Raw genomic sequence first — 72,089 nt, 5'->3', positions numbered from 1 at the left:
GGAAGGCTGGTTTTCTCTATCCGGTATAGTGATCCCTATTGGCTATGAGTTTTTCTCTAGCCAGGTATTTAAGTAATACCCAGGGATCACATGACTTATCCCCTGAAGAAGTGTCATATGATACAAAACGCATAGGTGACGTCATACGCAGCGACGCGATGTCCATGATGACGGGCATCCGAGCTGCAGTTCTGAGACTCCATGAGGACGCTGACAGGAGCCCTTTAGCTTGAGGTCTGTGTGCTTTGTATCATCTTGCCCCAGACCTTTTCCCTGCTGATACCTCTAGGGATAGCATTGGGTTTCCTAGTCGTTAGGTTCTGTTTGCAGCAGTTCCTATACCCTCTGTGGTTGTCATGGATCATTTGATCATTGAGATCTTTACCTGTAATGTGGTGTTATACTGTATGTTCTGTCTTTTTTACTTATAAAGATTTTGTGTACTAATTTCGTTTTTTTCTTTCCATGCGCTCCTATTTTTATGTGTTTTTGTGACTGAGTGTACCCCGTTGATCACGGGAGACTGGGAGCAGCAGGGAGAACCATTATTAAAGGGAAGAATATCAAGGGACAGCGCTCACATTTTCCTTCCCCTATAATGAGATAGATCATGCTTTGGATGCTTATTGTCGTAATGCATTTGATTATGTCAATTTAGGTGATGTTGGTATACCATGGCTGATGATCAATAGTGTGAATAGCAGAGGGTTAAGAAATAAATAGTTAAGAATAAAGAGTTATCATGAGCACACAATGTCTATGCTGCTGTTGTTCTACTTCTCTGAAAATAAAATGCAGAGTGGAGAGCAGTAATCCAAGGGCAGGCGGGGGAGTGAGGGTACAAGAACAGTTGCAATGACACAGTGTATAATAGATAAGACTGTAAAATACAGAACAAGTGTTTAAAGAATGATCTTATTAAAACTGGCTAAAGGTGGCTTGTACTAATATGACCAAAATTATATAGTAATGACTAGAGCATAAGTTTGATTGCTTTTATATATTTCTTTGTAATTTTTGTGGTGGGAGATGGGTAACCAGGCCAATAATAAAGGTATTATGCCCGGCTGGTTAACCCTAATCCCTGTTGGGACTGCAGGGGTTAAACTGTACTGTCCCCATAATATCATGTTTTCCCCTAAACTATCTTTATTGTCCCTGTTTTGCAGCTCTGAAGCTAGCTGCAGATAACTGAATGAATGAAAATGTGCTAACAGTATTTGATCACAAGGGGGAGTTTCTAGCGCTGAACCAAGCGCTAAGTGAAGAAGCGTGCCTGTGAATAAGTGGCTTCTTTGACGATGGTATCACTTCCTATGCCGTAGACCTCTAAACCGCAAAGTCAATTGGATAAGTGGTTTGCGGTCTAGCTGAAGTGCCGTCTTGTCAAAATGTATCTAGTGGTCTTGTTATCCACTTAAGCTGAGTTGTTGGCGTGTGTATGCGGTTGTATGCCGGGTTGTAACCCAGACCAATTATAGGTCAAACCGCAAACCACATCACTGAGCCCATTCAATTAAGTGGATAATTTGCGCTATGAAAGAGGTAGCACTCTAATTTTTGGAGTGAAGTCAGCTACACATGTACCATGAACATACATATTAATTTTATATTTGTTACACAGCAGAACATACATTTTTAAACATACTGTATTTCAATAGTGTTACATACAAAAGCAGGAAACCCTTTCTGCCAGTCCTGCAATTAATCCATTAACATTACCATATGTTATGGATGAATGAGTTGAGGGATTTTTCATCTCTGGACTTCAAAGGGTACCCAGCTAAGGTGGAGCCCCAGTGTCTAAGAGAAGTTTGGAGTTGAAAAGCCTCAGAGACCCTAGGTGTTAGGGTTGCCGGGATATTGTTAAGTCCCAGATACGGGTGTGAAGTATGGGCACTTCACACTTGGTAGCCAAACCCCAGACTTACTGTCACCAGGTAAGAGGTTGGGCCCAGTATGCCAAGTAGCTCAGGTGTGAGCTTAGCACATGCTCTGTGCAAACCGGGAAGCAACTTCTGCCCTCATTGAAAGTTACTGGCAAGTCTGGGATAGGTAGGGAAAAGTATTCCCACGAGAGGATTGGGTGTATATGTTAGGTATAGGACCCTTAACCCTATAAAAATGCCTGCAGCCCAGTCTCAGTCAGATTCATCTCAGATTTTACCAAGATACGTCCAAGCTACAGCGTCAGCGGTTCAGGAGTGTGAGGGGTTAACTACATCGTAACCAAGGATCGTACCCCTCTTCCAGAATTTGTTTGAGCTAAGGATTCCCGTACAAATCCTGTAAGGACTATACAAAATAATTCCTTTTGGTGGAGATATAGGGCTGGCAAGTTGCACCCCTAGCCAAGGATTGTCGCAGGACTCAAACCGCGCACCCACTTGCATGCATGCAGGGCTGCCCAGAGACTTTGATTCGTTCTGTGGACATTTGATTTCGTTTCCCCATCCCAGTAAGTGTTTTATTGATTGTAAATGTGAATATTGTGTGTTTGTCTTAAAAGGAAATAAATTACAATTTATTTTGCCCATATTGTGTGCTCAATCCAGAATCCCGCTATTAATGTGTTGGTAAGACTGGTCTACCCTGCCAATTGTTTCTTTTCATCCCATAGTTTCCCTGCTTGTGAGAGGCATAAAAAATTCTAAACTGAGAAAGATAATGCTTTGGATGCTTTTTGTCAAGCCTTTAGATTCACTGCTTCTGGATTTCTGCTGAATAAACCCCTAAAATCATGAGTGAATTGGCACTCAGATTAGCAGTTAATTGACTATTGCTAATAGGCAAACATTAATCTCCGACATACGAAAAACACTAACTAAAAACCATACAATAAGCGCTAGACCTAAAATAATAAACCAATAAGGTGACCAATCCCCATCACAAAACGCGTAGGGAAGAGCCTATTCTTGTTGCTGGTTGGTGTGGCATTACTCGGAGCAGAGCAATGACATCATCAGTGAGGGCGTCGGGACCTGTGGCCGCGAGGATAAAGTGAGAGAGGACACCAACTAATCACTGCTCGATGCCGAGTCTTTGACTTCATGCTGCGGACGGCGTTTTTGTATCATTCAAACAGAAGCGACACATTGTAAGTGTGATTCGCCCTGTGTGTACCTTTTTAAATTAAAGTGTCTTTGCAGTTCTGCACCATCTTTTTCTCTGTCATTTTCTTTGTGGAAATAGATCCGGGGCATGGTGTGTGGACTTACTTGAAGGAACCGATCGGATGAGGCTGAAGTACCACATGGGGTTCGTGCACTATTCAGAGAGAAGTCGTTGGTTAAAGCATAGTTTATATCCACTGCATTCATCAAGATAACATCTTGTAAGTAGGCAATTATTTGTCTCAGTACTGGAAGTGTCTGCTGTCTCTATATACTGCGCAATGGTGTGTCCCCTTTTCTGTTTTACACAATACGAGATCAACCATTCATGATCATTACTGGTACATTTTAGGATTGGACATTTTGGGACTTGGTTCTCCTCAGGAAACTTACAGATGCAGCGGCCGTTATTGAAACACTTCACGCGGTGTATACCTTGGAATACCCATGTCATGGTGCGGCATTTCTTCCAACCATGCCGCCTTAAGACGCAAGTGCAGGCGAGTGCAGAAAATGGCATTTTAGTGTTGTGGCTTTTAAACACCTGAAATTGACACAGTAGCACAGTAGCACAGTACTGTACACATAACAATTGATTCATTTCATTGCATTTAATTGCACACAATCCATGAAATTCAAACAAAGCAACCGCGGTAAACACGTATGCCTTGGGCGATTGGCGGCATTAATGCCGCGTGGAGTACAGCAGCGCACACGAAAACAGAGCTGTGATTTGTTCGAATAACGGCCGTTGCATCTGTATATGGACAGTGGTATTCTGGTTTATTTACCATTTTTTAATGCGCCGGGGATTGCATATCTTTTTGATCATTCATCTCTGACATATTGTGGGTCATATTGAAGGTCTCTTCAGCATGGTAATCGCTTGATAAAAAATGAAATTTCTTTCTGCATCACTGGATTGCGAGGAATAGGTAAATATGAATATTTTTAAAAGATTTTCTAAGGTAGTTGAGTAAGGATTGCTATTTAGAGATAACGCTAATCAGGATAGAATTGAGGAATGGTGTCCTCTTGATTTTGCGGATTTGCTACCTGATATCATTGTGAAGCAGGGAGGTTCCTTTGCATGGAAAAATGTTGCTGATTGGAGGGCATGAATATTGCTAGGAATGTAACTTCTAAAATGAAGACTGAGAAAGCAAAGCTAGGCAGAAGTATTCAGTTGGAGTTTCAGGCTGGAAAAATGTTGTCCCAGCAGGTTAAGGAAATTATAGGAACACTAGCAGAGGTAACAGAGGTAACAGAGGAGTTGGCTATAACAGAGATTAGTCTTAAGAATGGTAGGCTATTTGTACTAACTGGACGTAATTGAATAATCACACTCACCTGTTGATATTTATAACTCACAGGTGTATATTAAGACTACTGTGGTGCATGTAAGCACAAGACAGGAAAAATTCCTGCTATGCGTGCTGAGGTTTAGTGAAATCACAACTCCCTGTGTGGAAACTTCCTTCAAAGAATCCAAAGTAGAAACATAAAAGGTGCTGGGGAAAAACACTCAATATAAATTTCAAGAATGGGTGGACACAGTTTCTATCTATAAAGTATTTGTAGCTCAGTGTACATACACAGAAAAAGTGACAATCACAATAGATTAAATAGACATGCTGTATACAAAAACAGAGAAAATTTACAGAGCTGACACTCTTGCCTGAAGAGACTCGACATTTCAGGCTAGGGCCCTTTGTCAGAACTCTTAACAAAGGCCCATAGGTAGCTCGAAATGTCGAATCTCTTCGGGCGAGTGTGTCAGCTATGAAAGTTGTATTTTTTTGTATACAGCATGTATATTTAATCTACTGTTATTGTCACTTTCTCTGTGTATTTACACTGAAATACAAATAATTCTTGGATAGAGACTGGTGTCTTCCCCTGCACCTTTTTATAAATGTACTAATTGCCACACATATAGCCTCCTTTTTACAATACAAGCTGGATGAGAGTGACTTAAAAGTTACAGCAGCTTGAAAAGGCAGTTGAACGTCTTCAAAATAAGACTACGAGGAAAAAAAACCTTGGGAGGCTCAAAATGAGTTAATGGAGTTTTTATAGCTCCTAACAAATCATGACAATGATGAAGGCTGCTACTCTGTAAACTTCAAATGTATGCTTATTGGATTATGATGATAGTGATGAGTGGGATAAACTGTGGGTCAATGCTGACCTGGAGAGAAATTGCAGTATGTTGGATCACACTGCACATCTCTCTGTCCAGTCATTACTGTACCTATAGCACCTCCAAAAATCCCTTGATTCATGTGTTTGTACATTTCACAAACTCTTGCATCGATTGCAAGAACCCCCTGAGAGATCTGTGAAAACAGATATGTCTCAATATGTAAAGGAATACATATGGAATTGTCAGATTGGTAAGGTGTGCAATAAATGAGTATACTGAATCCATGCAGAACAGGTGACTGGCACAAAGGTTCTTGACAAACAAGAAAAAAATTATGCTGGTCATTCTAGAAATGTTAAATTGATAGAGCCTGATGTGGTAAAATTACAACCCCAAACATTGATAAGAATATCTGACACACAAATGGTCTTAACAGATGCGGGACCATCACCCATCTCAGATTTTACCAGATTAATGAGATGGGCTGATAACATAATGCAATGGAGTAAGACCAGAAATATAAAGGAACATGAATTACTGAACAATGCCTTAAATGGCCTTTGTGATAAAAGAATGGACATTACGGGTTCACTCAGAGTTTTCCAACCTTCATCCAAAGGTGCAGAGAGAAAATGTTTAAAATACAAAGTTCTATACATGCCCATAAGGTTATGGCTGTGCTACCAAATGAAAGTATTACTAGTTGTGCTAGAAGGATTGATAATGTTCTTGTTGCATCAGATCAGTGTGCCACAGAGAAAGACTAAAGAGAACAGATATGTGACATGGATGGCAGGCAGGAAATCGGGGATTTGATAACGTCTTTGGTTCCTCCAACAGTAGCTGAATACATGAATCTGATTACTGAATTGAGTACTGAATAGGACAATGAGATATAACGTTTACAGTTAGATATACAGTATGGTAAACTGAACAAGGTTACATCTGTCTCTGAGTTACATGAGCAAGGTCACAGATGCTGGAATGATGGCAAAAGGTACAATGATGGTGACATTCATTGGAGGGTTGAAGGAAGTAAAGACGCAGCCATCAGTATTAGAAAACTTACCTGGGAAATTCTGGGAGATTCTGGGGCAGTCTCAATGTAAATGCCCCAACATGCCTCAACATTTCTGAGAGATTCTTAATGGCCCATCGGATTAACATAGCAGGTGGTCCCTGCAGTCCCATTCAAACTGAATGGGACTGCAGGGACCCCTGCTATGTTAATCCAATGGGCCATTAAGAATCTCACAGAAATGTTGAGGTCATGTTGGGGCATTTACTGTGAGAATGCCCCAGAATGTCCCAGGCAAGAGTTCTAATACTGGTAGCTGCATCTGTAGATTGAGAGATAGTGGTATGGGAAGAGGTAGAGAAAGAGGTGCTGGTAAGAATGGTAAGTGGATTCCATTTGGAAAGGTGATGTAAGAGAGCAATGAGTTGGATGAAAATGTTACTGCATTGCGTGAACAGCTGAAAGATGCAAAATTGGCTCCTTGTGCTGAATTGACTGAAGTCCTTGAGGCAGCAAAAATGGGGATGCCTACAACCATAATTGAATAGGTATGTGTTTTCCCTTCTAACCTTCATGAATCAAATGTACCCCTGAACCTGGATCTGTGTGGATGACCTACATATTTTGTATGGTTAGATGAAGAGAACATTAACACACTTGTTGATACAAGGGCAGGGATAACACTGGTGCCAGGATTATCAGTCACACAAAATGACATGCATTACAAATATGTTGGTATCCCCGGTTCATCAACTGAAGTGTTTGTAGAATCAATAAAAAATAGATTTGTCAACAAAGGGATTTACACAATGGAACACCTAAAGACTGCTGCAATGACAATTCTTGGTGCTTCTTTTATTTCCATACTAGGGTATGTGGTAGACTTAATTACTAAGATTATATGGTCTATTACTCCTTGTGCTGAATTACAGGTAGTGGAAGACACTTCAGACAGAGGAGCTATCAACGACATTAAAATAAAAATATGCCAATTGCCCCTACTGGGACAGAACTTTAATGGGAAGAAAGAAGAAACATTTGGGCTAAAGACAGCATACAGTAGACACTAGCAAAACTGTCATGTTTGTGACAGTAGAGGGTGCTGAACGTCCTTATGTTAAACAGTACCCAATTCCAAAACAAAACAGTTGATCTTTTTCAAATGATTAACCTCTTACAAGAGCATGGTGTAATAAGAGAAGGTTAAACTACAGGTTCATCTACCATTTGGCCAGGACGTAAACCTGATGGTATATATAGGTTCATTATTGATTATCATAAATGAGTCTACATTTCATACTGGGTAAAATTAACACCTGATAAAGTTTTGTTCAGTGTCTTGGATACTGCTAATGGGTTCTGAAGTATTCAAATTGCTGCACTACATTTTCATTCAGTTGTAATCGGTTTTGCTAGAATGTTCTGTTACAAGGTTATTGTTATAGCCCTGCTATTTTCAATAAGATTATGGTGGATATCTTAAACAAAGATGAATTGCAGAATAAAGTAATTCAGTATGTGGACGACATTCTTATCCCAACTCAGACCAGAGAGGTCAATTTTGCATTCTTAAAAATGGTCCTGAAATCTTGTAAAAAGCATGGCCTAAAATGTAATCCTGACAAATGTAAATTGGCACACCAGAAGGCTACCTATTTAGGACTGTTTATGTCCAGAAGGAAAATCCATCACACACGATAGAGTGCAGCACATACTCAGTGTTCCCAGACCTACTGAGTTAAAGAGTGTATAACACATTTATATTTCGTGGATCCTGATTGAGCAGAACAGGTTGAGCAAAATAAACTGAGATTTATTCCCTTGATAGGCAAACACACGACAACTGCAGAATAAACTTAATAATTACACTCACGGGTAGAGAAACAGAGGATAATGTCCAGAAAGATGCAAAGCACCAGGAGATTGTCTTTTAAAATGTAGTCCTTTTGCAAATTGCCAAATAAATAGCCAGTCCAATCCTTCTGTGAATGTGCAAAGTCTTTTCTGGTTCTCTGGGATTGGTCTGGATACCCAGGGCTAACGAAATCCTGAAGCAGGGCTAGTTTCCTTGTTGCGATGTTTTTTAACCCCTTGCCTTCTGGAATTGTAGCCGCTGTACTTAGGTCTTATCCGCTTGAAGAAATCAGGTAACAACAGCAACAACAACAGCAGGAACAGCACAGGAACAACACAGGAACAACACAGGAATGAGGGCTACAGGCCTTTTTAAGGACAAGGACCTGTGAAGGGTTACATTAGCCTCATCCCATTGGCAAGGAATTATCTCCCTCCTATCAGAACCTGCAATGTCACATGGGCAAATCCTACAGCCAGCTCAGGTAACTCTGAGCATGCTCAGTAAGCAGCTTGGTAGCACTGCTAAGTTAAAAGGGGCCACTCATTTCTGGGGACACAATGTCTGGAGTTTGGTCCCAAGGTGTGAAATATCTAGGACGAGTAGCAGGATTTGCTACTAAAAAACATCCTGATTAAGTGACACTTTACGAATCTGGGGTCTTTTGATATGCAACTTCCAGAGAGACTTACAGCTGTGGGCCTAGCAGGCTAGCTTTGAAGCTTGCATAGGCAAGTGACCCAGATCATAGGTGTCAAAACATTTGTTCCTTAATGCATTACAAAGGCAGGCAGAAACAATAGCATCCTGCCTGTACGTATAAAACTGCAACAGAAAGGCACTTTATCAAAAATATATGTTTCCCTTATGACAAAGTTATATTTTTAATATGTGTGTTCTTGGGGGGTTACACTGAGGCTGCACCCCAAAAATCAGGGTGCTGGCTCACTCCGTTCCTAAATTAGCAGTCTTAAAAGGGGAACAGCATATAAAATTAACCCCTTCATCCCCAATACGAAATAGGGGTAACCAGCCAAGCCCACTGCCTTTATTAATGCGCTGATTACCCCCATTTTTGCCACAAAGAGTTACAAACATTTTGGGGACTAACTGGACTCTGTATGGAATTTATGCCAAACTATGCCCAACTAACAGAACCTCTGTACAATTTACTGAAACAAAGAATATTTGAATGAACAGACACTCAAACTCAGGCATTACAAAGGTTAAAAGGAGCACTGGCTAGTGTTTCTGTAATGGGAACCCCAGATCTAGACATTCCTTTTACTGTTTACCTAGGTGTCACTGACGCAGCGATTGCATCTCTAACAGCACAAGAAATGGTAGGTCAATTAAAACCTATTGCTTACTTCAATAGTAAATTAGAGTCGCCTTACAAGAAATGTGACATTTGTGATAAGATTGCATTTGCATTCTACTGGACAATACAGCACAAAAAAATTGTTGTTGGGGACAAGACATTATTCTATGTTCACATCACAATCCTCTATTGCTATTGAGTCAACATAATGTTGCACTGGGAAATCTCAGAAATTAGAGAATTTTGAGGTGGATGGAAGCACTGCTAACAGACAATATCACAGTGGAATTTTTTAAAGAACAACACATTTCAGTGCTAGGATTCTTGATCTCCAGAACAGAACATGAATGCCAGCCCACAGAACATCCAGTGTTTTGTGAGAGAACTCAAATTGATGTGACAAGTGAGCCTTGTTGGTACATTGATGCAAGCTCATCTTTTGTGGTTGGTAAATAAATGATTGGCTTTAATGAAGTGTGTTTGGAACAGAAAACACTAATTGACAGCTTTTCTTACTAATGTAAGATTGCAGTGGCTCAATTTGCAGAAACAGCTACTTTGTTAACCTTATTGCATGACAGGATTTGTAATGGTGGATGTCGATTAGTTGTAACTGATTCCCTGTATGTGGTTAGAGGAGCAGTTGTCTTTTTTCAATTTTGGAAAATAAATCAGTGGCTGTCTACTGATGCCACTCCAATACTTCACAGAAAATTGTGGTTAAGAATAGATGACACGGGGGACACTCCTGGAGTGGGTAGGACCTAGGTGGCGTGAACAGCGGGGAGCAGGTGAGGATTGTTGGGGTCACAGGCAGGGTTCGGTGGCAGGCAGCAAGCAGGATCATCGGAGTCCAGCCTTGGTTCGGCAACAGGAAGGCAGGAGCAGGGCAGGGGAGCATGAACTGAGACTAGGGAGCAGGAACTGTGACCAGGGAGAAGGGATTAAGACCAGGGATCAGGGAACAAACTGGGACAAGCCAGAACCCTTCCAAGGGCCTTTAATAAGTACCGGACTCAATACAGAACAGAACTGAACAGAAGCAGAAGCATGGGCAAGGGAGTCTGGACAGAAAACAAAGGCAAGGGAGGAAAAGGAATCAGGAAACTAAAAGGACAGAGGACAGGAGCAACAAGAGAAGACAGACAGAGGAATCCCAGAGCAGACAGAAAACAGCAGCACACCCAGTGGACAGAGAAAAGAAATTGGAGAGGGGGAGATTTAGGAAAATATCAGGGCTATTTCCTGACAAAAGACAAGCTTGAGTCCACTCATAAGGGTGAGGTTAAGATCATTAAAGCAAAAGCTCCACTTTAAAAAAAGGTGTAACGGCCTACGGTAACAATTTGGCATATGAAAGAAAGGATAAGAAAGCATCAGTTCAGCATCAGTTCACTCCTACATGGCTGGAAGAGGCTACTTTAACTGTACATATGTGTTACATTCACGGGCCAAAAGTGAGCAGCCATTAAATGCGACAATACAACTGACTGCATCTTTATTTTTTTCTGGAAATCTTGCAAAAGTCAGACAAAACTGTTCCTTATATTCCAGCTACTTCCGAGTCTTACGGAAGTGTGGGAGAAGGAAGTAGAAATAGAAAGGTGGTGGTGTGAGGAGTGAGAGAGAGGTAAGGGTGTAGCAGTGGAGAGAGGGGCTGCGAAGACAGAGAGATGTGGCGTGTGGGAGAGATAGAGTGAGAGAGAGGCGGGAGTGTGTGAGTGACAGTGAGGAGGGCGTGCGGGAGAGAGAGAGGTGGGGGTTTGGGAGAGAGAGAGGTGGGATGTGGGTGAGAGAGAGAGAGGTGGGATGTGGGTGAGAGAGAGAGGTGGGATGTGGGTGAGAGAGAGAGAGGTGAGATGTCAGAGAGAAAGAGAGGTGGGGAGTGGGAGAGACAGAGGTGTGGGAGAGAAGTGGGATGTGGGGGTGTTGGAGAGAGAGAGGAGGGGTGTGGAAGAGGAAGGTGTGGGAGACAGAGGTGTGGGTGTGACAGAGAGAGGTGGGGGATAGGAAGAGAGAGAGGTTAGGGTGTGGGAGAGAGAGGTGGGGGTATGGGAAAAAGAGAGGTGGGAGTCTGGAAGGAAGACAGAGGTGTGGATGTGGGAAGGAGAGAGAGATGGGAGTGTGGATTGATAGAGAGATTGGGGTGTGGGTGAAGAGAGAGAAGTGGATGTGGTGGGAGAGAGTGGTGGGGATGTGGGGAGGAGAGAGAGAGGTGTGGTGTGGGAGCAGAGAGAGAGAGGTGGGTGTGGATAGAGATGGGCATATCTACCCAAATCCATTTCCTGGATTTTCTCACATGTTCTCCCCAAATCCATTTCACGGTGTAAAATCCGGGATTTGGTCGGTTTAAATCTGCGGGAATTCATCAAATTCCACCATTGGATAAAAAGCTACATAATAGTCAGGTGTTCTCAGTACTCTGCTTTGAGACCAAATAAAATAATCCACCCTAATTCTTTGGTACAGTACTGTATCTTTTTGAATGGTAAAAAAAAAGATACGTTTTTTCACTGTGCTAAATATGTCAACTTACATTACCAAATTCACATCATTTTTTGTATGCTTGAGACTCATATCTTGAGATGGCCAAAGTTACCGACATTCACTTCTTTTTCAATCGAAATTTACAAAAATTTCAAACAACATGTAAAGCTTTTTTTAAGTGGCAAAAAGCCAGCCGATATTTAATCTTTTCATTTTTGAAATTTGTGACGGTGACGGGGTAACCAGGCTCACTAATAAAGGTCATGCCCTCCTGGTTGCCCCTGGGTCACTTGGTGGGGTCCTAGAGTGTCAGCTCTTGGACCTGGCAGTCGTGTATGTACTAATATGCATTGTATGAAAATATGCGACAATAAATAATTTTTGTGTTTTTGCCTTTCCAGGAGTGCCAGCAAACAGAGATTGCTAGGCTTTGAGTTTCAGGCTGGATTTTGCGGAGAAAGTATTTTCAGATTGTGGCTATGTAGCGGGGTGCCAGCGTTACTGGATACATCAAACAGGTAGTCAGGAATGAGGTCAGATTCTCAGATACTTGAAGCACAATGCTCCGGTCAAAATCCTACCCTGAAAACGTTATTGCAGCTCACCGCCAGGAGTTCCTGCTTGAGCACAGACCAGAGAGGTAAAAAGGGGCATAGGGATTTGTGTATCCCGGGTATAGTCAGGATCCCTGGTTTAGGGGGGAGTACCCATGGTATATGCCAAAAACCCCAGACACAATATAGGGGTTCGGGGTATCTTCAACTATTTATAAGGCTGCAAGAGTAAAATTATTTCTAAATCCAGCTTCAGTACAATTGAAACAACCCTGAAAATGAACCTAAGCATTATTTGAAGCAACTTTTATTAAAAATTCTTATACGAAAGTTTTGGAGCTCCGAAAATGAACGTACGCATCTTTTCAATAGATTCTAAGAGATGAGGGACTTTGAAGAATTTTGTATGATTTTTATGAACATAGTGTATAACAGAGTATATGTATATGCCCTGTATCTGAACTGGGGAATTTCTAAGTCTGTGGTTCCGATAGACCAGATGGCCACCAGAATTGGTGCCACTGTGTCCGGTCAGATCCCGGAATTGTATGTCTCAGAAATGCCAAGGTGTTATGGAGGGCAGAATACCAGAGTTACACTCAAGTGCCCACGTCCTGACATGGGTTACAACTGACCTTATAGCACTCTACCAGTTCAGGGATACCTTGTGGAAAAGCTGCAAAGTAACTGGCGCTACCAAGGATCTCAATCACTACAGATGCCTGCGGAACATGTCCACAAGGCAAATAAGGCACGCAAAAGCACAATATTACTCGGACAATCTCCACCAGAATATATCAAACCCAGCTAACTTCTGGAAAGTTATCTACAATATATTCCAGCCTTCTAACCATCAACAACCAAGTAATATCACTAAGGGGGATATTACTCTGACAAACCCCACTGACATTGCAAATGCATTCAATGATTACTTTGTGGGGTGTGCCACTAACGTATTAGCGAAACATAGCCCAAACCACAAACCTGAATCTCATCCTGGGAGTACCCACATAGCCCCACCCCCTCCCTTCACTGCCCACAATTTTCAATTTGGCCCAGTATCTGAAGAGGAGATTACACAAGCGCTCCTCAAATTAAAGCTAAGCAGCCAATGTGGAACTGATTTACTACAATCTAGGTTCCTACGACTTGGTGCCCCAGCCATTGCCATACCAATTTCTTCCATAGTCAACTCTATCCTGTCTGCAGGCCATATCCCTAAGACCTGGAAAACTGGCAGAGTTGTCCCAATCTTCAAAAGTGGGGACAAAAACACTGTCTCAAACTACAGGCCAATCTCCCTTCTCCCAATTCTATCCAAAGTCATGGAAAAATGTGTCCACTCCCAATTAAGCGATTACTATACCAAGACAAATTTCCCTAGCCAATTCCAATCTGGCTTCGCCCCAAACACCACCGTAACTACCCTGCTAAAAGTTTACAATGAAATCCAGTGTGGAATGGAACGGGGACAACTCACTGGTGCAGTATTCCTAGATTTTGCAAAGGCTTTTGATACCGTTGATCATGTTATCCTGCTTAACAAACTCCAGAGCTCTGGAATAGGGATGCATGCTTTAAACTGGTTTCAGTCCTAACTATCAGGTAGATCCTGACATGTGTCCATCTCAGGCTCTAACTCCAACCCCCTGGATGTCACCTGTTGTGTCCCGCAAGACTCTGTTCTGGGGCCCCTACTCTTCTCAGTGTTCATTAATGATCTTCCCACAGCTTGTAAGGAAACCTCAATACACATGTATGCAGATGACACAATCCTATATGCACACAGCCATAGCCTCTCTGACCTTTAACACATACTTCAGTCTGACTTTTTGAGACTCGAAAACTGGATTTCCCAAAACAAACTGTTTTTAAATACTGACAAGACTGTAACATTGGTATTTGGGACCAAGACTAAATTTTTAAAGCTGCCAGCGACTGAGCTCCAGATTAGAACCAAAGCTAACACCACCCTAACCCCTGTCACAAGTTTTAAATACCTGGGCATATGGTGTGAGTCCCACTTAACATTCGGGATGCACATTGATACCCTGACAACCAAGACCTATGCTAACTAGGGGTACTTTACAGGAACAAATCCTCCCTAAGTCTCCTGGTCAAAAAGCGTATCGCACAGCAGATGCTAATGCCAATTATTGACTATGGAGACACAGTAAATGGCTCGGCACCTGAAACTCACCTTAGCAAACTTGACACCCTCTACAATTCAATTTGTCGTTTTGTTCTCCAATGCAACTACAACACACATCACTGTGAAATGCTCAAAGAACTAGATTGGTCATCACTAGAGTCTAGGCGCAAAGTTCACCTTTCCTGTCTTGCCTTTAAATTCTTTATGGGCAAGCTACCCAGCTACCTGAACAAGCTCCTCACCCCTACCACATGCAGCACCTATCACCTGAGATCAGACTCCAAAATACTGTTCATGGTCCCAAGGCTCAACAAAGTATCTGGTCGCTCCTCCTTCTCTTACCGTGCACCCCAAAACTGGAACAACCTACCAGAGACTCTCACATCCACCACCAGTTTAATTTCTTTCAAATCTAAGGCTGTCTCACATTTTAATCTGGTCTGTAACTGTTTCATATGCCCATAATATATATTTTCTTTAACTGTGCATGCAATGTCTTGTATATAATGTATACCCTGTTCATTTATGTAACTGTATTTGTAACCATGTATTATTTGTCTTAATTCTGTGCCCAGGACATATTTGAAAACGAGAGGTAACTCTCAATGTATTACTTCCTGGTAAAATATTTTATAAATAAATAAATAAGGGCTATCCGGAAACCATTTGCCCATCTCCAGACTCTGAGGAGCCTGGCTCAAAATGGAGGGGTTAATATGCTAATTGGCAGAGGTGCCAGGTTGGCACATGTCCGTTAGCAGAATTGAAATTAGTGCCTGTCCGGCTTCAGAGTACCGGCAAATCTGTCATAGGCTGATAGGAAAATTCCCACGCGCTGATTGGCTATAGCGGTTTGTGGATGGGACTGAAAATCCTATAAGAAACCTAGCAGCCTATCAGGTCAAGAGCTTCTAAGTGCTAAGACGGCAGTGGCAGATTGAATTAACCAAAAGATGCTCTGTGAGAAATAGACGCAGGCCGGCATAAGAAATTTCAAGGCGAGAAATTTTTTAATTCCCTCTTTTCGGGGCCAAATTATCAGAATAGAACGATGCGGTCGCGGCTGAAACTACAAGCCGAAAAGAGTATCTGGACGTTTAGTACTATTTTCCAGTCAAGGGATTTTGGCATCTCTGGAGCAGATACATTGGTGGCGTCTGGTAACGCATGCCGAGTTGAGTTCTAGGACTTTTGTGGGTACATCCCGGTCATCCAAAAACTTTGTTTTAAGGACTATCTGAGTTATGAAAGGTTAGTTTTTTAGCCCAGATCCCGCAGTATGTGTGTTTCCCTCTGTATAAGTGTAATCCACTGTGTGCACGTCTGTTTCAATAAAATAAATGACAATTTATTTCACTCCTTGGTTTTGCTCAATGAATGATCCCAGTTGAAAGGTGTAATTGCCTGGTATCCCGTTTTATCAAAATTTAATTGAACATTCAATGTCAATTTCCTTTTAAACATTAAGCAAACTTGTTGTGATATTTTGGATGTAAGATTTATTGTCAAACCAAAAAAAGGTGAAGTTTGCTAACGTTAGTGAAAAGATTGCACATCTCTTCTCATTTGCTCTCTTGCCTTTCTAATTGTCCTAGCTGCTCTCTTACTTAATCTAATTTATAGATACGAAACCAGAAAAAGTAAAACCAGTTATGGCCACTCACTCTCCCTGCTAGGGGAATTAATGATAATAATTAAAACACTTTATTGAAATCAATTATAATAATGGAGGTAAATAACGGCGATCGATGCACTATGACCCAGAGACAGCAACAAGATTGGTGCTGGGGTCTAAAAAGTAATGTGTAAAAAACTGTAGGGTGTAGGTAAACATACAGGGGCCACAGACAGATAATCTCTGGTATAGGTAGAAGGACCCTAGATGAGTGGGCAAATAGGGGTCCATCCGGTCAGCCTGTCCATAGGTGCATAATTACAGAGTTGTTTTAATCCCTTACTGGCAGACCATGTACACTAGGCATTGTTCTGTGTATGAGCAGGACACTCTGAGCCGCATCAGGTGTTTACACCATGCCACAGCTCTTTGTCTCAGACTTACCCAGTACACATGCCTCCAGAATTGATGGTCCATAGGGGCACTTCATCTGGCTGTTTTCTGCTCCCTGAATAAGCTCCTGCAGGGACAGAGCGCTACTGCATTCAAGTATGCTGGGTAGCTCGATACTATATCAGGAGTTGTTACTTCGTAGTAGTACTGTAGGTTCACTCTGTGTTTGTTGTTTACAGCTCAGTGTGTAGATATATACACCATTCCAGGTTGATTCTGTACCTTGAGCATTTTTCAGAGGGTACTAATCCCTTCAGTCTCTATACCTGGGAACCTACCATTCATTTCTATATATGTATATATGGACTTTCTAGTGCTATCCTGAATTACATTAAACAGCTCCTGTGTTATTTTTATCACACACTTACAGTATGCCAGGTGCTCATTAAACTCCGTGCATCAGTAATCTATCTGCTCTATGATCACAGTAGCTATCTGCAAGGGCACACTGCTTCTGTGTATCCCAAATAGCCTGCCTCTAGATCAGGAACTGTAATCTGGTTGCAGATTCACTCTGCTAACACTGTCTGCACCTCAGTGTGTACTCAAAACACCTTTTACCATATCAGATGACATTCTTAACTGTACTTAGAGCAATTATTTAAATTGTACTGATGTCTTGTTCTACTTTGGCTACTAAATGTATAAGATCCATCCAATCAGGCTATCTGTAGGTGCATATTTTACAGAGTTAACATAAACCCTATACAGTAAGCCCAGTCAACTAGGGTCCTTTTATCTAGACCAGAGGTTATCTGTGTGTGGCCCCTGTAGGTTCACCTACACCCTTACAGTTTTTTACATACTACTTTTTAGACCCCAGCTACCATTTGTTGCTGTCTCTGTGTCACAGTGCTTCGATCACCGTTATTTACCTCCTTTATTTTAATTGATTTCAATTAAGTGCTTTAATTATTATCATCAATTCACCCAGCAGGGAGAGTGAGTGCCCACAGCTGGGTTTAATTTTTCTGGTTTCAGAATCTACTAATATTTAACCCAGAGGTGCACCTTTCCCCTATCCCCTAACAGATGAGTGGGGGTTACGTCTCTCATTTAACCTTAATCTAATTCATAACACATCCTAAATTGGTATAATTAATGTAAAGATGAGGCCTCATTACCATAATACACGATCAAATCATAAAAAGGGTCAACAATTAGCTGTTGGTTTACCAGCAGATGGCAAATATCTCCCTTGAGCTTTACCTTACATGGTTTGAAGTTACAATATAGAATTTGATATTAACTAATTGCCTACCTCACATCAAAAAATGTGTGCAACACATTAAAATGTTTTAAACATATGAGTAATAAATTATCACTTATTTTAATCAATGTTGAAATGTATTAAAATAATCCGACAAAGGGATACTAAAGGAGCAATAACACTTAATTCGTACAAAATTGATAACATTTTAGCAGTGTAATTTTCTTCTTTAATGTAATTAATCTCAAAGCAAAGATTGAATGTTTTTTTAGTATTTGTTTTATTCAGCCATTTGTTTTTTACAGGGAAATTGTGATGCTCAATTTATGTCTGCAAGTATTTCTTCCACATTTGTCTTTTCTTGTCAGAAAACCACTCAGTAGAAAGAAAATGACACGTTGGGGTTGGTTTACAGTACATTATCAAGCACATTTGGAGCAAATTTGATGTAAATAATGTAATATTCATCTTATATTTATTTGAAGATTCACCCAGAAGTCCTCATCCCTGGCAGGTGCAGGTTTTTTCTGTATCAAGAAGGATGGATCTCTCCAACCGTGTATTGATTATCGGGAACTGAAAAAAATCACGATCAAGAACCGATATCCTTTATCTCTAATTACTGAACTCTTTGACAGACTTCAGGGTTCCACCATTTTTACCAAATTGGACATACGGGGAGACTACAACCTGGTATGAATCCGACAGGTGGATGAGTGGAAAACGGTGTTTAATACTTGGGATAGACATTATGAATATCTGGGCATGCCATTTGGACTTTGTAACGCTCCCGCTGTATTCCAGGACTTCGTCAACGAGGTTTTTAGGGATCTTCTCAACCAGTACGTCATGGTATACCTACAGTATATAACATACTGATATTTTCCAGAACCGTACGCGAACATCCTGGCCATATCAAACAGGTACTCCAATGTCTACGGGAGAATCACCTGTTCGCAAAATTGGAGAAATGTCAATTTCATCAGACCACAACGTCATTTCTGGGCTACATCATCTCCGACACGGGCCTGGCGATGGATCCATCCAAAGTTAAAGAAGTGTTGGATTGGCCTCGTCTCACAACTCTGAAAGCCGTACAATTGTTCCTGGGCTTCGCCAATTATTATTGTAGGTTCATACAGAACTTCTCTTCCATAGTAGCGCCCATTACGGCATTGACACAGAAAGGAGCCGACCCGGCTCTGTGGCTTCCTGTAGCCATCCACGCTTTCGAGAAATTAAAAAATGCCTTTGTCTTAGCTCCTGTGCTCTTGCATCCCGAACCGGGATTACCCTTTACCCTTGAGGTGGACGCTTCAGATGTTGGGGTCGGAGCAATGATGTCACAAAGGAAGAATCTGCAAGCCAAATTGCACCCTTGTGCATTCTTTTTAAAAAAAATCTGCTGAACAGAATTACGACGTAGAAAATCGTGAACTGTTGGCCATAAAAATGGCCCTGAAAGAATGGAGGCACTTACTCAAGGGCCCTGAAAACCCGGTTACCATTCTGAAAGATCATAAGAATCTTCTCTACATCAAAGACGCTCGCCACTTGGGGTTGCGACAAGCTAGATGGTCCCTTTTCTTCTCTTGCTTCAATTTCATTATTTCCTATCTTCCAGGTTCTGCAAATGTAAAGGCAGATGCCCTCTCTTGTCAATTTCTAGTAGAAGACAAGGCTGAAGATCTAGAGGAGACCATAATTCCGCCATCATATATCATCTCTGCTAATACTTTTGACTCTTTGGAAGACATTGTGCAAGGCCACTCCGATGTTCCTGAGGGCCTCCAGGTTCCAGAGGGATGCCTTTTCACTGCTCCAACATATCGTGGAAAGGTACTGGAATGGGGTAATACTTCTAAAAGCTCCAGACATCCAGGTACAAGGAGAACCATCAACCTTCTGGAATGGACATTCTGGTGGGCAGGCATGCGTAAAGACATAAAGGAATTTGTCACCGCATTTATTACTTGTGCCAGAATAAAACTCGCCGTAGCAGGCCTCCAGGGTTGCTGCAACCCCTCCTGATTCTGGATCGTCCATGGATACATCTTTACATTGATTTCATAGTGTATCCAAAGGAATACAATTCTGGTGGTGGTCGACCGATTTTCTAAGCAGGCCCATTTCATTTCCCTCAAAGGCCTACCCAATGTCCTCAAATTATCCGAAATCTTTATCAAAGAGGTGTTCCGTCTTCATAGGGTCCCCCAAGTCATTGTGTCAGATTTAGGCTCACAATTTATCTCAAAGTTCTGGTGGGCCTTCTGCAAACAACTAGGTATCTCCCTTCACTTTTCCTCTGGCTATCACCCTCAGACTAGTGGTCAGACGGAGCAGACAAATCAATCCCTAAAACAGTTCATTCGCTGCTTCATCTCAGATACCCAGGACAACTGGACGGATATTTTACCATGTGCCGAGTTTTCTCACAATAATCTTTGCAACAAATCGACACATGACTCTCCATTCTTTACCAACTTCAGATTTCATCCCCATCCCTGAAAGGGGGGGTACTATGAGGATTCGTTTTAGGCCCCGCCCAGTGACATCGCGGGTGACGCTTCTCGCGCAAGTGCTGTGCGCAAGTGCTGCATTCCCACAGCCAGGACCGGACCTAGGCTCCGCCCCATCACCGTGTCTCGTGATGACAGGAGGGCGCTCCTCTCAGACTTCACGCCGGCGCCACATCCCCAGGGACATGCGATGGGTTAACAACATCAATTACACCACCCCTGCTTTGCACTCCACTCCTACCCATCATTGGACAACATATTATGACTCATTGCCTGCAAGCCTTCCCATTGGCTCCCTGCTCCTTTTATGCTCAGCCAGCCCTGAGGCAAATTGGCTGAGCATAAACTTCTGTTTATGTTTCAAAGGGCTTGCCTCAACATCCTGCTGCCCTGCTGTTGCTCTTGCATTCTGCCTTGATTTCTCTACCTTTTACCTTAGCTTGTATCTGGACCACTGCCTTCTCAGACCCCTGACCTTGGCTTGTATTTGGACTCCCACCTTCTCTACTCCTGGACACCGGCTACGCACAATGACCACCCAACTTCTCCAATCCTAGACAACGGCGAGTACCATGACCATCCGACTTCTCCAACCCCAGATCACAGCGAGTATCACGACCATTCTAACCTACACGACTGCAATCCGGACGTGGTTACGTGGTTGTAGGTCGATGTATTCTGACATCCCCACCTCAGCCTTTCGGTCCCGTCCTGTTTATGGTGAGCACTCGTTACACTTGTGTATCAGTCAGATCCAGGTCATTCTCCTGGTCCATGGCTCTAAGGAAATTTTCCATGAGCTGAACACCCACAACTGGGATTTTGACAGAATGGCACTTTGCCCAAGAGCTGCAGGGGGGTTAACACCTGCAGGAATTGCTCCAGAATGACTTGTTCCAAGATCTCCGCATTGGAAGGATCTCTTCCAATGGGTACACAAGTCCAGCAAATGGTGAGCTATAATACAGAGTCTCACTTGGAGGTGCATTTCAAGTTCCAGAATAGCTGCCAGTAGGTCTCTGGGTTCAGGCCTAAGCAATCCAGAATGGCTTTTTTACCAGTTTATAGTCCATAGCCTGGTCTGCAGGAAGGCACTGATATGCGGACTGGGCTTCCCCTATAGGAGCGTTGCCACAGTGGTTATTCAGCAATCCATCGGCCAGCCTTCAGCAGCGGCAACCCTGTCAAATGTTAAAAGGAAATCATCTGGGTCCACTGCTGGCTTCATTTGTCCCAAAAGAACCGATGGACTGTATGAAAGTTCTGGTCTGCAAAAAACGAGGATACTGGGACAACAGTTGGGTGAGCCTTTCATCCTGTGCTGCCTGCTGATGGATTTGGTACAGGGCTTTGCTTCTGCAATTACTGCCGTAGTAGTCAATTTTGCTTTGCCTGCTCACACAGAAATTCCTTTATAAATTGTTAAATTTACCTTTTTTTTGTTTGGCACTTTTGATGCAGGTGCCCCCTTCATCCCACGCAAACACCATATGTGGCAGTAAGATTGGAACAATACTTGGGTTGTCCGAGGATAGGGTTTTATTCAGAAGCTCAAAACATGAAACATAAAAGAGCTTACTTTAAACATATAAGAACAATCAAAAAATAAAAACGTCCCAAACAGGGCTATGCCTTTTTCTAGAAAGGCCCAGTCTTTAGATCTGGTCAGGGCAGTGCTCTCAGGGAGACATGAGGGCTCTTGCGATCTTGTTGGCAGAGTAGCCCTCCATAGGGTATACAGTCTTATAGATCGTCGGGAAGTCCGTGCGGATAAAGAAGGATTCAAGTCCAGCAGTCTCACAAGGCGTAAAGACAAAGCATCCAAACAAACAGACTGAGTGACAGGGTTTTCTTATCACCTCCTTCAGAGTCTCAGGGTGTGTGTATACCTGCTTCACACATAACCCATACTACTGGGAGATCCAGCTTTTATACTTCCCTAACGAGCCATCTGAAACCTGGTCAATTAGCCCAGCCTGCTCTCAGGCTGGGATTTTACCAGATCACTGCTGGGCTCAGAAACTATATATAGGTTTTCCGTTCATAGCAATTAGCCAGAGAATCTACCCTGTTACAGTCATCAACAATATATTTTAGTCTTCTAACCACCAACAACCATCTAATACAAAAAATGATGATACTACTCTGACCCACTGACATAGCAAATTGAATCAATGAATACTTTGTTGGTGTGCTACTTCCCTACTATCAGAGCACTACCCTAACTAGAATAATGATGCTCAACCTGTGAGAAATCCTATAGCCCCCCCCCCCCCCCCCCAGCACACCCATCAGTGCTCACAATTTTTAATTTGGCCCTGTATGGTATCTGAAGATGAGATTATGCAGGAGCTCCAAATATTAAAACAAATAAACCAATGCAGACCTGACCTAGTACAATCAAAGTTCTTATGACTCATTACCCCAGTCTTTTCCATAGCGCTAGCCTCCCTAATCAACTCTATTTTGTCTTCAATCCATATCCAACTGACCTGGAAAACCACCGAGCTGTCTCAGTCTTCAAAAGTGGGGACAAAAATATGATCTCCAAATACAGACCAATCTCTCTTCTCCCACTTAAGCGGTTGGTGAACAAACAAACTAATTTTAGAAAAAAGGAGAAAGCAGGGCACTGCCCAGGAGTCAGGTGGTATAAAAGTAAAAAATATATTTATTCAATTCAAAGCATCACCCAAAGGAGGTGTAAAGCCTCCTATGTGTTTCAGACACGAATGCCCTTTATCAAGGAGTATGGGGTAGGGGTGACAGGTAACCTGCTATAATCTAACAATAATTAGATTTTTGCACCAAAAGCCGCGCTCACGCATGACATCATCACCGGTACGCGCGCATATTGCGAATGTGCATTCACCCGCGTGCAGCTCCCTCCACGTCAGCACGAGCATGGATATGAGGCTCCCACTAGCACATAGAATGCACCAACGGCGGCCTGTAATGTTCCCCCCCTGCCCAAATACAGTGAGTAATGTGACAAGTGTTGGTGCATCAGCCAATGAGAAACCAATGCCGAAACGCCAGCCCCCTTTGTCATGGCAACTCAATGCTGATTGGTCCAGGGCCCGGCAGGGGAAAAACAAAACAAACCGCCCTCTTCACTATGTAAACATCCCTAAGAGGCAATGCAAGTGGCCATGCATTAGCAAATCCCAAAGTAATGCTGCTGCACCGGCACCCTTTACCATAGTAACACAAACAATGTGCCACAAGGAAGGTATACTGTACATCTCCTAATAGTGTTCAATCAAAAATGATTAATATATACATTACTGAGTCCCTGTGACCATCACCCCCACTAGAACACAAACAGACAGAAAACACAACACATCACATCCCCCGTATGCTTGTAATAAAGCTTAGTATATGAATTAACACAACACACAAGGGGGTGGAGAAAAAAAGTAATACACATACATAAAAATTAAAACCAAGAGTAGAATACGTTTTATATATAATATAATTCTACTGTCAATGCAAATCCACCTCCCAAGGGTGACATGCAGGATACCGGATAATGCAGGCTTCTATGCATTCATATTTGATATCAATCTAATAAGAACATTGAATAAATCTTTATTTATTAAACTGCATATAGAACTACAGGTAAGGAGGGAAAAGGTAGGGGAAAGAAAGGGAAATGGTAAAGAAGGGGGGGAATGGGAGGAAGGGAAAGGGGAGGGGGAAGGGAATGTTAAAGGGGGGGAAGGAAGGGAGAAGGGGGGGAAGGGAAGAAAATAGGAAAGAGAAAGGGGAAAAAAAGAAAAAGAAATTGAAAATAACCTAATAGACAATGGATGCAAAGCACACGGGTAGGATCACCATTCAAGAAAAAAGATGAATATTAATTTAAAGATATTAGTATATAAATGATCACCATTTGAAAAATAGAGACTAGCTTTTCAATAATAAATCTTTTAAACCATAAAATATTCCCATTATTTGTAGCATTTAGGACAATTTCGTACAATGATAACATAATGACCTAATTCAAAAAATGGCTAAGGTTCCATTCAACATTTAGACCATAGGGAGAGTGGGTCTTGAGCATAAAAATCCAGTATGCTTCCCTGCTGTCTAAAATATTGAGTTTGTCACCTCCTCGCTTCTTTAGTGTGACCTTCTCAATACCTTTGACAGATAGACCCTTAGTACCACCATTTCTACACTCCGTAAAGTGTTTCGATACTGGTTGTTAGCAGTCCTGTTTTTTTAATTAATATTAGATGTTCTATTACTCTTATTTTGAGAGCTCTGGTGGTTCTTCCTTCGCAATTTGGTCCACACCCACAGGTTAGTTGATAAATTACATACTGTGTATTACAATTCATGTAAGATTTAATTGGAAATTGCTTGCTAGAATTTGACCGTGAAAAATATGAGGATGGTTGCATATAATGACAAATTTTACATCCTCCACATCTGAAGGAACCCTTCGTAATGAAAGTCTGTGTGACTTCTAAGGGAGTAGCAACATAACTAGAAGATACAAATAAGTAATAGTCTTGGCTCCCCTATACACAAATCGAGGCCCATTCTCCACATATTCAACAAAGTTATGATCCATATGTAAAAGATTCCAGTGCTTTCGCACAATCTGTTGAACCTGATGACTACATTTATTGAATTGTGTAATAAATAATGTGATGTCATCCTTGTTATGTCCAAAACTTTCCAGCTCTTGTCTACTATTTTTAATTTTTGAATATCTGCTTTTTTAAATACTTTTTTTACTATTTTATTTTTCATCTTTCAACCCCGTCAGAGACACTCCCCCCTTAGGATAAAGTAAAGTCTGTCTGTCCACAGCCAACACTTCTTCAAAGGTCCGTTGTAAATCCTCCCGTCTGTATCCTCTTTGTACAAATCGGTTGCTCAAATCCCCAGACTGCAGGATGAAATCCTCCCGTGTAGAACAATTCCTCCTCAGTCTGAGGAATTTGCCTTTGGGAATACCCCTGATGACCGTACTGGGGTGACATCAGTCTGCCTTCAAGAACATATTTCTTGATTTTAATTTCATAAAGATATCCGTTTGGATGTACTTATTCATATCAATAAAAAGTAGAAGGTGCAGATAGTGTATATGATGCAAGTTATAATTGTATGTGAATTTTCAATTACAAGAATTTTGATTAATAAAATAAAAAAATGTGTGCAGTGCTACCAAATCACCTTCACAAATCATAATAAGATCATCAATAAATCGTTTGCAAAAGATGATGTGCTTTCTAAATGGATTTAAACTACTAAAGATAAATTATGATTCCCACCACCTCATAAATAAATTAGCGTAAGAAGATGCGAAACTAGTGCCCATAGCTGAGCCCTGCTGCTGCAAATACAACTTGTGATCGAAAAATAAATAATTGTAAGTAAAAAACAAATTCCATCTAATATAAATGTGGTATCAAACTCATTACTATCTGGACCCTCTAGATAATGGTGGACAGCTGCCAACCCCTGGTCATGTTTGATCACTGAATATAAAGATGTTACATCAAGGGTAATCCAAACTGACTGTGATCCCCACTTTATATTTTTTAAGATGAGTAATAAGATCCCTTCAATCCAAAAGGAAGGATGGAAGATCTCTGACATAAGGTTGCAGATACCTATCAATGTTTTTAGAAAGACCATCTCCCAAAGATCCAAAAGACAAGACAATTGGTCTACCCAGTGGGTCGACCAATGTCTTATGAATCTTTGGGAGATGGTAAAAGGTTGGAATAATTGGACAAGTATTAACAAGATATATAATGTCATCCTTACTCAAGACACGATTTATTTTTCCAAGCTCAATTAAGTCCTCAAAGGTCATGAGAAAGGCATTTTTGGGGTCACCCGGTAGCTCAAAGTAGATTATAGCATCCCCAATTTGGTGGTAAGCCTCCTTGGTGTAGCTAGCCCTACTCTGAACCACCACCGCCCACCATTATCTGCATTCTTAATCACTATTAAATAATTATTTTGCAGTGATAACATCGCTTGTCTCGCCTTATAACTGAGAATATCCTTAGTAGATTATGAGAAAGAGAAGCCTTCTGCTAATGAGCGAAATCTCTAATTAATAAATAAATCTCCAGATTTTCAAAGGTAGTCAAAAAATGACTTTTAGCAAATTGGGGATAGAAGATGGATTTTCTTTTAAGATTGAGATCTCTGATGAAGTATTGGCGAAACATGTTAGATTTTTGGACTTACTGAGCCACCATAGCTCCCTACAACGTGTGACGTGTGGTGAGGATTCCCCTTTTCTGAAGCTACTGGCTGCTGGCCCTGCAGTTACTTTTATGGGAATACGAGTGTGAATGAGACACTGCTGCTGTAATATTTCCTCCCGGCACCACTGACTGGGCGCAAGGCACATAGGAGTAAGAGAGGTGCAGTGTCCCCCTCAAGGAAATCAGAGGTGATGGGTGCCACGGACACACAGCGGAAGGGGACTGTGGACTCTACAATATGTGAGCAACATTACCATCAAAGCAAAGAGTTACTTACAAGCTGGGAATCTATCCAAAAACGCTGTTTTTTATTATACAGGCTGTAAATGCAATATTGTTCTTAATCTAGTCTTTTGTAATACATTTTTTGTGCCATGATCTTTTCTCTCTTCTATTTCCATTGCAACTCTATATGTAGGAGAGACCTAGCCTCTCTAGATTAACCTCTGATACTCTGGATAGGAAAATGAATGACAACACAAGCGATGCAAAATTGTAAGTGCATGAATTCAAATGTATGAACTTTAAGGGTAAATTAACCTTATTGATACATTGCTATCTTCTCATTTCTATTTTGGACTAAAACGAATATACTTGAGACAACGCGCCGGAGAACATCTTTTCTTCTTTGCTCACATTTGGAGGGACGTGGGACTCTCTCCTGGACTTGGGCTGCCAAATCTAAGTATATCTATATTGGACTCATACCTTCCTCCGTTAGCACTAAGTTTGATGTTACTGTATATTTGTAATGAACTTATTTATATTAGGTTTGTGTTTAGCGCTGCTTTTTTCCCCTTTCTTTTTAGATCCCAATATGTGTCTATCTTGTGCTCTAACTCAACCCCTTGGATGTCACCTATGGTGTCCCACAAGGCTCTGTTCTTGGGCCCATACTCTCTTCAGTCTTTCTTCACGATCTATCTATAGCTTGTAAGGCAGCTTCAATGCACATCTATGCGGATGCACAATCTTATAAGCAGCCCTAGACTCACTTGCAAAGGACTTCAATCTATTTTTTCAGGACTTGAATACTGTATTTCCCCCCAAAAAACTGTTTTTAAACACTTACAAAACTGTAATGATGGTATTTGGAACTAAGACTACATTTCTAAAAGTACCAGCGACAGAGCTACAGATCAGAATCAACTCTAACACCATTGTATCCCCTGTCACTAGTTTTAAATATCTGGGCATAAGGCTTGACTCCAATCTAACATTAAGGTTGTACAGTATATTGATGCTATGACATTCAACACCTTTGTTAAACTAGGTGTACTTTATAGGAACACATTTTCCCTAATCCACTAGTCAGAAAGCACATCGCACAACAGATGCTAATGCCAATTATAGACAATGGGGACATAGTATTTGGCACAGCACCCCAAACTCACCTTAACAAACTAGACACCCTCTACAGCTCAATATGCTGCTTAATCCTCCAATGTAACTACAATACACATCAGTGCCAAATGCTCCACGAACTTGATTGGCTATTGTGTTTACAATCCAGCTTAGATTAATCTGATATAGAAGATGTTGATTGGTTGGTTCTCTGTCCAGGTAGAAAAAGCACCAAACAACTCACTGGGTATTAGAAAATAAAAAAAGTTTATTGGGTTACAGTTAAAAAACAAAAAACATACTAGGGACAGAACAGGTACAACAATCTCCCCCACGCGTTTCACTCTTGCACAGCGCTTTCTCAAGGAGTCTGTAGGAGTGATTGCAAAGGCAGATGTTATTGCCCCTCCTACGAATGTAATAACATCTGATATCAATAAAAGAATACTAAACATGTGGTGGTCTTCCCTTATTGAAATTGATCTAGTTATCATGTATGTCACAATGTATGTTATACAAAGTGTATTAATAGTAAATATTGAACCATGACAGTAGATCATGACATGCTAAATTGGTGTGATTGGTTCAAATCCGAAGAAAAATGATGGTTAAATAAAATAATGGTGACTGTTCTAAAGTATATGATACTGAAACAGTTAGTATTGCTCAGGCAACAATCTAAATAACAGACGACAGAGAAGCCCAATGCTATATCCAAATTGACAAAAATACACAGTAAAATACTTATATATTCTCTTGAAAAAGGGTCATTTAGTTTAACCCTTTGGCCAAAGCGTTGTAAGCTTGCGAGCCATGACAACGCAGACACCCAGTTCGCAAGGCCTAACACTACCAGATATAATACTAATATACCTCTATTAGGATTAAAATTCTCATTTACCTCTATTAGGAGGGAGAAAGACACAGTGGGTCTATATCCAGCAGATTGAAAGGACCTGGAAACTAGGGAAATGGGGAGGGGCGGGCTTAAAACCTGGGAAGGAGGAGCCACTAACCTCCAACAGCTGAAACAGCTGAGAATGGGTTAACAAAACACAGAACCCCAGCAAGCTCTTTTTGGGAAGCTTTGGCCAAAGGGTTAAACTAAATGACACTATTTCAAGAGAATATATAATTATTTTACTGTGTATTTTTGTCAAGTTGGATGTAGCATTGAAGAAGCTTACTTTGTTAAACGAAGCGACTGTTGTGGCTGGCGGTTTTACTACCCACCACCAGTACACACTCAAGTGTACCGTTCCTGCTTATTTCCGATCGTTTCTATGCTATCAAAAACGGACAGGCATCCTAAAGACACCTATTGAAGGCCCCGGTTCCTGCACATGTGTGCTACACTCTGCACCACGCTACCACACGTGGAGGACAGGAGAGTGAACAGAGACAGCCCCAGCGCGCGGGTCTGATCTCTCAGAACTGAGATTACCCTTCATACTTCCTATGTGATGCCCTACTCCTGTGATAGACACCAGAATCGTGGATTATTAAAGAAATTTTATATGTAAGTTACTAATTTTATTATTTGTTGCTAATACAATATCTATCTCTCATCTTGGTGCGCTTTTGTGTTTTTTCTTGTTTTGGATGTAGCATTGGGCTTCTCTGTTGTCTGTTGTACACATATGCCACGCCCAATAGCTCTCCATTTTGACACTTATATACATATATATTTTGTGGGGGCTCAGGGGTTCCCAAAAAGAGCTTGCTGGGGTTCTGTGTTTTATTAACAATCTAAACAAAGCTGTTAATTGAAAGCAATACAGTGGGGTGAATAGATCATGTACGATTTCCCTGTGACCTCCTGTGTTAGAATCAATCACACACATCATAGTTCAAATTTAAATATATAAGCATATAAATATAGAGCATACAATGTACACACAGCATTAAAATTAATCATGTCATAGAATTGCATAAATAACAGAACTTGTAGCAGAGAGTATCTCTTTGTATATAATGTATTATTCACTTAGAAACAATGTATCATTTAATCTAGTAGAACAGTTTGCTCTCTGCGTAGAGAACAAATATGCCATCATACCACTGACAGCATCATTAAGTGCTGACTACAGAAATCGTTAGCTCATTTAACCATTCATATAGAGATTCATAAAAAATCTGTTATTAGATATCTAACCCTCAAATAGTGGGTATATTTGGTAAATAGAAACATCCAAATCTAAACCAAATGATCATAATTAACCTGAATAGGCATACAATATACACACATAGCAATAAGATTAATCATGTTACAGAATTGCATGAATAACAGAACTTGAAGCAGAGTATCTCTTTGGATATAATATAGTATTCACATTGAAACAATTTTTATTTCATCTGGTAAAACAGTTTGCTCTCTGCGTAGAGACCAAATATGCCATCGTACCACCGACAGCATCATTAAGTACTGACTACAACATTCGTTAGCTCATTTAACCATTCATATACAGATTCATAAAACAATCTGTTGTCAGATCTATAACCCTCAAATAATGGGGACATTTGGTAAATACAAACATCCAAATCTAAACCAAATGATCATAATTAACTAGAATATAGAAATATGTATATTTGTATCCTATGATCTAGTTCAGTCATACTCCATGAGATCTCATAACATACTATATGTATAAAACCTCTTGGTGTAAAATACAGAAAAATGAGGAACCTAAATAGTTATATACATACCAGTATATAAGTGTCCAGACATCCAATGGAGTGATATCAATTAGTGGAATGGAAACAAAACAGCAGCAGTATTGCAACATAGAACACATTTACAGAATCCTAGATTGTAAAATAGATATACAGTTTATTATGTAATAATCAATAAGGAGGATATGATGTTTAAGTTATTATAAGTAAATTGTTGTAGTCATATAGTAAAATAAGGGTACAGTATATAAGATTTTATTTTAGACATTAAAGGAAGTATTTCAGATCTCACTCCGAATGTAACCCCTTAGGGATCAGGGTATCAAGGGAAAAACGGAATGTGAATCCCTGCTCTTCTGCCTAATGGGTTAACAATATATGTGAAAAAAATATATATATACATGATGTGCAAATATATGAGATAAAGGAGACTTTTAGTTACATCCTTTGATCTAATAATGCCGAAGCCTGCCACCAAACGCCAAGGTAAGTCTCATAGGCAGGTCCCTACACTGACTGCTACTAGTGTTATGTGAAAATGCCCCAAATGGTGTTAAAATGTCCACGCAAGTGCTTATATATCTAGTGCAGTTAAAAACGGGTTAATACCAGTGAGAACACTTACATGTGAAGTGAATGGTGGTAATCCAGGGAACATACTGAGAAAATACATAGAAAAGGGAAGGGTTTGTCTCCCACAAGTTGATTATATATGCACTTACAGGAAATTAGGCCAAATATATTTACACCTTAACAGTGGGGCCCCCATAGGCACGTGCAGCTAAGAATTAAAATCGGCCTAACAGAAAATGCAAAACAAATATATGATCACCTGCGCTTCATCCATGTAAGGAGCATGGAGCTAGGCGGAAAAAAATTGGCCATACAATTGTGAAAAACGGAATGTGAATACCTGCGCTTCTGCCTAATGGGTTAACAATATATGTGAAATAAATATATATACATGATGTGCAAATCTATGAGAAAAAGGAGACTTTCAAGGGAAAATATCCAAAAAACTTCCCTTTTATAAAGCGTATTAATCCTATAACCTCCTTCGATGTGAACTTGAATGTGTTTTATTGCAATACATTTGAAGTTAGTTAAAGAACCTTGCTGACAGTCACTAAAATGTTTAGAGACTGGATGGACTTGGTCCCTTTTTATAATCAATCTCATATGCTCAAACATACAGACCTTAAACATTTTTGTTGTCAATCCAATATATTGTTTTTTACACCCACAGGTGAGCATATATAACAAATGTTGTATTGCAATTAGTGAATGATACAATATTGTGTGTTTCGTTTCATTCTATATTTTCAAATGTTTTCGTCTTAGAGACATATTTGCACACCTTACAGAGTTTGCATGGAAAACATCCTACTAGTCTAGGAAAAAATTATAATTTTACGGTTTGTTTCGTATTTTTAACCATACTTGGAGAAATAATATTTCCTATAGTTGGTGATTTTTTAAAAACAAATTTGGGATTGGTTGCTGTGATATCCCTTAGAAGGGGATCAGTGGAAAGAAAATTTCAATGTTTCAAGATAATGTGATTAATATCATACAGCTGCGACAGCCTTTATACTAAGGCGGCCGTAGCCGAGCCACTCTGAAAACCGCGGCAAGACGCGGTCTGTTTTCTTTTTTTCCGGAGCGGTTTTCGATATGTTAGCGCTCGGATTTTTAGCGCTATCTATAATACTGCAATACCGTCTAAAAACTCAGGTGGGTGTTCGTGAGCTGTTGTCTTAAAAGTCTAATAGCAATTCAACCTACAGTACAGTACAGTACAGCCGTACATTTTCTGCAAGTCTCTGTGTGTGAGCGCAGTAATTGTAAATTTGAAAATTTATACAGTATTACAAAAATATAACGTCGCGTCTTCTTCGAATATAAAATGATCACATTTCTACAGTATAAGTATTATTTAGTAATCAATACTTTTACTTCTTTTCATACTGTTTATTTTATGTGCATGCGTGTACTGTACAGTAATGTATGTCTCATTTGAAGACTGTTGAAACTCATAGGCGTGTTACATTATCACATTTCGGCGCATTAAACATTATGATGACGTTTTGAAAATATTTCTTTGAACTGATAATCCATCATACAGCGCTGTCCCCCTCGCCCCCGCACACACACAAGGCTCAAGGATTTCAACTTCTTATCTACACCTCTCCCACACCATTCATTTGTAATGGATGGCTTTCTGGCTTGAATCTTCCTGAGCGTGGCATCACATTCCTGCGCATGCGTGTATGACTTCCCATTCATTTAGAAGTTAGTTCAAGTTTTTAAAAAATATATATTTTTTTCGGTTATCGACATGGGCTTGCATAACAATTCTTGAAATTCTGATCATCAATCAGTACTGTAGCTTTTTAATTCTACACCAGTCATGCACATGCTTTATGACGTGGGTGGCATCGTACTGTGATTTTTATTTGGGGGTGTAGGGATCAAAACAGGATGAAGTAGAAAAATAAGGCAGTGCACTGCCCAAAGTAACAGAAGGAGGCTCACGGTTTTTAGCAACAAAAAAATAGATTTATTACATAAAAAGTGGACAAAAGGGTCACCCCTAGGCCGCAGCAGGGGTCCACCAACTAGTTCAAGCAAAAATGCCCTATATCAAGGTGTACAAAACAACCCAAAAATCAAAACAGGATGACCTGTTGAAAATATTTCTTTGAACTACAGGTAATCCATCATACAGCTTACCCCCCACCTCACCCAGCACACACGCAAGGCTCAAGGATTTCAACGTCTTATCGCCACCTCTCACAAAGCATGAGAATGACTCATCCATCCACCCCCAAACCCCAAAGCCATTCTTTAAAATCTTTGAGGCTTTGTTTATGATAACGCATGCGCATGTGTGATAATCCCTTCTTGAATTTAATATGTTAATCTGATTAGCCCTTCTTGGCCCATCAATACCTCCCCCCCACCACTTCACACACAAGCCTTACAACGTGAAAAGAAATGTTTATCCACAACCGAATTTAATATGTAAATCTGATAGGGGGCGGGGGGTTCAATGATTATGATTATCTTGAATGTAAAGAAATATTTATTTTATTTAAAAAATACAAATAATCATGAATAATACAAATTACAGTCTTTAGCTTCTTTGTACACGTACTGTAGTTCTTCTGTCAGTTGAAAATTAAGGGCTGGTGGATAATCATGGAAGAATGAAAAATATAAATATTCATGAATAATGTAAATTTATAATAATAAACATTAATACAAATTTTCAGTCTCTCTTCTTCGTCATGGCCACATTGCATTCTGTAGTTCATTGAGAGAGGGGGGGTTTGTGTAAATCATGACAGTAGATAACTAATACACTATACACACAGTTCACAAACATTACACGATACCCCCCACCCCCACCCGTCCTTTTTTAGTGCAGATCTCTCTGAAAAGGAAAGAAAAAATGAGTGCACTTAAGTGCATATAATGGCATTGTCTACAGTATAACTACTCCATATTGGACTATGCAGTTACTACTGTCAAACTAATGTATATTGGAACTCATTATACATTATAACTACTGTATAACTACTATAAAATACTTTGCAACAAGATTGGTAGTGCAGCTCTCTGAAAAGAAAAAATTAGTGCAGTTAAGTGCACACTGTATACTGTAAAACCATCTGTGCCATACTTACCTGTATCGTACTGTACTTGGTGTGCCTGTACTTACCATACTACAGTACAGTACTGTACCATACTACCTTCCTGAGGCATGCCCATTACGCTCTTTTTGACCACGTACTGCAGTGGTGTACTCATCTCATAAATCTCTGGACAATAGAACACCAGTGCATTGAGTTTTTAATGTGAAATGCCTAAATTGATACAGTATTGTAACTTCTTCAGTACCAAGATCAATTCACAATGGACCACTGTGGTATTTTTTAAACACCTGCAAGTCAACACATTACTGAAGCACGTGTACAGGACTGTAGTGTACACATTACAATTTATTACAATTCATGAATATCTGCGACCTGGCGGATACGCAAAGAATTGCACCCAATTAAATACGAACCATTATCATTAAATCAAGCGCAGGTGACGGCCGGCATGAATGTGGCATGAATACGGCATGAACACGGTGAAGCGCGTGGCATTCTGAAAAAGTCACCTTAAAATAACCAAGAAGTGTTCAAATAAAAGCGGCCGCGGCTGTATGCTTGATTACAGAAAGGAGTAATGAAATATGGTTGATCTGAATGTGTATTGTAGATTTGATTTGTTCATTAATATCTATTGTGATTAGTGCGGCTGGAATCTATCAGATCTCCCCTTTGTTTATTCAGTGCGTTCAATAGGCATCCTTTAATATTTTTTGTATTATATCCTCTCGCTATAAAGTGATCAGTAAGTTCTTGCGCTCTGAACTCGAAATCTTCCAAGTGCGAGCAATTGTGACGCAATCTAATATATTGCCCAAAGGATATGCCTCTAAACAGAGTTTGGTTATGGCCACTAGTTGCACATAAAAGTGTATTTCGTGATTGTTCCTTGCGAAAAGTGTCAGTGTGCACTTTCTGATCCAGACCAACAAATAAATTGAGGTCAAGAAAGTGAATATGATGGGAATGGTACTGTGAAGTAAATACAAGATTTAATGTATTATCATTAATATATTGAATTAACAATAACAAATCTTCCACTCCAAATCAACAATAGATTGTAGTGACGATAGAAGTGAATAAAGTGCCGAAAGGGGTTTCTATCTCCAAAAACGTAGGACGCCTCACACCAACCCATGAAAAGGTTGGTGTAGGAGGGTGCAAAGCAATTGCCCATAGCAGTCCCACGTGTCTGGATATAGAAACCCCCTGAGAAGAGAAAATAATTGTGTGTGAGAAGAAAATTAATACTGTCCAAAAAAAACCACATGTGCAGGTAACAACAATGAATCTAACTATAAAAAGTGTTTAATGATCATGAGGCCATGGGAGTGCGATATTATAGAATATAAAGATGAGACATCCAATGTTACCCAATAAAAATTGGGCGCCCATTGGAACTCCCAAAATAAAGATAAAACATGAGAAGTGTCCAAGAGGTGTGAGAGGTGTAGAAACAATGGGTTGCAAATAGTGGTCTATATAAATAGAGAGATGTTCAGCCACTGACCCTATACTAGATACAGTAGGATGCTCCGGTGGTGCAAGGAGTGATTTGTGGAAAGGCTCCAACACATTGGGAGTTGTACTCACAACTCTGAGGCTGATCGTGTACAGCGGGACGCTGCATCTGCCGGATCCGTGAACAAACGGAGACGGAGGTAGGACTTCTATTTCATTAAGGGTCTCCTGAGGTAATTCATATATCCTCTGGTGTATACATTAACCCTACCAGCTGTCCAACTTTTCCCTGTGTCTAACTCTGTGTTTCCCTATCTCCTCTAATGTGACAATACACCGGTTTACTTACTGACTATATCTGCTCATGGAACCACTGAAATATCCAGACTACAGTACTTTGAACAACTACTAATGAGACATGGTCTCATAGAGTCTATAATGTTTAGGCTATACTTGGAGCTATAAGTGATCCATTTTGACTTTTTAGATGAATCTGGATCCCGATCAGCTGCAGGGATTCTTATGCAGTCCAAACCCTTATCTTTAACCTCTGCAGCCAATCTCTCTGTGGGAACAAATATTCCCATCTATCCCAGAGTTGCCCATACTTGGCAAACCTGGTAGAGGGGCTTCTTAGTTTTCTAAAGGCATGCGCAAACCTCGCACCTTTGCCGCTTAGCATACCAGACCCAGACCCCTTACCTTGCAACATTTTGTCTGAGCTGGCCGGACATCTGGCCCATTTGCCCGGACATTTACTAAGATGGGGATACTTGCATTACACCTCCCCACTTAACACCTTAGTCGGCCGAAGCATTTTAGCTCCAGACTTTTTCATACATCTTGGCTCTGAGCCAGCGGGGTGTCTTAGAAGTCCGGCTAAAATATGTTTCGCTTACCTCACAGGAATTTCCTGCTATGCATTTCTAAAGTACAGTGATTACAAATTCGATGTTTCCTCTGTTCCGGCCATCTGAATGAAAATCTTCTTATGCCTATACTGTTGGAATAATTAAAATAGGGGAATTTCATTCATCAATTTTTATATAACTTTATAAAAATTGCGCTACATACTTTTTCATGATTTTACCCGGCCAGCGCTCACAGCAAATCTCAGTGCACTAGGAGCTTCCTAGCCAAAGTTAGCTAAAAGCTGTGTGCTAAGCTGCGGGCTGCTGGGTTTTAAAACCATTTTTCCTTTGCGCGGTTACAGGGAAACACTGCTACAGTTATACATTTCATAGTTAGAAATAACATTATTCTCTCCACCTTATACTTGGTGGGAGACACACAGGCATTTTTATTACAATCACAGGGTTACTGCCATTACTGGGTCACAGAGCTAACAATCTACAATTCCCCAATAACGCTCAAAGGCACCCAGCCAGGCTTAATACCTTTATTTACTGGCCTTGGTATCCCTTCACCATCACAGCTATCCCTTGAGTCTAGACGCAAAGTAAAATTTTCTGTCTTGCCTTCAAATATTTTCTGGGCAAGCTACCCACCTATCTGATCAAACTCCTCCCCCTTACCACATGCAGCACTTATCACGTGGGATCTGACTCCAAAAGATTGTTCTGTCATGGTCGCGCCAAAGTCCCACCTCCCGGAAACGTCACGCCAGCTTCCTAGGCACACGCGCCTCCCCTGCTAAGCGTGCGCACGGCCCCAGACAGAAGCACACCCGTGATGACATCCCCTCGCCCGACTCCGCCGCCGCATCTGATGCAAGTCGCGTGCGCATGCACAGGGCGCACCTTCCGCACGTGCACATCACGCGCCTCCCGCACGTGCACGCTGCGCAAGATCTAAGAAGTCTCTCAGCAGCTGTGCCACACCTGAGTAACAGGTAACATCCTCCTATCGGCGATCTACTTACTTCTAGTCCCCTCCTTCCTGCTCCCTCCCCATTTGCTTCCTGTCCCTTCATATGTCCACTCAGCCCTCTGCTAGTTGCTGAGCATAGACTATTGTTTGTGCACTGTGCTTATTGCAGCCTGAGTACCTGTTCCCGTTTGCCTTGAACTTTGTTGTGACCCTGCTTGTGCCTGACCTGTTCCCTCTGTACCCTGGACTACGGCTTGTTATTGGATTTCTGCTATCTCCCTCCCACAACCTTTGCTAAGAGACCACGACGATTCTACTTTATCCATCCCGACCTTGGCTTATGGACCACGGTGACTCATCTCTCGTCAACCCCAGATCAAGGCAAGTACCTTTGTCTATCTACACTCTCCTACCCTGACCCGACTACACATCCCTGACCCTGCTATTCAGACCAGACCCGTAGTTTAGGGCGGTGGTTATATACATTCCCCACCTTAGCCCAGTGATCTACTACAGGTTGTAGTGAGCATCCGTGACATGTTCACAGTCCCACAGTTCAACAAAGAATCAAGACGCTACTCCTTCTCTTACCGTGCACCTCCTGACTTGAACAACCTACCAGAGACTCTCAAAACCGCCTCCAGTTTAAGTAATTTCAAGACTTCAGCTGTCTCACATTTTAATCTTGTCTGTAATGGTCACTTATGCACATAATCATATTATGAATAACTGTCTGTAAATTGAATGAATAACCTCTGTTCATTTAATGTAACTATGTATTGTCATAATTCTGTACCCAGGACATACTTGAAAATGAGAGGTAACTTTCAATGTACTGTATTATTTATTTTTAATATATTGATAAATAAAATAATTGAAATGCTAGTACAGTAGTACTATGGAAACATCTTCCAAGGTTTCAGATGAAGATGCTAACGGCACTAGTGTTTGCATTCAGATTCAATTAATCAGTGAAGCTTGTGAATGTTCTCTCCTCAGAGGTATTGAACGGAACAATCACTGCTCAAATTACCTCAGCTGTCAGCAACACTGCTTTGGGGTTTTTTGGCAGCTAAACAGTAAATGAAAGAGTAAACACATACAGTACATAACATGGAAAACGGTAATTTGGAGTGTATTATCCTAGAGCAGTTAGTGTTTTATGAGGTTGCTGAAAGGCCAGGATAAGATCACCTGAAGTAAACTGAAAGGGAGGTATAACTCCCATGCAAATGTTTTATAATTCATTCAGCAGTGCTATGATCAAAAAAGAGATCTGTGCAAATAGTATTCTAAAAATTAATGTTATTTTAGCATATACAGTATGGCAACACCACCAATCTGATTATTTTGTCCTAAGCCTCGTTCCTATTTTAAATAGGAAAGCATCTTTTTTCCAGAAGACCATATTCATAATAATCAACAAGTTTGCCATATGTTGCTAAGAATCCTTCCTTCAAGCTTGATTCACAGTTTTATTCATTACAGATCACAAATTGTCAGTGTGGAGTACTGCAATACAATCCCGTGTTAACTCTGACATTTACTGCAATTAGTAGGAATTTGTACTTGAATGGTGATTTTCTGGCAACTTTTTTGTGATTTTAACACAAAATTATGGTTATTGCTGTGGTTTAGTTTATAGAACTTCCTAAAATTAAAAAAGATCTATAGAAAATGCTCAACATTTGATTTAATTGAAAGGGATTAAATCTAGGAAAAATGTCAGCAGTTTCTCCAGTCTCACAATTTTTGTGACAACTCATTAATCAGTAAAGATGGTCCAATTAAAACCCATTTGTAACTTATCTTCACTACTTGCATTACTTTATTCGAAGCTTAGTAGAGCATAAAATGCAATTTTTGAAGATTCTTATGTTCAGCCCCTGGTCCAGCAAGCTATAATTACGCATAGAATAATGTTTTAATTTATTTACTATTTTCTTTAAGCTGTCACATTTATTCCAAACCCAGTACCAAGGTTTCCAAGAAAGAATACAATTAAAAATAAGTTGAAAACAAATTAAACACAAGTGATTAATTATTTTTATGGGCTTGACATGTTTTGTGAAATAATCCCATTGAAGAAGCTACAAAACATTTGCAAAGAGGCATATTTATATAAAAAATGAAAGCCCATGACTTCCTTACACTTCCTTACACTGACTTACAACAGACTCTATTTATACTGATAAGTTTTCTTGAATTAACAAATGGAACATAAAAACAGATGTGCTCTATTTGGAACTTGATCTTCCAAGACTCTTTTGTTGGACCGACATGACATTTTTTTATAGATAGTATTACACTTGAGCTCTTGAAATCTATTCTCCATTTGTAAAATTCTAAAGTGAGAAAACACAAAACAAATGTAGTAATTGCATATTTTAATGATCACATTAGTTAATAAGAAAAAATACATTTCAAATGCACATCTGCTTTGCCCCAAAGGCGGACTGCCTGATGGGGCTCCCCAAGAGCTGCTCCCATCTGCACAGGACCAGCATGCTAAGGGTTAACAGTTGCCTGTACTTAATGGAATGTCAACCTCACCTACTGGAATGTTAATGAGCCAAGAGGACACAAATAACTTTTTGTTCACAGCTGCATTGAAAATCAACCACCCCAGTGTACATCTGCGTTTCCCCAAAGGCGGACAGCCTTTGGCGCAGCCGAAGGGCAGCCAAAGAGTATGAGCCATTTGCTGCCTTTCGGCTGGTGTTTGGTGATGTTAAAGTGATTTAAAGCTGCTCTATTTGAATCGGAACATCACAAGCCCTTTATCTCCTGAACCCAATTTTCCAACTCTATCTGTCCATGAAATGTCTGTGAATTGACTGTTTAATCCTTTTCTTTTAATGTAACCATGTATTTTTATAACTCTGCAAAGGACATACTTGAAAACGAGAGGTAACTCAGAATGTATTACTTCCTGGTAAAACATTTTTATAAATAAATAAAAATAATACAAAACAAAACAAAATATCTTTGTATCTACACATTTAAATAAAGATTCCTTCTATTTATGGAATGACTGCATTATTCACTGTACTGTATAGACGTGCCTGCTTTTAAATGGAAATAAATTTAAAGCCTACTACTTACTGTATGTTGTGGCATTTAAGTTATTATATTTAACCTCTAGAGCTTCTCAGCCAAAAGACTGTTACTCATAAGATACACTGTACTGTTATTACCAAGGGCTGGCTGGCATATTTTTAATTACAATATGGGGCAAATGTAGCCTTCTGGCCAAAAAAGAGGCAGCCACAAATATCAACTATATATTTAGGCACCATTAACACAAGAACAAGCTTACAGATGATCCATTCACCACATGCAAACAACAAATCACATAATAATATACACATACAAAAACCCACACACAATCCAGTATTCATAGGCACAAACTGACCAACAGAGACTCACACTAACCAGCAAATACTTTTAAACACTGACCAGCACAGACTCACATAAACACTGATTACTACTGAATTCCACTGACCAGCACAAATGATCACACACTGATTAGAAAAAAACATTGAAAAACTGATCAGCACACACTCAGACTGACCAGAACAGCTTTACAGACACATACTGACCAACACAAACTCTCACACACCCTGCCCATCAAAAACTCTGACTAGCATAGGCTCACACTGACCAGCACACACACACACTGGCCAGCAGGGACTCACAGACACACATTGAGCAGCACAGACTCACACATGAAAACTAGCACTGATTCAGACACATTACGACTAACACACAAACTAACACACAAACGGACCAACACACATTAACTGACTTACATACACATACCTGCAGGAACCAACAGGAGGGGATGCAGAGAGGATGGGCCCAGAGGAGCAGCCAAACTGCAGTTTTCGCTCTTCCATGGAGGCTGCTGGCCCAAATCTTTACAGTCCATCCCCGTTGTCGATAACCGGGGGGAAATGCCCTCTGGCCAGCCTGCCCCTGGTTATTACATGGCAGTGTATTGCTAGGATGGTCACTCCAAATCATCTGAAATATCCACTATGAGATTGAGGACTAGTTTCTCATATACAGTACTATCATTCTTGTAACATTGTAATTGTATAATATATGACCCTACATTTACTGATATTCAGTTGATTTGCCTGTAGCAAACTGTTTTTATTCTATTATAATATTGCAATTTTAATAATGTTTTGACATTTCATACTTCCAAGGAAAACTGCTTTACACAGTGTAATTTATCTTCCTACGCTCTTCCAATGGTTAATATTGTTGGGAATCTAGTTATATATATATTGAAGGTCTGCAGCTGCAGTTATCTCATTATGCATTGAACAGCACCGTGCTTTCATTTTACATACTTTAGATGAGGTTGATGTCTGATCCAAGGATTGTTAGTGTGTCGTTCAGTTCCATAAACCATTAAATACTGTGAAACCATTGAAGTTCAACCATTAGTAGCATTGTATGCTCTTTCCAAAAGGATTTAATTGCTATTGAATGGGCTTAAACACAGGGCTTCAACAAAATTGTAAATACAATACAATTGTATATAATTATATTCCTTGATAAACAAAACTAGCCTAAAAGTTATTGATCTACAAATCTCCTCTTTTACAAATATATACAGTATACATAATATTGATTGTCTGAGAGACCGTCAGACCGGGTTGAAATGGAAAACTGGCCCACTACAAAATATTAGTAATGACTCTCTGCGCCAGTATTTACAACTTAGACCTTCATAACAATTGCTCTTCTCTTGGCAATAAGCATATATTTTTTTACTACCAGTTGCAATTAAATGGGGTCATTAACTAGCATTGCGACTTGCTGAAAACCTATTGATTAATTCTACGCTGGGTCTTAAAATGTAAAAAAATACTTTAGTGCTACTTGGTAGCACAGAAACAAGTAAACAACATAAACTTGCATTTAATATATTAGACCATAAAGTGAACGCGACCATTCTGGTTTGTTACAGTTTTTTTATCATTATTATTACTTGCTCTAATAAATGGCCATTCTAAAGTGCAAAAAAGTAAAAGAAGAACTAACTTTCTTGGATTCACTTCACCCCTCCCCTCCCCCCCATGGTTCTGGGTAGCTGTGTGCATCCAATGCAGGGAAAAAAGAAGAAAACAATAATGAAATTGAAGGCCTGGTAAAGAAAAAGTTATAAATATATATTTGCATGTCATTTCCCAGAATCCCTTGCTGCAGTGGAAGTGCTGTGTGCTGGGTGATAATGGTGAAAGGTGGGGTTGCAGAGCTGCCTAAGGCTAAGGCCCCGCTCCCAGAGTCAGCGCACCTGCGCTGCTGACAGGCGGTGCGCTGAGATACACAGACCGCGATCTGCGGTCTGTAGGGAGCGGGAGCCGGAGCTGGAGGTGGGCGGGAGGTGGGAGGTTTGATCGGGAGGTGGGCGGGAGGTGGGAGGTTTGACAGGGAGGGGGGGCGTGGCTTGAGCGGAGGGACCCGCTACTCTCCCCCCCCCCCTCCCTCCACGGACTCGGGCTGGAGCTGGAAGGTAAGTTTAAACACACACACGCAGGCACTCATTCATACACGCGCACACGCACACACGCGCACACACACACACAGGCAGGCACTCACGCACTCATACACACACACACACGCGCGCACACACAGGCAGGCACTCACGCACTCATACACACACACACACACACAGACAGAGGCAGGCACTCGGGCACACACACACACAGACAGGCACTCACGCACTCAGACACATACACACACAGACAGGCACGCACTCAGACACACACACAGAGAAAGGCACTCACCTGCTTTCACTCCACACTCCTCCCCGCTCCCCGAAGCCTCTCCTCCTCCCGCAGCCTCCCCTCCCCATTGGCTCACAGCCACACACGTCACGCGTCAAAGCTAGAAAACACCATTCTCTGGTGTCTCCAGCGGCTGACGCGCTACAGCGTGTAGTGCTCTGTGCAGCCAGGGGGGACCGGGACCGGCTCGCGAGGATTCCCCTGCTGGTGGGGAACTCGCGACCCGCCGCCCGCGCCAACGAGCGCAGCGGGACCGAGGCCTAAGACATGCAGATGAGCATACAGTTGTATTTACATTTATATGTATATATTATATATTATATATAATATATATATATATATATATATTTATATTAAAATATTAAAACAAACAAAGAGTAGAGCTAAAGTGTATAGTGGAATAAGGTGTCAATTAGCATATGTGCATAAATATAATCAATATCAATTTTTTTTAAATAAATCAATTAGTTAATATAACACCAAAATAATTAAATAAGAACCAAACACATGAAGTGAAGATGAAAAGTTCAGATCAGGAACCAGTTAAAACAAAAGAAAGAAGCGCCAGCTCCATAGCATAATTATATATATATATATATATATATATATATATATATATATATATATATATATATATATATAATTACATATATATATTATATATATATATATATATATATATATATATATATATATATATATATATATATATATATATATATATATAAAACGGAAATAGCCGTATTAGTCCAGTTGCAGAATACATGAGTTCTTCAGTATTAGGTATCGCTGACCTGAGGAAGAGAGGAAAACTCTCGAAAGCTTATCCTATAACATAAATTGTTAATCCAAATAAAAATACTCATGTATTCTGCATTAAATATATATATATATCGTTTTTGCAAATAAAGTTGATAATTTATTATTAAATACACTTAAAATATGGCCAAGCAACGTTTCAGTGTCCTTACACCTTAATCAGGCTAACAATGTATCACATTAAATGCAAAATTAATTGAGGTCACACTGAGCTATCACACACAGCTACTGTACATTACACCATAAAGTTAATCAATCCTGTAGATGGAGTTCCCATGTAGACTTCCTTCCTTCATTGGGCGCTGTATTACCTTCTATGCTGTAACTTTGAATAGTTGTTGAGTATCTTTTAGTATATTATTTTCTACTGACTGATGGTATACCTTTTTTGTTTTTCTTTTTTACGTTATGCGCATTTCAGCAATTTGCATACCTTCTATCATATTCCTGCCCTGAATGCAAACCGCACCAAATGTATATTGCAAAAACAATTTTCAAATTCAACCCTATACAATAATAAATGCAAATAAATAAAGAGGGGCATGGGGAAAAAGTGATGAAACAAATCACACTACTAATGCTAAAAATACATAAAAAAAAAAAAAAAAAAGAAGAAGAAAGAACGGGGGGCGCATGCACGATGGCTGTGTGGATGGCAGCTTAGATTGTAAGCTCCATCCCTCACAGCACAGAACCGGAATCCTAAGAGATGGCAACGAGAGCAAAATCGCGGTGATCCACCTCTATTTTAACGGATTATTTCAGTAAAGAAGATTTGGAGTGAGCGGGAGGCTCGAGGGCCCCGACACCACGGGAGGGATCGGATTCGGAAAGGGACAGATCGGAGGATCAAGGGGATAAAAGAGATCAGCAGTGGGTCACAAGGAGCGACCTAAAATAATTCTGTGGCGAAATAAAAGCATTTTTAGAAAGAGAAATTTCAGAGTTAAGAAGGGATGTCAACAGCATAGGAGATAGAACTGATGCAATTGAAAAGTGCCTAGATTCAACTATTAAAGATCTCCAGAAGAATGAAAAAACAACGGCCCATCTAAAGTCCCTGATAAATGACCTGACTGACAAACAAGAAGACACAGAGAATAGGGACAGGCATAATAATATTTGTTTAAGAGGGATGCAAGAGTATATAACTGACCCTGAGGATTACGTCTCAAAATGGCTGACGCACATGTTCCCAGATAAGTCTGAAGTGGACCTACACTTGGATTGATGCCATAGAGCTCTTAGATCCAGACCCCAGCCAGGGGACCCCCCGCGAGATAATAATAAGGTTACACTTTTACCGTGTGAAGGAAACATTAGCCAAATCACAAGGGCCACCAGTAATGTAGAATTTGAAGGAGTCCAATTAATGGTCTTTCAGGACTTGTTCCCGACCACCCTAACTAAAAGGAGAAATCTCCTACCTGACAAAATCCCTAAGAGACAAGGAGATCTGGTATCGCTGGGTTTTCCCCTTCAGGCTTCTAGTACTAAAAAACGGTGCGGTTATCACCCTGAGACGCCCAGAGGACCGCGAGGCCTTCCTGCGAAAAGTAGGCCTAAGTACAGATTCAACTAACCTGCAGGTTGAAGAGGCATCCTCCCCTGATCCAGCGTGGAGGGAAATTAAGACAGCAGCACAAAATTGGAAGGACAAGTCCCTTAATTGATCCAATAAAGATCAATTAAGCTCTTAAAGGGGTCTTACCACAACTTGTCAGTTTTGTTCATATTCTGCTATTAAAGTTGCACCACTTCAACATAGTCTCCTTCAGCCTATTGTAAAAACTTTACCGTCATTTATAGAAGACACCACAGCACTGTTGATGTCTCTAGGGGACCGATGGGTCACCATGGACGTCACATCATTGTACACTATTATTGAACATCAACACGGCCTTCGGGTCATTTATCACTACCTTCAACTTTCGTCACTATCCACGGCACAGATCACTTTTATTAATGATGCTATTCTTTTTTTACTAACACATAACTATTTTCTCTTTGACTCACAATTTTTTTTACAAAAACAAGGTATAGCTATGGGGACTTCTTTTGCACCCTCATATGCTAATCTCTTTATGGGCTTATGGGAATCTGTACACATTTATGGTAGCACTAATAAGTTTCGTTCAAATATTATTAATTATAGACGTTTTATTGATGATTTGATTTTCATATGGGATGGTGATCTTGATAGTATTCACTATATTATTCACAATATTAACTCTAATAATCTGAATCTTCATTACACATTTGAAACTAACATTAAGAAAATCAATTACCTTGATGTGACTATCCATGGTGATCCAACAACAGGTATACAAACAGACATTTTTACAAAACCTCACGCCAGGAATTCATATCTGCATGCAGATAGCAGTCACCCAAAAGCATTGATTCGTGGCATACCTAAAGGACAGTTTATGAGGTACAAACGTCTTTGCTCCAACCGAGAAACATTTTTACAACATTCCAAAATATTGGGTTCCAAGTTTCTATCGAGAGGATATACCCAAGAGAATGTGGACTTGGCATTTCTGAATGCTGACTCTATGGATCGAGTTGATCTATTAACACACAAAAAAGTGATAGCCACAAAAATACGGTGTTTACTGATAGTCCACTGTTCATTACAAAATACAGTAAACAGGCATCACAAATACGACAAATAATTTCAAAACATTGGAACATACTCTAATTGGACACAGATTTGGAATTATACACTAGATCAGGTCCTAAGTTCGCATTCAGAAAGGCCAACACGTTAGCCACTGTAAGTACGCATCTCCTACTAAAAGAATACACACATTGTTTCCCAACAGTAAACATAGAATCAACACGTTCATCAATTGTCAAACTACTCATGTCATTTACGTGATCACATGTGGGTGCAATTTCAGATATGTAGGCAGAACTGTCAGATCATTGTATGTTAGAATTTCTGAGCATATCAGACTAATAAACAAACATGATTTATTCCATCCGGTAGCTAAACATTTCTCCCAATGTCCGCTTGGCGGGTTAAAGAATTTTACATTTTTTGGCGCAGAACACATTGCTGCTCATGTAAGAGGAGGTGACAGATTGAACCGTCTAAACAAAAGGGAAATGTCATGGATTTTTTCTCTTAACACTTTGCAACCATATGGTATAAATGTGGAATGGGAACTGAAACATTTTCTTCATGACTGATTTATTTGCATTTCCATATTCTTTTGTTCCTCATCCTCTTTCTTCCTTCCTTCCCCCTTCCCCCCCGCACTCTCCCGTTTCCCCTCCCCCCTCCTTCTCCCCCCGTCCCCCCCCTCCCCACCTCCAGTCCATCCCATACACTCTTCCCCCCCCCCTCCTCTCCCCCTTTCCCCTCCCCCCTCCCCCTTCCTTTACACCGCTTGTTGCCTCCATGTATTTACTTGAGGTTTTAAATATAACCATTAACTATGTGTTGATAGATTTATCATGTTGTACTATCATTACGGACTATATTATTGAATGTAAAAATGTGATCTTTTATAAAGTTACCAATATTGCTTAACCCCTTAGGGGTAACATTGATTTTGATAATATCTCATTTTCTCTATATACAATCTATTCCATGTAATTGGGTATATGATTACAGTAACAAAATGGATTTATTGCTTTAACAAAACACATTGTGTGCATTTATATAATTCTTTGTTTTTAACTATGACCTCATCACTAACACATTATTTAGTTTTTTTATTATTATATACATTTTCTGGGTAATTAGATACATACATATTGTTGATGACAACTATGTGGTCATTTTTATTGCGTCATATTTTAATTCACATCAAGGTTGTGGGTGTCTGATGGTATGCACCTGTTGCTTGTTCATTGGGCAAGGTACACAGGTGTGGCAATCTGTACAGACTATAACTGGGTGTCTTTTATGCAAGCGGATCACTCTTTGACAAAGGCCTTGCAGGCTGAAACGCGTCAGAGGATCCGCTTGCACCTTGTGAGAATAAAGCTTTTTCTACATTCTGGGGCTGTGATCCAGGTGGCAATCCCTCTCCCTGGTTCTGAGCATCGAAGTGGTGCCCTGTGGTCTGTGGGGGGAGGGAGATCATAGAGCATCAATATAGTTAGAGGATCCCTTCCCTTGGCCTCCCTCAGCCTATAAGGACCCTGGGGTATAACTGGGGGTAAGCAAATGAGTTGGGGGATAGAGACCACACTCTCCACAAGAGCAATGTAAAGTGGGCTTAGTTAGAAAGGCAGAAATCAGATCTTAGACTTATCTACCTTGACCAAAAAGAAAAGGGGAGTTGCAATAATCTTCCATAATAGATGTTGATTCAAAATAGACTCAGTAAAAGAAGACAAGGAGGGTAGATATTTAATACTCACAGGTTCAATTGACGCTCACCTTATAACCCTAGCCTCAATATATTCCCCTTGCGAACACGACCCTTCCTTTTTCACCTAAGTCTTTAGCATCCTAAACAAAGTAACAAAAGGGCAGTTGATAGTAGCCGGCGATCTCAATGCGGTCCTGAACCCCAAATTAGACATGTCTGGCCCACTTAGAATGAATAACAAAGACAACCCAGCCATTTGAGGTTAGGCCTACGAAAAAACAATCTCGTAGATATATGGAGGGAGCTCCATCCCTTTGAAAGAGATTATACCTTCTTTTCGCACCCCCACTCAACCTCTAGCAGAATCGATTATTTCTGTGTATCGAGCAGACTGGTCCCAAAGATCTCCCATATGGGATCCATGATATTTCATGGTCAGATCATGCACCAATAGAGCTATGGTGCACCCGATTAAGCCTGGACAGACCTGGCGCAAATTGGAAACTTAATGAATCTCTTCTGAAAATCCCAGAAGTCTCTCGGCTAATAAATAGTGAAATAGACCAATTCTTTAGACTGAACAAAGATAAGGTAAATTCTCATTCGACTCTCTGGGAAACATATAGCAAAACTACGAGGCGCTTTGATCAGTATTGCAGCCAAAAGAAAGAGAGAAAGGAATGCAAAAATGATGCTGCTACAGACAAAACGAATGCCCTCTCAAAAAAACATAAACAAGATAACAGTCCGGCCAACATTAAAGAAATAAAAATGTTAACATTGAACTGAACCTACTCTTAACCTCCTGGGCTGATAACTCTCTAAATTGGTCATGAAGGACATTTTTTGAGAAAGCGAACAAGCCACATACCATAGCAAAAGATGAGAAATAAATCTCCGTATGGTGCTTCTAATTCCCAGGATGGTCCAATGTAGGCAATATAGCCCAGGAGTCAAGGGTTAAGTCAAATCAGTGCAAATGTATAGACATGTGACAGGGTATATAGCTCACCAAATAAAGCCTAATATGGACAGAAAAACAAATGGCCACCCTCAAAATGAAACCACAAAAAAGCCCTTATATAAAGGGACTCCTAGTGTAATCACTATGGAGAGGGATGGTATCCTGAACCAAACGCTGGAGCCATGCAGATACCCTATAGTCACAGTCACAATGTAGTATATATATAGATAAATGACTCACATGATAGACCCCTTGAACTCCATAAATGCGTGCATCCGTCCGTGGTATAGATCAAATATGCGTGGAGAAGTGGTGGAGCACAGCTGAAAAAAGTAGGGCTGGAGGCAGATAGATGAAAATTAAAAATGCTTTAATAGAGATGCATGGTAGCAAAGGCTACATAAAAAGGGTCCTCTAATGCATTTCGCGCTGAATAGCGCTTTATCAAAGAGCGACCTATGTCCCCGCTGATCCCCCTTATATGCCAGTCAATGCGGAAGTGCTTTCGCGCCAAAAATCAGTCAGAAAGAATCTGGCTGAAGCTGAGTCCCCGTATGCACTACGGTGGCCTCATAGGGTAGAAATACCTCCGCGTTGAAAAGGCAAAGGCGGATGTGGAAAGCAAATATACAACTTGATGCTAAATCGATATATTAAACAGATACAAAACGAACAGAATAACAAAAGGTTAATATATATATTAAACAAAACAATAAATGAAACAAAGGAACAATATACTATACAAAAAAAGAAAATCAAGAATAAAAACATAATCTAACTACAGCTAAACCCCGTTATAACGCGCCTCGTTATACCGCGATTCGGTTATAACGCGGTTTTCCCGTGGCTCCCGTTTTTAAAAAAAAAAAAAAAAAATTTTTTTTTGCACACTGCACACACTGCACACACTGCACACACTCACTGCACACACACTGCTCATTGCTCACACTGCCACACTGCACACACACTGCACACTGCACACACACTGCTCATTGCTCACACTGCACACACTGACACACTGCACACACACTGTACACTGCACACACACTCCTCATTGCTCACACTACACACACTGACACACTGCACACACACTGACACACTGCACACACACTGCTCATTGCTCACACTGCACACACTGACACACTGCACACACACTGTACACTGCACACACACTCCTCATTGCTCACACTGCACACACTGACACACTGCACACACACTGTACACTGCACATACACTCCTCATTGCTCACACTGCACACACTGACACACTGCACACACACTGCACACTGCACACACACTGCTCATTGCTCACACTGCACACACTGACACACTGCACACACACTGCTCATTGCTCACACTGCACACACTGACACACTGCACACACACTGTACACTGCACACACACTCCTCATTGCTCACACTGCACACACTGCACACACTGCCACACTGCACACACACTGCACACACACTGCACACAAACTGCACACAATTATTATATAGAAATAAACAGACAACTGCACTTTAACAGATGTATTTTGCCTGTACAACATCTTGTGACTTTTGTTTGACAAAGTTAAGGGGGTGGGAAGTCATTGTGCTGTGGGGGGGTGGGGGGTGGCGGGGCCCTGCGCTGCGGCTACGGTGGGTCCTGTACTGCGGCGGGGGGGGGGGTTAGCGGTCTGTGTGTGTGAGTGCGAGTGCCTGTCTGTGTGTGTGTGTGTGTGTGTGAGTGCCTGCATGTGTGTGCGTGCGTGTGTGTGTATGAGTGCGTGAGTGCCTGTGTGTGTGTGTGTGTGTGTATGTGTGTATGTATGAGTGCTCCAGCCCGAGTCCGTGGAGGGAGGCGGGGGGGAGAGTAGCGGGTCCCTCCTGCAGCCAGTGGAGGGAGTGGGGGGAGAGTAGCAGCTCCCTCCTGCAGTCCGGGGAGGGGGGGGAAGAGTAGCAGCTCCCTCCTGCAGTCCGGGGAGGGGGGGGAGAGTAGCGGGTCCCTCCTGCAGCCCGTGGAGGGAGGGGGGGGGAGAGTAGCAGCTCCCTCCTGCAGTCCGTGGAGGGAGGGGGGGGAGAGTAGCGGGTCCCTCTGCTCAAGCCACGCCCCCCCTCCCTGTCAAACCTCCCACCTCCCGCTCACCTCCCGCTCCGGCTCTTACACTTACTTACACACACACTCAGACACTCACACACACTTACAGACACTCACAGACACTCACAGACACTTACGCACACTCACACACACTCACAGACACTTACGCACACTTACACACACTTACGCACACTTACGCACACGTACACACTCACGCACACTCACGCACACTCACGCACACTCATGCACACCCACGCACACTTATGCACACTTACGCACACTCACACACACTCACAGACACTCACACACTCACACACTCACACACACTTACACACACACTCAGACACTTACACACACTCTCAGACACTTACACACACTCACACCCACATACACACACCCATATACACACACACACACTTTCTCTCCCATATATACATACACACACACACTCTCTCCCTCTACACAGACGGGGGGTGGGGTCGGAGCAGAGGAAAGGCCGCGACCAGCACCACCACCCGCTCCCCCCCCTCCTCCCGCGCAGGCAGCAGGAGCACCGGGGACAACGGTGGGGAGAAGAAACCCCCCGCTACCACCTCCATGCAGGCAGCGGGAGCACCGGGCACGTGGAGGGATCTGAGGTAAGCGGCGACCTGAGGGACATCCCCGCTCCCATCTCCTGCCCCGCAGCCTGTCCCGCGGTGACAGGGGGAAGCGGGGACAGGAGGGACATCCCCGCTCCCATCTCCTGCCCCGCGGCCTGTCCCGCGGTGACAGGGAGAAGCGGGGACAGGAGGGACATCCCCGCTCCCATCTCCTGCCCCGCGGGCTGTCCCGCGGTGACAGGGGGAAGCGGGGAGCGGAGGGACATACCCGCTCCCGTCTCCTGTCCCGCGGGATGAATATGCGCTAAAGCGGCGGCCATTTTTTTTTTCTCGCGACCCCGTTAGTAACGCGGTGGTCTCGGGGTGGACCCCGAGACCCGCGTTATAACGGGGTTTAGCTGTATATTGAACTCTAAATTTGATAAGTGGGGACATAAATTCTAATACCCACACATGAACCCTAACTCATACCCTTAGTTATACATCTTATAGCAATTTACTCAATAATATATAATAATATAAACAACCTATTAACTAAATAGAAAAAAAGATAAATAATCTTATAATAAAACTAAATAATAATGGATTACTAACCATATTATTTAAAGAAATACATCTGTACAGTATATAAATGAAATAGTACAAAAAATAAGAATACTATATATATGTAAATAAACTACAATTAGATAGACCATTAGAATAAAAAATACATCACAGCTAGTAAATTTATTAAACACATCCAGAACCAAAATATGTGAATATATAAAATTGATTCAAAAAATGATATATATTAAGAATGTATGAAATACAACACTTTAATAATAATATAGCAAACTAAATAACCCATAAATGATGGAAAAATAAAAGAATCACCCCTTATTTTACTTAAAGTATGAATACAAATCTAACTATAAAGACATAAAAATATAAAGACTAATCTAGGAAATGAAATGCTATTATAAAAAGTGTATTAATTCCCAATCTTGATTGATCCCATTCGGGTGTAAGGAATCCATGCTAAAGATGCAGAACATCTCTCGTCTATTGAGCATGTTCAGTCTGTCACCTCCCCTAATGGGTGGAGGAACATGCTCAATAGCCGAGAAGGTGAAGTTCTGGATACCCCGCTGTGCACAATGTGCAAAATGACGTGACACTGGATGTGTAATGGTACGATTTTTTATGGCTCTAACGTGCTCCATAATCCTGACTTTTAAAGGTCTAATGGTGCGTCCAATGTAGCGCTTACCACAACCACAGTTCAGTATGTACTGTACACAATAAAATTCGAATTACAATTAATAAATGTAGACACTTTAATATTCCTTTTAGGTTTACATGTTTGGATGCTTTTCAATGAAATGGCATATTGGCAGATGACACAATGAGCACATTTATAAAAGCCTTTTGGTATATTAGAAATATGTTGTGGATGATTTGAACGGAATAAACTTGGTGACAAAAAACCTGCCAATGATTTAGCTTTTTTGAAAACGAATTTCGGTCCATCTTTGACCACATGATGTAAATCTGTATCCAATTTAAGGGTGTGCCAGTGTTTGTGAATAATACCTCTAATAGAATCTGCCTGTTTACACTGTTGTGTAATTAAAAAGGGTACCCTATTCTCCATTTTTTTGGTCATGTTCTTTCTATTCCCTTTATGTTTGTAATTCTTTTTACCAATAAAGAGACTAGTGCGTTCAAGAGTTTTAACTGTATCAAGAGATTTAACAATATCAACCTTGTTATATCCTCTTTTTAAAAATCGATTGACCAAATCCTCCGCCAGAATATCAAAGGATTCCTCCGTGGAGCAGAGTCTTCTAAGTCTTAAAAATTGCCCCTTCAGAATCCCCTTTTTCAGGGGCCTAGAATGATTGCTACTAGCCATCAAAAACGCATTCCGCGAGTTTGGCTTCCTATGGACGTCTGTTTGAATGATTTTGTTGACATCTATATACAACATTATGTCCAAATAAGCAATGTGTTGAATATCAAAATCATAAGTGAATGTGAGATTATACTGATTAAAGTTAAGCGTGTTAAAGAAAGTTTCAAAAGAAAGACAATCACCATCCCAAATAAAAAGCAAATCATCAATATAACGTCTATAAAAAATAATGTGTTCTCTAAAAGGATTATAATCACTAAAAAGAAAGATAGATTCCCAGAAACCCATAAACAAATTAGCATAAGATGGTGCAAATGAAGTCCCCATAGCAGTGCCCTTTAATTGTAAATAAAATTGTGAGTCAAACGTGAAATAATTGTGTGTTAATAAAAATTTTATACTTTCAATCGAAAATGTGCAAAGTGAGACCGGTAATTTGGATAGATGGAGATAATGTTATTTACAATTAAAGGGCACTGCTATGGGGACTTCATTTGCACCATCTTATGCTAATTTGTTTATGGGTTTCTGGGAATCTATCTTTATTTTTAGTGATTATAATCCTTTTAGAGAACACATTATTTTTTATAGACGTTATATTGATGATTTGCTTTTTATTTGGGATGGTGATTTTCTTTCTTTTGAAACTTTCTTTAACACGCTTAACATTAATCAGTATAATCTCACATTCACTTATGATTTTGATATTCAACACATTGCTTACTTGGACATAATGTTGTATATAGATGTCAACAAAATCATTCAAACAGACGTCCATAGGAAGCCCAACTCGCGGAATGCGTTTTTGATGGCTAGTAGCAATCATTCTAGGCCCCTGAAAAAGGGGATTCTGAAGGGGCAATTTTTAAGACTTAGAAGACTCTGCTCCACGGAGGAATCCTTTGATATTCAGGCGGAGGATTTGGTCAATAGATTTTTAAAAAGAGGATATAACAAGGTTGATATTGTTAAATCTCTTGATACAGTTAAAACTCTTGAACGCACTAGTCTCTTTATTGGTAAAAAGAATTACAAACATAAAGGGAATAGAAAGAACATGACCAAAAAAATGGAGAATAGGGTACCCTTTTTTATTACACAACAGTGTAAACAGGCAGATTCTATTAGAGGTATTATTCACAAACACTGGCACACCCTTAAATTGGATACAGATTTACATCATGTGGTCAAAGATGGACCGAAATTCGTTTTCAAAAAAGCTAAATCATTGGCAGTTTTTTAGTCACCAAGTTTATTCCGTTCAAATCATCCATAACATATTTCTAATATACCAAAAGGCTTTTATAAATGTGCTCATTGTGTCATCTGCCAATATGCCATTCCATTGAAAAGCATCCAAACATGTAAACCTAAAAGGAATATTAAAATGTCTACATTTATTAATTGTAATTCGAATTTTATTGTGTACACTGGCGACACACTTTATTCGAGCTCGGCTAGTCCCACGAATTCGGGTATACCCGGGTGTATTGAGGTTTGTGACTGTTTTCTGCCCGAGTGCATTGAGGTATTTTCCATGCAGGGATTGAAGCATTTTATTCCCACTGGCTGCAATACTGCACAGTATATATATATATACTGCATTACAATTCATGAATTTATGCCATCTGGTAGACACGCGAAGCATTGCAGCCTATTAAATCCTAATCATTATCATTTAACAGATCAGCCGCCCGTCAGCCAGGCATGAACCCAGGCTGGGAAGGCAAACGCAACGGGGCTTGTCAGAGGTGAGGAGCGGCGCATTCCAGGTATCTGCCAGGTACATACTGGGTATTTGCTCGAATAAAGTGTGTCGGTGCAGTACATACTGAACTGTGGTTGTGGTAAGCGCTACATTGGACGCACCATTAGACCTTTAAAAGTCAGGATTATGGAGCACGTTAGAGCCATAAAAAATTGTACCATTACACATCCAGTGTCACGTCATTTTGCACATTATGCACAGGGGGGTATCCAGAACTTCACCTTCTCGGCTATTGAGCATGTTCCTCCACCCATTAGGGGAGGTGACAGACTGAACATGCTCAATAGACGAGAGATGTTCTGCATCTTTAGCATGGATTCCTTACACCCAAATGGGATCAATCAAGATTGGGAATTAATACACTTTTTATAATAGCATTTCATTTCCTAGATTAGTCTTTATATTTTTATGTCTTTATAGTTAGATTTGTATTCATACTTTAAGTAAAATAAGGGGTGATTCTTTTATTTTTCCATCATTTATGGGTTATTTAGTTTGCTATATTATTATTAAAGTGTTGTATTTCATACATTCTTAATATATATCATTTTTTTGAATCAATTTTATATATTCACATATTTTGTTTCTGGATGTGTTTAATAAATTTACTAGCTGTGATGTATTTTTTATTCTAATGGTCTATCTAATTGTAGTTTATTTACATATATATAGTATTCTTATTTTTTGTACTATTTCATTTATATACAGATGTATTTCTTTAAATAATATGGTTAGTTATCCATTATTATTTAGTTTTATTATAAGATTATTTATCTTTTTTTCTAATTAGTTAATAGGTTGTTTATATTATTATATATTATTGAGTAAATTGCTATAAGATGTATAACTAAGGGTATGAGTAAGGGTTCATGTGTGGGTATTAGAATTTATGTCCCCACTTATCAAATTTAGAGTTCAATATAGTTAGATTATGTTTTTATTCTTGATTTTCTTTTTTTGTATAGTATATTGTTCCTTTGTTTCATTTATTGTTTTGTTTAATATATATATATTAACCTTTTGTTATTCTGTTCGTTTTGTATCTGTTTAATATATCGATTTAGCATCAAGTTGTATATTTGCTTTCCACATCCGCCTTTGCCTTTTCAACGCGGAGGTATTTCTACCCTATGAGGCCACCGTAGTGCATACGGGGACTCAGCTTCAGCCAGAATCTTTCTGACTGATTTTTGGCGCGAAAGCACTTCCGCATTGACTGGCATATAAGGGTGATCAGCGGGGACATAGGTCGCTCTTTGATAAAGCGCTATTCAGCGCGAAATGCATTAGAGGACCCTTTTATGTAGCCTTTGCTACCATGCATCTCTATTAAAGCATTTTTAATTTTCATCTATCTGCCTCCAGACCTACTTTTTTCAGCTGTGCTCCACCACTTCTCCACGCATATTTAAGCCACATACCATGCTAGCAAATAAATTGAGAAACAAACTCCCAAACTATAATATTCAGGCCATAAGATTAAAATCAGGAGCTCTCACAGCAAACCCAAAATTGATAGTAGAAGAATTTATGAAGACATATAATGGAGAAAAAGTAGCACGCAACCTTAATACAAAAAGAGCTCTGCGGGATTTTCTAGCATGCTCAAACCTACCAAGATTGAATGATTAGGAAAAGGAAATACTTGGGCCGGACTTTACTATGGAAGAAATCACCCAAGTGATCAAAAACCTGAAATCATCTAAAGCCCTGTTTTTTCGGGTCTTTACTATAAAAAAATACATTAAATTACTAGCCCCACACTGGCTCAGAATGTTCAACAGCTAGCAGGGGTCTCTTTACTGGAACACATGCTCCAGGCGTCTATATCCCTAATCTATAAACAAGGAAAAGATCCCCTTGATTGTAAGAGTTATAGACCAATCTCTCTTATAAACACGGATGACAAAAACTACTCTAAATTAATTGCCAATAGATTAAGTCATATCCTACCTAGACTAATACACCCAGATCAAGTCAGATTTATAAAGGATTAACAGGCAGCGGATAACACACGACGAATCATTGTTCTGGTAGAAATAGCCAATTCAAAACAAGTGTTAAGACTTGATGCAGAAAAGACCTTTGATGGGATTGACTGGGCATATCTAAAAGCCACGCTTGGAACATGTGGTTTTGGAGAAAAGATAATGACCACAATCTTATCATTGTGTAACGGGTATTCCACCCCACCCAATCTCATATATAGTGTGGGTGAGTAGAACATGCAGTGTTACCGGTGTGGTCTGAGCCTCCGCTAATGAGAGCCTGGGGTGAATCCTCTGGAACGGATCTTCTTTCAGCGCCTCCACCTATGTAGGATTCTATGGATGTGTAGAATGACCCTACATAGGAACCCAATCAGAAACCACACACACAGTGATTTATATTATAACTAATGACTTTACTACAAAGAATAATAATAACCTGTGTCCCTCTCACGAGGGGACACTGACAGTGACGTCTCGCAGGACGATTCCCCGACACCAGGTGATCCCATCCAGTGTCCCAAGAACCCCACCCAATGTCCCGTACTCCTACAGAGATAGTCACTGGGTGACTGCGCAGTCACTAAAACCTCTAGGCCTGTTGGTGCACATGTGATGACATAATACCTGCCGAGCACTCCGGTGCTCGGGTCAGCAACAAGCTTCTAAAAGGATCAGTCGAGCGATGCCTCCTTCTGATCCTCCACTGTACTCCTTGAAACGTGGACCGCTCGAGCGGTCCCACTCCGGAACAGTCTCTGTGGACCCCAACGTGGGTCCAACCGCTTTCCGGGAACAGCAACATGACACACCCTGCACTATAGGCCGTCCCTATAGCACAGCATCCTTAAGTGGCTTAAGGGTCAATCTCCTAGGGCATTCGGAGTTGCCTATCCTATATAGGTAGGTCTTGTACCCACCCTACTCATAATACAGGCCCTGGGCCATGGATCCCCGGACTGGTTACCGCTATGAACCCCCCCCAGTTGTCTCGTACTACGCGCAACGCCGCCCTGGGCAATGGCTCCCCGGATTGGTTACCGCTATGAACCCCCCCAGCGCCTCGCCACTCGCAACACGGACCCTGGGCTATGGCTCCCCGGACAGGTTACCGCTATGAACCCCCCAGCTGTCTCGCCAGTGGCAACTAATTCACCTAAACGCCTGCCGCAACGCTCTGCAGACTAACCTCAGCCCCCTTTAATCCCTGGCTATTCCCCAGCTCTGACTACCATGAGTGACAGGGTCCCTCTCTGAGACTATCCCTGGCAACACTCACTAACCTGGGGTAATACAGGGTTAACTGGGACCTTAGGGCCGCTGGCCTAGTGCAAGGAGTCCCCGGCTCCTGCACCCTACCTCCTTCCTTTGTCTGCCTCCTTGCTCTGCTTCTTCCTGACTGACACGCAGCTCCAGCCCGCCAAATGTATCTATCTCCCTCCAGGGCAGTCCTTCAGCCCTATTGGCTCCTATGAGGCACCTGGTGCCTTCCTCGCTAAGCACTATGGGAATTGTAGTCCCTGGGCGCCTGTAATAACATTGGGGCCGCATGCGTGCCTTTCCTACACCTGCACTAACCCCTAATGGCCGCCGCAACCTTTCCCTGTCTATCCCTACTCTCGCGCGACCCTCTAAAGGCTGGCTGTATTCCCTACCTACTTCTGCGCATGCGCGACTCTCCTGGCCTGTTCCTGCCCTCGCGCGACTCTGCCCTGAATCTGGGGCTCTAACTGCGCATGCGCGACTAAGGGGCAATGGCGGCACCCTGCCCGCCCGGCTCCGGGAGCGCAGGGAGCCCTGCGACGCGCGTGCGGCCTTAGCAACCGGCCGCACGCGTCCCCAGCAACCCCCGAGCCGGACCTGGCGGCTCTCACCTGTTCGATCGCCGCGCGGGGCCGCCATTGGCCTCGGCGGCGCCCGCGATCGAACACCAGGTGAGGGGGGTGCTGCTCAGCAGGGGAGACCCGGCTACAATTGTATTTAGGCCTAGCCTCTAGGGTTTTACACAGGGCTTCCCCTCATATCCCTTTAAGATCAAAAGTGGCACGAGGCAGGGATTCCCCCTCTCCTGTCCTCTTTGCCCTGTGTATGGAGCCACTGGTGGCCCAAATCCGTCGTAGTCCAGATATTTCAGGACTCGAATTCAACAACCAAACACATAAAATCGCACTTTATGCAGACAATGTCTTCCTGGTCCTGTCCAAACCCCTGACCTCACTACCAAATCTATTCAACTTGCTAGGGAAATTTAACAAAATCTCAAGTTTCAAAATTAATCAATCCAAGTCAGAAGCGTTAAATATACATCTACCAAAAACTTCATAGCGCTCAATTGTAATTTTAATTGGCTACACAAAGCTCTCAAATATTTGGGAGTATATATCACCAATGATTATAACTCTTTTTAGAAGGCAAATTTCCCTAAGCTAATTCAGTGCTTAAGAGAGGATATTGGATGATGGTCAAAGCACAATATATCTTGGATTGGGAAGATATATAGTGTAAAAATTCACCTCCTCCCACGCATACTATATCTATTCCAAACCCTGCCGGTGCCACAGAGACTGAAGGAAATACTCTCACTTCAGTAAGTAATCTCCAAGTTCATATAGGGGGTAAAAAAAATGAGAGTAAGAAAACAGGCCCTTCTGAAACAAATTACAGAAGGAGAGCTGGCGGTTGAGCAGCTCAATTGTGCCAAATCACTCAATGGCAGACTGTCTCGGAGTTGAAACGATGGGTAGCATTAGTGAGTGAAGTTTGCTCCCATTGGAGTTAAACAATCTGATTTGGAGTCCACAAATAGCGCGGGAAGCTATAAAATCGCTGTTATCCTCTATGGCCAATTCGTTGTCAATCTGGGAGGCATCTACATTTAAATGCGGTTTAACTACTAAAAATACACTGATGACATCATTATGGGAAAATCCAAATTCGCTCCAGGTGTGAATAGTGTCAACTTCTCAATATGGAAAAATAGCATACGTAGACAGAGATCTGGAGGGTTATAACAAGATCATTTGAACAAATTAAATCTGACAAAAACATCCCTCATTCTGAATTCTATAGATACCTCCAGATCAGGGCATTTTATAACAAACACAACCCTCATCCCTCATTGACCACTTTTGAAAAGCTCTGTCTTATAGAGACCGACACATGTGAACTCATATCACAAATGTACAGAGACGTAGTTGGTTCTGGCCCTAAAGTAACCCATAAACTAGGATACTGTATATGACGAAATGGAAAACAGACCTTGGAGAAGTCTTAGAACTGGATGAATGGACCCGGATCATTACAGCGGCTGCTAAAAGTTTGATATGAATGACATGAAAGGAGAATGAATATAAGGTACTGATGAGATGGTATCTCACCCCAATTAAACTATCACATTTTATACCAGGATACGCCCCATTGTGCCCGAGACAATGTGGAGAATCCGCAGACCAGTAACACATGCTTTGTTCCTGCCCTTGGATTGTCATCCTATGGGACAAAATCAAAGATTGGCTACAGAGGATTTTAGACCTCACAATTCCCCTAGACCCATGACTCTTCTATTGAACAGACCAAATACCGGGTCTAGCCAAAAGTGGAACTTAAACTAGTTGCTCACTTCGCAAAAGCAACGAGGTGTGAGATCGCAGCATTATGGAAACAGAATGAAATGTCTTCAATCCCCAAAATTCGGAATAGAATTTGGTTTGTATGCCAGATGGAAAATTTGACAAATTTGGTCAATGACTCTGGCAAAAATTTTCTAAAAGTCTGGATGCCATGGTTGGCTCAGACAGATATCCCAGGGGTGGAGATGACCACAATTCTGCTTTCATATTTCTAAATGCATTCTCCGTTGATGACAGGGGGAAAGCAGAGCCATCCAGAGTCCCTGAGACCAATAGAGTCAGGACTAAACTTGTCCCACACAGGATTTGAGGGCACAACTCTTAATTAAACTCAAAGACAACACACTTAGACAAAGTTCACAGGAAAATAAATCCAGAGAGATGAATGGACCCCCCTCCCACTCCTCCTCCTCCTCCCACCCCCCTTACTTTGTATTTTTATTGTTTCTTTTTTCTTTCTGATAGTGATATTAAATATGATTGACATTGGTAATTTTGAAGAAACAATGGATGTATGCTTTTTTCCTGTCCTGTTTTAAAAACCAATAAAAATCTAAGTTATAAAAAAAAGAACAAAAGAAGAAAAATATTTCTTAGTTTTATCAGAGAGAAAAGGGAACAAAAGGTAACCTCCAAAACAAGTGTCATAGTTTAGATCTGTATAACCTTAACCTCTGTACTTACAGTATCAACATTATGAAACATTGTTATTACCATCAAACATATACAGTAAATGGATGGAGAAGGAGGAGGAGGAAGGAAGGAGACGTTAGCAAGCCTAAGGCTACACCTTGTCTTTAATTGATATGATAAAGTAAACAATCTTGCTTGGTTGTTAATCAGAGAGGTGTGCAGCTTCTTGTGGGTGGGAGATAACATACACTGGGCCAATATATTGTGAACATCTCTGGGGACAACACTGAGAAGTGTGCTCTGTGTTAAAGTGACCTGTAGATATGGGATATCGAGTTATTCTAGGAGTTGAACTGAGTTGGACAGGAGGACAATCAAAGACCCGCGAAGATACACTACTCTACAATCAATATTCTACAGTATAGCACTGCCACTCATATATTTTTCTTGCTGTTTGCCATTATTCTAACTTCACTGTCAATGCCCAACCCTCACCCACCACCGTCTACTAGCACAGCGGTGCACAAATTGGGGTGGGGTGTGCCCCCCAGAGGGGGCATGAGATCAACTGCAGGGGGCAAAGGGTTTACAGAGGCCCTGCGTGCTTCCCGAATGCACTTAAATGAAGTGCCGGGGAAGCAGCGAAGGCCTTTGTAAACCTTACTTACCATGGTTCAGCCGGCATCTGGAGATGCGACACCATGACGCCCAGACACTGGGAACCACGGCAAGGAAGAGGGATGGGGGCACGAGGAGAGCAGGACAGCTGGCAGGGGGGCGCAAGGGAAAAAGATTGTGCTCACCTGTACTAGCAAAACTTACACTGCCATGCCGCCTTTACTATTTATATTTGCTCTATCTTAATTTCTTTCCAATCTACACTTTTCTTTCTTCCATCCTCATTATAGCTCTAACTCCATTCATATATCTCCATCTTTCCTTCCTTTTAACTTCTTAGTTCATATGAACTCCTTTCCTATCGGCACCCCTTGACACTACTCAGCAATACTCCCTGCACAAAAGCACACCCATACAAATCCTCATCACACATTCTCTTTCTTTCCTTGATTCTCTTTCTTGCTTCTGAGGATATATCTCTCAATCCTGGACCCTGCCTTATTTTTACATTTTCTCATCCTCACCTCCCACATCCAACTTTACCTCCTTATGGTGTAAACTTCTAACCAAATACACATTCCCTGTCAACCTCCCTCCCCTCTTTCTCCTATGCTGTTTGGAATGCCCTCTCCAGTTCTAACATGTTCCTCTCCATAATGACATTTTTTCAGTCATTCTCTACTCCTTTATGCCATAACTGAGATTTGGCTCATTCAGTCTGACTCTGCACTTGAAACTGCCCTCTCTTATGGTGGCCTTTGTTTATCCCACACAATGTGCCCTGATGGCAAGAGTGGAGGTGTTGGGCTCCTCTATTCTATTTGCCGCTACGAAACACTTCCTATACCTTTCTGTCTTCCTTTTCCTTCCTTTGAGGCTCACACTATCCAGCGTTTTTTTCCTCTCCCTCTCCAGGTGGTGGTCATCGATCTCATACCAACACTACACTACTCATCCCCCTCTGCCTTTTTCTCAGACTTGGAATTCTTGCTCTCCTTCTTTTGCTCCTCAGACTCCCTTTCTTTTCTTCTTACGGACTTCAACTATCATATTGATGACCCCTCTTTCCTTTGGTCTTCCCGCTTTCTCTCTGTAAAATCTTCTTTTGGCCTTCACCAATGATTATTATCAGCTAGTGCTAACAGATTTTTCAGTTGCTTTGTGACAAGTTTTAGCTTTTTTGAACTTTTGACTGGACACTCTGAACGCTCATTTTGTCCCTGGAGGCATAGACGCTGCAAGCCCTTTTGCATGTTACCCACAGACACTACAGCTGGCCTTCCTGCCGCAAGCTGTGTTTCCTGAAATCGGGATCGCAACAACAGCTGAGAGTGTGACGTGCGAGGATCACCTCTGCAACGGAGCCAGTCAGCTGTGAGGGATTTGCCACCCATCCTCCCCTGAGCAGACGGCCGTCCTGCACGGCGCTTAGGAGTGGGAGGAGAAAAGATGTCAGTGACTCTGAGGAGGTTACAGCAGGTGCTTTTGCGGTGGATGAATCAGCTGCACTGTTCATGGCATAACATTAAATTGAATGTGTGAAGGATACGATCTATATCAGCCCTGTGAAGTTGCTATTTGTCACATGGTCGTTACCGGACATTGGCATTCTAACTACACACTTACCTGTGATACTGTCATCGGCTGGAACCTGGATGGGGTTCACCGACTTCCATCTCTGCAGCATTTGATATTGTGGACCACCACATCTCCTTCACATTCTCCATACTCTTGACATTCATAACAATGCTCTTTCCTGGATCTCCTCTTACCTCTCCCAGCGTACTTTCAGTGTCTCTTTTGCAAACATCTCCTCCTCTATCAATCTCTCTGGGGTACCCTAGGGCTCTGTCTTGGGACCTCTTCTCTTTTCTCTTTACACACTCTCTCTAAGTGACCTAATCACTTCTCTTGGGTTCAAATATCACCTCTATGCTGATGACACACAAATTTACTTTTCTACCCCTGACCTTACACCTGCGGTACAGACTAAATTTCTGAATGTCTGTCAGCTATATCATCCTGGATGGCCCTCCGCCTTCTTAAAATAAACATGGCAAAAACAGAGCTCCTCATACTTTGAGCTCTGGTTACCCTCTGCTTCCATACTATGTAATTAAAATAATAGTTAAAGTAGCTTTATTACCTTTGCGGCTAGTCACTAAGTTACTGTAGGGGTTAAACTGGCATATCCAGTTTGTTGGGGGTAGAGGGGGTGGGTGATGAAGGTAGTTGACCAAGGGTGGGTGTTAGACCTACCAAGAGGAATGCGGGAGGGGTTAATCCCATTATTACCATAACGGTAGTAACAAATAAGGTAATTAAGGGGTTAACCCCTCCCGCTACCCACCCAGGAGACATTTCAACCCACTGTCACAAATACTCTCTTCACCTGCCTCCTCTATCCCCCAACAAACCACACAAGAATGAGAAAATGCCCTAGTAGCCAAATACTGTATGGCTACTGGCGCTTTGCCCAATGAAACATACAGTACAATAACATACTCCGCGGACTGGCAGTATACTTCTGCAGTTTCCTTTAGGAATACTGCTAAATACATCTGACTGCATCTGTACACGTACACTTTTTTCTTGAGGTTTTTTTTATTATAAATATGTACACATTGCTGGTATCTCTCTCTCTCCCATCCCTTCTTTCTCTCCCCGCACCCTCTCTCCCCATCTAAAGAAGAGGAGACAGAATCTCAGTAAATTGCCCTGAGCGAGGGGGAAGGAGACAAAGGGTCAGACACTCTCACTCTCACACTCTCTCATTCTCTGACATTCTCTCTCAGTCACATTATCTCTCTCAGTCACATTATCTCTCTCTGACACTGTTTCACTCTCTGACACTCTCAATCTGACATTCACTGTCACTCTCTGACCCACCCTAACTCTCTTACACAAACACTCACTCTCTGACACACACACACACACACACACACACACACACACACACACACACACACACACACACACACACACACACACACACTCACACACACACACTTCCTCTTTCTCCCCACCACATCCTCTCTCCCCCAACCTTACAATACACACACACAAACACACAAACACAATAACCCCGCACAATACACACACAATATCCCCCTCCCAAAAATACACACATACTGCCCCCTCCCCCACAACACATAAACAATGGCTCCCAACAATACACATACACTGCCCCAACAATACACAAACACTGACCCCTCCCCCACATTACCCACACAAAAAACCCTCCTCCATAAAACACCCACCCGCACAATACTGTCACACAACCCTAACAAAACACCCACTTCCACAATACCTCCAAAAAAATCCTACCCCACAAAATCCACACCCCCATAATACTGCCACAGAACTCCTCTCCCCTGCAACCACCCCATCTCCACATAACCACCCAATACTCCTTTCCATACCTTACATTAGGGGGAGCCTTTGGTGCTGAGCGGGCCCTACTTCTGGCATATACCAGTGGGGTGCTGAGGCATGCATGAGAGGGGGGAATAGGACCAGTGGGTTACAGTGGAGGCCTCTGGACACTACTTCCAGCGCTGGCCATGCCACACAGGTGCTTGTACTCATATCCCAGAACTCCCTACAGGTGTGAGCGCAGAGTGTGTCTGCAGAGTGTCCATGGTCTGCATTGAAACACCCAAATGTTTGCCTGTCCTGCTCTACAATCTGGCTTTCGTACTGCTCAATCTACAAACACAGTCCACACTAAAATAACTAATGACCCTCAAGCTGCCAAAAACAAAGGTCATTACACTCTGCTCATATTACTCAATCTCTCTGCAACCTTTGATACTATGGACTCTTCTTCACATTCTCCGTAACAGAGCTCTATACTGGATTTCTTCTTACCTCTCTCATCGTACATTCAGTGTTTCATTTGCTAACACCTCCTCCTCTGTCGATTTCTTTTCACGTTCTTTCTAGGTGGCCATATCACATCTCTTGGTTTACAAAATTACCTCTATGCTGATGAAACTCAAATGTACTTTTCAATCCCTGACCTTACATCTGCTGTATAAACCAAAGTCTCTGAATGTCTCTGCTACAGTATATCATCCTGGATGGCTATCTGCCACGTTAAATGTAACATTTAATGATGGAGCTGCTTCCCCCTTTTATATCACTGTTGGCAGCACTATCATGCACCCAGTATCACAAGCACACTGCATAGATATCACATTTGACACCTCCCTCACATTCTCCTTTAACATTCACAATATAGCCAAAACCTCTCGTTTTTTTCTCGATAACATTGCAAAGATACGCCCTTTCCTCTGTGGCTTTAATTCTAAAACTGTAACATAGACCCTCATCCTCTCCTGTCTAAACTATTGTAACCTTCTATCGTCTTGCCTTCTTGCCTCCCACCTGTCTCCCCTACAATCTATCTTAAACACTGCTACTATAATCACTTTACCCTCTCCTAAATATGTCTCACCATTATTCCTGTTGAAATCCCTCTCCTGGCTTCCTATTAAATCCCATATTATTCACAAATTTCTCCCCCTTCCTTTTTAAGCTATGCACTCCTTGGTCCCGCCTTAGGCCGAGTCCATAGACGGACAGGCCGTGCTGAGGCGTGCGGATGCTCCGCGCTGAGCCCCTGCATCCTCAATGAAGATGCCTTGAGAGGGGGCTCACGCGAGCGTCCGCAGGCGTGCTGACGAGTTGGAGGTTTCAGCCGAGCGCCAAGCTGTTTTTCAGCGCGCTGTCAGCTGAAAACCTCCAATCACAGCACAGCAGCGTCAACGTCACGGCGTCGTGACGTCGGCGGCATGACATTGACGTCAGTGCGTCGGGAGCGATTGGCCCAGCGACGTCACTGCCCCTCCTCCAACCACCTCCCCCGGCTCCCTTCGCGCACGCTGGCTCGCCTGCAAGTCCGTGCAATCGCGCTGACTGAAGCAGGCGAGCCTCAGCATTAGAGCGCCTCCGCTCTCCCCACACCTCTATGGCCCGGGCCTAACATCTCAGCGCTACTTTTTTGCTATTCACCATCCCAACTCTCGTATTCTGCTCAAGGATGTCATCTGTCCATCCCTTTGTTTCTAATGGTCTCTCTCTCTCTCCTGTGCTATTAAAAAAATGCAGCTGTTTATTTGTTAATTATACACTAATTACTTAGTAATAAATGTCCATGATCACACATTTAATATTATTAGTAGCCAAATGTGTCAGTCTTTTAATAATTTTCCTCAACTTGTAAATTGTAAGTCCTCTTTATCTGTGAGAGTTAGTACTCTGCAATCTGGACCGTCTATGATATGTGTTGGCCTTAGAAAATCCAGTGTTTCTCTTGTGTCTGCCCTTCTCAAACCCGGTTTACTGGAAACTTTAATTGGTAATCTATGCAGTCGCTTATGATTTTCTTTCCTTTCTTGTAAAGTGCTTTTTTATCCATCCTCTTTAACATCGCTTAAAGTAGCTTAATTCACCTTTCTGCTTAATTCCTCTTCCAACCCTGTTGTAGTATTCTCAGATTTTGTATTTTTTTACTTATATATTTATTAAAAGTGCACATGTTGGGACTTCCAGTGATGTCGCGGAGCATTGTCGGGTAGAAGAGGAGCTCCTGAAACCCTTGCAAACAACCCGCCGGAACGAGCGATTACCACCACAAAAATTTCCCCAAACTCACCCGAAGTGCCCAAGAAAGGGAGACAATGCCTACCAGGCCAAAAGGAAACATGGGCCAGGGGGTTACTAAGTATTTTGCCCCTGTGCAACGCCCATTTGAGCTGAGCGGCGACTCCCAAGATGGCGCCGAGGAGGCAATGCACGCAATGCACATGGAGGCAGCAGCTGAACCAGACACCTTAGAGTTGCAGGAATTCGGCCTAAACAAACAGTACTTTGAGTCCATTTTCCAAAAAATGAGAAGGGGATTTCAAGAAGACCTAAACACTGCCCTGGATGGTCTAAGAGAAGACATAAATGGCCTCACGAAACACACAGATAGCCTGGAGCGCAAAATAGTAGACGTGATTGGATCGCAATCCACGACGGAGGATGAAGTGATCAGATTAGGCAGAGGTTAATAAACTAAGGGATGCACTGGAGGACCAGGAAAATAGGGGCCGCAGGCAAAATCTACGCAAAGGAACATCCCAGAAGCGGTCACCTCTGATGTCCTCCAAGCTTACCTCTGCAAATTATTCCTGATCCTGGTTCTATCTGACCATGATTTAAAGATGGATCGGGCACACCGGGCACTTGGTCCCAGATCCACAGACCCAAACTGCTGCAGAGATGTGGTCGTAAAATTCCACATGTACTCTGCCAAATAGAAAATTATGGCCGCAAGCAGGAGATCGGGAGACCTCCAATAGAGGTCAACATGATCCAGATCTTCAGCGATCTGTTGAGTGCCACTATTGGAAAAAGGAGAGAGATGAAGCCCTCACTAATATTCTCAAAGATCGTGGCATCACCTACCGTTGGGGCTTTCCTTTCAAATTGATTGTCCTGAGAAATGTCCGACATCACACCATCTCCAGATCAGAAGACTCCCTGTCATTCCTGAAAGCACTGGGGCTAAGCCCTCCGCAGGATCGCAGGCCGACCCCCAGGGCCCCAGCAAACTCCGAAGAAGCAGAGATCCCCCGAGCCTCGGAGCACCTGGCCAATCAGAGGCTTCCCTGAGCTGGAGACCCCGGTTCTTCTCCCCCCAACTGATCCTGCGGCAGAGCAGCACCTGGGCACCTCCAACTCCTGGTCCAGGCCCTAGAGCCCTGTCTGAAGACCGCCTACCAGCAAAGCACCCCCTCAACTAGTCAACACACTCCCTGGACTCCCCCCTAAGCCCCCCCTTTCCCTCCTGGTCCACCTCAACCCCCGTTCCACTTCTCCCGCACCCCCTGGTCTGCTCCCTCCTCCCAGGACCACATCATACCCCTCCTCCCCTCCCTTCCTGTCTACAACCTACCAGACCCTCCGCACGTTCCCTCACCCCCCGACCACCTACCCAACCTCCGTTGGGCCCACTCAGCTGTTGGCCCCACTAATACCTCCCCCATCACTCACCACTCTTTGTGATGAACATGGCTCATGTCTGGCAGCCCCTCTCCTATCTGGTCCTGGCACCCGTTGGGCCGCTCCACCTTCACGAGTCCTGCTACCAGCGTGCACCAGTCTCTGGAGATTTATTGATTACCGCATCACCAGCTGACATCCCCAGAAGCTCCCGTGGCTTACGCAACAGGGATGAGAACTAGAACTTGGGTTTATTTCCCTGGACTGACCCGCACGGAAATGCAGGAAGGGGTCCTTCCCCCCTCCATGGTCTCCAAATCGCCAGATAAGCACTGCCCCACCACAGACCGGGAGTGCAAGGTTGTATACGTCTAAATCATCATCCTCCCGATAGCAATCTTTGTATGTCTCCCTGATGGCCTCTCACAGTTTCCCCAGAACTGACACGAACTTGAAGTATCCTCATCTGTAGTATCAATTCCCCTCCTCGCTCCCCCCCGCTCCCCTGCTCCCATCCCCCCTCACTCTCCCCTGCTCCCCGCTTTCCCCCCCCTCGTTTCCCTGATCCCCTCCCCCCCGCACCCTGGCTCTATAGATCCTGCTTTGAATATTATTATTTTCTCAATGTAGATATAGAGTGTATGCCCTATCCCTCTGTCCAAAAGAGCCCCCAAATGCACCACGCTCCAATTAAACATACCAAACTCTCTACATTTCGCTAAGTTAAAGGGTCCCTAGAATACTGCGCTCTGCCAGGACTCCCAGAACATATGGATGCTGTCCATACGCCCGTGAACGTCGGTAGCACTTTACACAAACAAAGTGCATTTAAGGTTTCGGCACGCTTCTATATCTATAACTTATAATTCCTATGTCTCCACCCCCCTAACCCCCCTCTCCCCTCCCCCTCACGCCCCCCCCCCACGCACCCCTTTACTTCCCTCCCCCCAAAACTTGAAGTTGTTTTTTTGCGCTGTGGATACTTTGCTATATTTAGCAGCCACAGAATTGCACTGTTTCCAACCAATGTACAGTAAATAGAGGTCTTAAATGTTATCCCCATGTTTAAATGCTATGAAAGTACTGTAATCAAATGATGCATGTAAAAACTCTCTGTACCCCCCCACGCTCAGAAGTTATATCTCCCCTACCCTCTCCCCTCCCCTCCTTTCTTTCCTCTTAAAAGGAAAATTCTATTGGTCAACACCTCGCCAAACCCAGTCAAGTTATGTTGTCATGTGCTCATGACATCACTGTACCTATGTCTGTACGTGTTTGTTGCCAATAAAAAAGATTGATTAAAAAAAGTGAAAATGTTTACATTCAAGTACTGTATGTATTACAATTTGTAGCTGAGATCAAAATAATATGTTTTAGTCCTGATAATGGCATTAGAAAGAAAAGAGATAGGTGCGAGAGAGAGAGAGAGAGAGAGAGAGAGAGAGAGAGAGAGAGAGAGAGAGAGAGAGAGAGAGAGAGTGAGAAGAGTAAGATAAGATAAGAAAAAATAAAATCATTGTTAAGCACAATAAGTCATAGTATACAGTGCATACTGTAGATATAGGTCGTTACCGTGGAGATGTAATTAATTGATTAACACAAGTTATGCGATATTTATCTAAATGTTTTTACATTTTAAGAGGGGGATCACTCCTCAAGGTTCTTGTGGAAAACCAACCTGTACATTGTAACAGTTTGTTATCAGCAGAATGTCAATAAAATATACACAAACCTCAACAAATTTGGTATCTTGTTCGACATTCTTAACTGTTTTTAGCCAGCCCATCCTGAACAGAAATAACAGTTTTTCCTTTAGAATGGTCACAACCGAGACAGATTTATGACTCCAACATAGGAGGATTGATTTGTTTTGGTCTGCCATAAAGAAAGTACCTTATAATATAGACGTGTTTTTGCCTTTACCTTTCATTTTTTCCATTATCTCAAAAATGCCCAGTTTGGGGACAGCTTAAAGTTCTTGTTCAGATGACCTTCCAAGTTTGATTTTCCTTCTAGAATTTCTGTATACACATATACAGATGCAGACATGATTGCACCCATTAACACAATGTGTTGAGTTAACACTGGTGTGGTTTTCAACAGTAGCGCTATTTAAAATGTTTAAGGAGATAACACACTTGTTATGTAATGCATTATTTTGTGTGTTAACTTGCGTTAACTGTGTAACAACGTCTACTACATCTGTATGTATACAGTTCCACTGACAATGCACACTATCTACATCCACAGTGGAGCATTTAAGTCATTTATTAGCAGTCAAAAGTTTGAATATGAGACTTCACTTAGGAGATAAATATG

At 41.7% G+C, this 72,089-nt stretch overlaps 1 long non-coding RNA gene across 1 annotated transcript; it reads right to left on the bottom strand.

Moving 5' to 3' along the window:
- Positions 1-39,766: 39,766 nt before the first annotated feature.
- On the bottom strand, positions 39,767-69,601 carry LOC142491977 (uncharacterized). Its single transcript, XR_012800626.1, has 3 exons — positions 69,234-69,601; positions 41,472-41,675; positions 39,767-39,994 (listed from the first exon to the last, which is right to left on the bottom strand). It is a non-coding gene; the product is annotated as an uncharacterized LOC142491977 (long non-coding RNA).
- Between the last annotated feature and the right edge of the window lie 2,488 nt (positions 69,602-72,089).

The sequence above is a fragment of the Ascaphus truei genome, chromosome 4 (assembly GCF_040206685.1).
Source record: "Ascaphus truei isolate aAscTru1 chromosome 4, aAscTru1.hap1, whole genome shotgun sequence".
Classification (NCBI taxonomy): Eukaryota; Metazoa; Chordata; class Amphibia; order Anura; family Ascaphidae; genus Ascaphus; species Ascaphus truei.
The sequence above is the reverse complement of the archived record's forward strand: the minus strand, read 5'-3'. Positions and strand labels throughout refer to the sequence as shown.